Source organism: Magnolia sinica, chromosome 14, assembly GCF_029962835.1.
Source record: "Magnolia sinica isolate HGM2019 chromosome 14, MsV1, whole genome shotgun sequence".
In the NCBI taxonomy this organism is placed as follows: domain Eukaryota; kingdom Viridiplantae; phylum Streptophyta; class Magnoliopsida; order Magnoliales; family Magnoliaceae; genus Magnolia; species Magnolia sinica.
The window spans coordinates 58,346-130,434 of NC_080586.1; the positions used below are offsets into that span (position 1 = coordinate 58,346).

The 72,089-nt window shown below is 41.5% G+C and overlaps 1 protein-coding gene and 1 long non-coding RNA gene across 9 annotated transcripts; both read left to right on the forward strand.

The window, feature by feature from the left end:
* The first annotated feature begins 26,333 nt into the window (after window positions 1–26,333).
* On the forward strand, window positions 26,334–29,051 carry LOC131225346 (uncharacterized). Of its 2 annotated transcripts, none has more exons than XR_009161312.1 (3): window positions 26,334–26,815; window positions 28,386–28,550; window positions 28,856–29,050. It is a non-coding gene; the product is annotated as an uncharacterized LOC131225346 (long non-coding RNA). The 2 variants fall into 2 exon arrangements; XR_009161313.1 differs by lacking the exon at window positions 26,334–26,815 and adding an exon at window positions 27,076–28,224 and having other exon boundaries at window positions 28,856–29,051.
* Window positions 29,052–33,364: 4,313 nt separating this feature from the next.
* On the forward strand, window positions 33,365–60,155 carry LOC131225343 (cyclin-L1-1). Of its 7 annotated transcripts, none has more exons than XM_058220868.1 (9): window positions 33,365–33,467; window positions 35,150–35,337; window positions 35,434–35,515; window positions 46,805–46,945; window positions 47,712–47,881; window positions 55,846–56,116; window positions 57,842–58,217; window positions 59,747–59,782; window positions 59,916–60,155. In XM_058220868.1, exons 2-9 carry the CDS (start codon window positions 35,186–35,188, stop codon window positions 59,987–59,989), a joined length of 1,302 nt encoding a protein of 433 aa, XP_058076851.1. In that variant the 5' UTR covers window positions 33,365–33,467; window positions 35,150–35,185; the 3' UTR covers window positions 59,990–60,155. The 7 variants fall into 7 exon arrangements, with proteins under 7 accessions (XP_058076851.1, XP_058076856.1, XP_058076852.1 ...); XM_058220869.1 differs by having other exon boundaries at window positions 33,403–33,518; window positions 59,897–60,155; XM_058220867.1 differs by having other exon boundaries at window positions 33,409–33,518.
* The last annotated feature ends 11,934 nt before the right edge of the window (window positions 60,156–72,089 follow it).

Sequence of the window (72,089 nt, forward strand, 5' to 3'; positions counted from 1 at the left end):
TGAGTCTTAGCGGATCGAGGTACTAAGGTTTTAAAGGGTTTTCACTGATGAGTTTGGTACCTTAGATTCAAGCAGTAGCGTCCATACATGGTGAACATACATCGAGTCAATCGGGTTACTTGACGAGCTCGACTAACACAAGCGCACATTGAATTGACCGACATGAAGTGCGTGTGCACTCCGTGTGGCCTAACCACTACCGATAACCAAGGTATGACTCGGGTTCATTGAACACGTCCTATGTGGCGAGACAACCTCAGCCACCTATTTAGTGCCTGATACCGATTACCTGGACTATTCCGTAGTCCCAGACACATTCAATTATAACAGATAATCATACAAGCTAATCAAAACAGTAATGGATCAACAATTCCAATCATACAAGCATGTGAGCATTTGATGGATTTCAACTAAAACATGAATTCACACATATGCAGTGTCTAAGTAAAGCAGACAAAGAATACAAATTACATGGAGGAAATCATACACATCGTTAAGGCAGTTGAGAACCTTATCTCAACACCCATGTAAAGTACAAATACTACATGCCTGATCATTCAGACATTTCTACAAACACTTAGACTACATATTCCAACATACATAGATTTATTTACTTAAAACGCATATTATAGCAAATCCCTTCGTATAGGAGTTGCGACGCATACAACAATCATGTATTAATAAACATCTATCATAACAAGTATTAATCAAGGTTCCATGTTCACTCAGACATTTCGACAAACACTTAGTCTACACACTTCAACATACATGACGTATGTTGGCCGTAACACATCCTGGGCCAAATCCTTTCACCGGGGAGTTGTTACACATACAACTAGCATAACCACACGACAATTAATCATGGCAAACACACATTCAAATTTCATACGTATACGATACTTTCTACATATACATGGAATACACTAAACTCAATATAGTTCATATATATCAGAAACGCAATACAAACATTGCATTTGGCATGTGAAATTGCACCCACATCAATAATAAACCATTAACCGACATTGAAAGCCTTGAAAACCATAACCTATACGTTTATAGTCCGCACCTTTCGCCGGTAGACTCGTAACGAACTCAGTTTTAAAGCTAAGTCTTTGTCTATGGCAGATTGGCAACCTATAGCATAAATTAGGTTAGCTATTTCATAACTTACACTATCTGAAACCCTAAAACATATTAGGGTTAGGTTTTCTTACCCAAGTACGTTGTCGAGAACGCCGAATTTGTGATACAGAGGGGGTGGCTAAGTGCGTGGAGTAACGGGATCGAATCCCAGGAAGAACTTCCAACTCACTCTCTCACTTCCTCTCTTTTCCTTTCTCTTTTCTCTTCTCTCTCTCCTAGGGTTTCTCAAATTCGTATGAGGTGAGAGAGAGAGGGTTTAAGGTCCTTATATAGGCCCAAGTTTGATGGAAATGGCCTCAGGGCCAAGGTATACTTAGGTTATATCCAAATATGGACTGTTCTGGTCCAACGGAACACTTTTGGTGGCCCCTTTTCCACGTGCGGTCGGACTTAAGCTCCCTGACCATAGATCTAGGTCAGGCTAAGTTTTTGTTCCGATCGGATTTACAGATCAGCCGTGGCGGACCAGTTTCAGTTCAACGGTCACGGTCACTCGATCAGGGCCACAAGTACATCGACATGTGTGGGACATTTCTCTTGATTCGAGGAAATATTTGGGTCAGATTCTGATGGTCTGAATCCTTATATTTGGCCCGCAAGTGACACGACTCAAATTACTTAAATTCAGATTTTATTTCTAAATATTTCAACATTTCTCACACACTTTGCTCTGTGCTCAAGTTGTGCATTTCTAGACACAATTAGGACTTGATTTCTGAAGAGGTTGTCAAGTCCACTAATGCGGTCATAACTGTATAGTTTTGTGATCATCGGACTTTCGACGTGCGGTCCAGGTCCGATACGGAGTTTCGGTGTGCTCCCGAGAGCAACCGGGTTTAAGGATGGATTCTAGATTTCAGGGTAATGTAGCGTCAATGATTCTACACGTTTTGGGTCTTGCAGATCATATTTAAAGTGATTAGTGCTAATTTCACAAGCACTCTAGTTTAGCACTTGCTAACATTAACCTGATTTTCTAAAGGTTTTGGTCCTGGGTAATTTCTGCCTGAGGTGGTACTCGGGTCCTTGTACGGATTTTTTCGAGACGTTACAATCTACCCCCCTTAAAGAAAAATTTCAACCTTAAAATTTGTACCTTTTCGTACTCCTCGAGAATCTGAGGCTAGTTCTTTCGAACCTCGGCTTCTGTCTCCCAAGTAGCCTCTTCTTCCGTGTGATGCGTCCACAACACTTTCACAAGTGGAATAACTTTGTTACGCAACACCTATTCCTTCCTGTCCAGGATACGCGTCGGCCGCAGTATATATGTCGCATCCTCACTCAACTGCACCTGCTCCCATCTGATAATGTGGGAAGGATTGAGAACGTATTTCTTCAGCATAAATACATGAAATACGTTATGCGTGCCTGCAAGTGGTGTGGGTAAAGCAAGGCGGTACGCTATTGCCCCCACTCGATTAATTATCCGGAATGGGCCAATGAATCGAGGCATAAGCTTCCCCTTCTTGCCAAACCGAAGGACTCCCTTCATAGGGAAAACTCTGAGGAACACATGGTCTCCGACTTCGAACTCTAGCGGTCGCCGCCTCGTATCGGCGTAGCTCTTCTGTCTGCTCTGCGCTGTCAGAAGTCGGCGCCTGATAATGTCGACTTTCTTTGAAGTCGCCTGAACTAACTCCGGGCCAATCAAGCTCTTCTCGCCAACCTCTGCCCAGCAATGCGGTGCCCTACACGGATACCCATATAGTGCCTCGTAAGGAGCCATGCCAATACTCGCCAGGAAGATGTTATTATAAGCGAACTTTGCATAAGGAAGACAATCATCCCAACTGTCCTTGAAATCCAGCACACAGGCTCGTAACATATCTTCCACAATCTGATTCACCCGTTCCGTCTGCCCGTCAGTCTGTGGGTGGAACGCGGTACTGAACTTCAACTTCACACCCATCGCTTCCTGGATACGAGTCCAGAAGATAGATGTCCGACACGATCTCCAAGGGAACTCCATGCAGACATACAATCTCCTTAATATACAACCTAGCCAACTCGTCTGCAGAGTTCGAAACTCTGATAGGGAGGAAATGAGCCGATTTCGTCAACCAGTCCATGATCACCCAAATGGAATCATAACCCTTCCTCATCTTTGGCAATCCAGAGATAAAGTCTATAGAGATGAAATCCCACTTTCATTCTACTATGGGCATGGGCTGAAGTAGTCTAGGAGGTCGGCGATGCTCTGCCTTAACCTGCTGGCACGTGAGATAATGGGACACATAATCTACTATGTGAGCCTTCATATTGTCCCACCAGTACGACCTCTTCATGTCACGGTACATCTTCGTACTGCCAAGATGCATAGCCATCCTAGAATCATGAGCGGCCTCAAGAACTTCCTTCCTCAAGTCAGGGAGGTTCGGGACGCATAGGCGGCCACGGTAATGTAAGCCCCCATCCATACCAACACTCCACTCTGAATCCTCATCTGCACTAACCTGCCCTCTCATCTTCACCAATAGCTCATCGTCTGCCTAAGCCGCGTGATCCTGTCATCAATGAGGGCTGTACTCGAATATGTGTGATGCCCTCATACGGCTCCTCCACCGTGAATTTCTGCTCAAAGTCTCGCACAAACTCTACCATGTCCCACTCTGCTACCATTAATGGAGACACAAATGTTAATGCCTTCTTACAGCTCAGTGCGTCTGCCATAAGGTTCGCCTTACCGGGATGATAAGAAACCTCGAACTTGAAATCCTTCAAGGTCTCCATCCATCGCCGCTGCCTCATATTCAAGTCCCGTTGAGTGAATATATATCTGAGGCTCTTGTGGTCGCAAAAGAGCTCGAACTCCTCTCCGTAGAGGTAATGCCTCCAGATCTTCAAAGCAAAGATAACGGCAGCTAATTCCAAGTCATGCGTATGGTAGTTTTCCTCGTGTTTCCTCAACTGTCGTGACAGGTAGGCAATAACTCTGTCCTTCTGCATCAAAACACCGCCCAAACCGACGCGAGACGCGTCCGTGTATATCGTATACTTGACCCCTTACTCTGGCAATACTAGCACAGGGGCGGACGTCAACTTGTCCTTCAGCTCCTAAAAAGCTGCTTCCGCCTTTTCATTTCAGGCGAACTTCAGATCCTTCCGTGTCAACTGAGACAAAGGTCTAGCTATCTTTGAGAAATCCTGAATGAATCGACGATAGTAACCTGCCAGACCAAGGAAACTTCTCACCTCAGTAACCGAACCGGGCTACTTCCAGTCCTGAACTACGGCTACCTTAGCAAGGTCCATAGCTATCCCTTCTCTAGACACCACATGTCCTAGGAACTTGACTTCTTCTTTGCAAAAGTCGCATTTCTTGTACTGTGCAAACAGCTGGTTCTTTCTTAAAGTATCCAAGACTACTCGCAAGTGTTTCTCATGCTCTTCCCGACTCTTGGAGTATATAAGAATGTCATCAATAAACATGATGATGAATCAGAAAAGGAATGGCCGAAATATCCTGTTTATCAAGTCCATGAACACAGCTGGTGCATTCGTAAGGCCAAATGACATTATGAGAAACTCATAGTGTCCAAAACTGGTCCTGAAGGCCGTCTTCTGCACATCCTCATCCCTGACGGGCAACTGATGATACCCTGACTGTAGATCGATCTTCAAAAAATATTGTGCTCTTTTCAACTGATCGAATAGATCATCTATCATGGGCAAGGGATACTTGTTCTTCACCGTCACTTGGTTCAATCTGTGATAATCAATACATAATCGCAGAATCCATCCTTCTTCTTTACAAACAATACAGGTGCTCCCCATGGAGACACACTTGGTCGTATAAAACCTGCATCCAACAGATCATCGATCTGTTTCCTCAGCTCCTCCATCTCACACGGAGCCATGCGATAGGTCGGAAGAGATACAGGTGTCGTACCAGGCACTAGGTCGATGGTAAAATCAATTTCGCGCTGAGGGGGTAGTCCAGGTATCTTCCTGAATACATCTGAGAACTCTTGGACCGCAGGAGTGTCCTCAAACGCTGGACCATGAGCGTCCTCTAGCATAGAAGCATAACAATCAATGTGATGGGGCCAACTAACCTGCACTGGGAAAGTAAAGGCCGTGCCCTCTAGTCCATAAGCTGTCACCACTCTACAATCATAGTCGATCTCTGCCTTCATCTCTGTGAGTCAATCCATACCGAGAATGACATCATAGTGATGTAATGGAGTGACAATCAGGTCGAGGAGCGTTGTCCCACTCCCTACATCTATCGAACACCCCTTACAGATCTTGGTAGCGTCCGAGAAAGTCCCTGTGGCAGTAAGGATTCTCACCCCAACCATAGGACTAGTTTCCAACCCTAGCCGCTTGACTGCTGCGCACGATATGATAGAGACAGTGGACCCGGTGTTCACTAATAAAAAGACTGGAGTACCTTAGATATGTGTCGTAACATCAAGAGCCATAGGTGGCGTAGGTGTTGCCTCTGATGCTTCAGCTGTAAGCGAGTGCACTCGAGCCTACTGAAAACGGTTGGGCTGAAGTGTCATAGGTCGCTGGGGCGGCCTAGATCGAGGTACGGGTGGCCAGAAGGATGGATGAGCTGGTGTCAAGCGTAGAGGTGGTGGTGATATAGTCTGGGGAAGCTGGCGGTTGATCCTCTGGGGCGGTGAGAAGCCGCTATCCCCCATCCTGGTGAAGCAAGTCACCTCTGTGTGGCCCGACCTCTTGCAGTAGGCACACCACACATCAGGTAGCCTCACAGGGGCAGGTGGAGCTATCAGCCTCGGCGATGAATCTGCCCGTGGCCTCTTCCCGAGGAATGGTCTGCTCTGAATCTCAGGTCGTGGCCTAGGAGCCATCGGTGCTTGTATACGGGACTGCCTGTCTCCGTCCTGCTCGGCCCTCATGGACATGCTCACTAGCTCAGAATAGCTAGGTATGCTAGCGCAGCACATCTTCAATCGAATATCTAGTTGCAAGCCCTCAGAAAAATGCCGCATAAGCATCGGCTCATCTGTCAGAATCAACGGGGCATACCTGCCCAACACTGTGAACCTGTTCTCATACTCAGCCACTGTCATCCCTCCCTGTTAAAGGCGAAGAAACTCACTCTCCTTCTCGTGACGGTAGGTGACGGGATAGTACTTCTCATAGAAGCGTGCCTCAAAATTCACCCACGTCCACATGTGTCCAACCGCAACAGTACGGAGGACACTATCCCACCATAAGCTGGCCTCCTTCTCGAACATGAAGGTGACCAACTCCACCTGCTCAGGCTCTGTGCAGTGCAGCGCAGCGGCTTTAGTATCTTAGAGATGCGGTCAAGCCAATACTTGGCCTCCTCGGGTCTGTGAGTACCCGCAAAGGTAAGGGGCCGTAAGCGCTGAAATCGCTCAAGGTGGCCGCTGACACCTGCATTCCCAGCAGGGGGTGTGAATGGAGCAGGTGAAGCCACACCCATGCTCTAGGCGAAATTCCCTGCCATGGTGGTCAAAAACTGCTGCTGCTGTTGTGCCTGCTGCTGTTGCTGTTGTATCTGTTGTTGTTGCATCAACAACATCATCTGCTCCAACCTATCAGTAGGGGGAGCTGACTGAGATACAGGTGGCGTTGAGGAGGACGCACGGTTCTGCTCTGGAACCGGTGGCACCACATGTGTAGGCCCATTAGTGGGGCCAGTGGCCGGCTGAGAATCCGGCATGGTGTCAGTGGGAGATGGGCCCGAACTGGGGTCCGTATGGCTATCGCTTAGGGGAGGTGCCCCGTCAAACGAATCCCCAAGAGTGAGACGTACCGTACTCCATGTGGTCTTAGGTGGCATTCCCTATATACAACATAGGGTGCAACCCAGGTCAGATTCATCATGCCCACAAACTTAACCACACAACATTTACACACAGCTTAAAGAAATTTCATGCATTTCATTTACCAAAATTGTCACAATACACGAAATATGACATTACATGGATCATGACAGGAAACGCATATGAGATATTGCAAATAAAGCTGTAAACATTAAGAAACTAACAAACACAACCACATTATTTACATATGATACTACTAAGCTCTTAAACATTAAAACACAAATATCCTAAGACAGCAATAAAGTAAACTACTGGGCAACGACATGGATGACTAAACATCTGAGTCTTGCGACAGAAGAGGGGCGCCCTTATCCTGCAAGCAACACAGGATACCTTTCAAGGTGCGGGTCACCTTCTTGAACTTGTACTTCACAAGGGCCCGAGTATCAATGATCTCCTATCGCAAGGCAGCCTGGCCCTCCTCAAGTTGAACTAGACGGGCTTCCCTAGCAGCCTGATCAGGATCATGCTCCGTTGTCGTAGGTGGAGTGAGCAATAACAACTATCTGCCGCAGAACATGCGTAGGCACACACAACTTCTCTTCCTGCCCTACTTGGTACAGGAAATCCACCATCAGACGGGTGCACTCGCTGCGGTTGCTCTACCTAGGGTACACGTTGTATGTGAAGATGTGGTGGAGCAGGCGGAAGTCGTCCGTCATATTGGTCGCTAGGAGACTATTGTTCGGATTCTAGCGAGCCAGTTGTGCACAAAGAAATCGCGTGCGGCAATCCCTTTCACGTACACTCTTCAAATTCTTCTCGCTTGCATGCACTTCACCAAGCGGCACCTTCATAAGCCAAGCTATCAACCCAGCATCAATCGTGGCCTCCCAATCTCTACCAACGAGGATCTTGAACTGTAGGGGCTCCAACGTAGGCTCTTAAATGTCGGCATAGAAGGCTCGGACTGTGCCCGTATTTGCACGGTACTCACCCTTGAACACAGGACCCCACCCGGCTTCGACCAGGCGGTCCATCACCAGATATTGCCCGAAAGCCTCTCATCCACATGAGCTTCAAAGAGGACCCTGCGACCCTGAAATCTCCCATGAGACATATCCGTCAGGAGAATCCTTTCGAGGGGAGCCTGGGGATCAAGCTCCCGCTTGGTCCTTATCTCCCAATCAACATTAGCACCAGTAACGACACCTCTAAGCCTCCTTGAACGAGTAGGGCGACTGGGCCCGGCCTCATCCGTAGGAGTCCTCTTCTTCCCCATGAGAGAAAGAAGCTTGGAAATCGAGAAAATGGTCGTCACAAGCTCGAACAAGGCCATGGAAAAGGGAAGATAGGTAGAAAAAGGAGGGGTTGTTGAACTTAATAGTATATGGGACACAAATGAGGGATTTACGCTCTCAAATCAAAGGAAAAGAGAGAGATAGGAGGGGGTTTTGATGGAAAACAGTGGGAGGGTGTAGGTGTTAAAGAAAGATGATGGAATGGGTGAATGAAGGAGAGATTTGAGAGAGAACCAAAGAGTTTTGAAGAAAAAGGGAACCTTGGAGGGGTAGATTATGAAGGGGAGGCATGTTTGGGGGGTTTTAAATTGACCCAACACACGTCAGTGGGCCATTCAATGCCCTAGGAGCGTCGGCCCGAGCCAGTCAGGCCCGCCAGCCGGCGAGGCCTCGCGGAACCAGTGAGGTCCTCGCGGTCTCTGGACAGTCCAGCGAGGGTTCGCCCTTTAGGCGAGGTCCTCCTGCCCCCTGGACTCCAAAAACATGTGGGTCCCACCCTGGGTCCCCCTGGAATTATTTCATTTGGCCCCCGACTCCATTTTGAGTCGTTTCGGGTTATTTCAAGAAATTTCTTATGTAAGTACGTATTTTCTCGATTGTTGAAGACTGGGATTGGGTAAATTATGGTCGAAACCCGTTGATTGACGGTCTAGAAATGGTTCGAGGTCACCTCAAGCGATCATGGACGTGTACGAACCCGATCTCAGTGATCATTTTCGGTAACTTTCGCCAATTGGTGAAACTGAAAATCCTAAGCTTGTCTCTACATTTTTCTCACACCCACCTAGGTCTAAATGCGTCAGCGTACGTCATGTGACCATAACCCAAGTCCGGTTTAATCCAAATCATACTCTGATACCAACTTGTAACGCCCTGAAAATCGGGGGTCGAGTAAAAGTCCAACTCCCGAGTTCCAACGCATCACTTATGCAACATATTTAATGATGATTAAATGTTGTCTATAATAGTGCATAAAACATGAATAAGATTAAGCCAAATCAGCAAAACATAATCCAGGGACAATTGTAATACGCAAGCGGAAGACTGAAACGAATATGTATCATTATACAATCAGTATATGTCCCCAAAGTATGTGTGCTCTACCAGGTCAATAATTACATGTATTGTTTCAAAATACAAAATGTCAAAAGTGTAATAGTCCACTACAAATATAACCCTGAAGCCCCGCCGATCAGAGCGGTCTATGTAAACCCGCCTGAATAGTGCATATATGAGAATGCCTCCTCATCATCCTCGAAGTCCTGCTCCGCCTCGCAGGCTGCGCCATCGTCTAAACCTACAATAGGGTCTGGTTGGTGTTTAAAACATCATCCCATAACGTAAGAGTGAGTGATCAACTCAGTGGAACAATAAAGCAAAGGTTAACATGTTATCAATTCAGTCAAGCAGCAATGATAAAGCGATACAATCGAACATTCCTAGATACTCTGATTAATGCAGGATGGTATGAATAAATGATGCATGCTCTCGCCTGCACTCCCTCAGCGATCTTCATCTAACGGTCGCGCATGTCAGTCACTTCCTCGTGCTCTCTACACATCACCAAACGGCACATGCAATGTGGTGCATGAGCGTGATTACCAAGTTCTTATTAGTCCTTTTCATACAGCAGGATTGGGAAGCTAAGGTACCTCCCGTATATCAATTCTCAAACAATGATCCATTCTAGGGTCGTTAATCCTAGCAATTCTCATACGATGTTGTGGTTCTAGGTCACTGCAAAGGACTCGTCACCTTATCAGTACAGGCCTAGTGTACTCTTATTGCTACGTAAGGGCTCGTCGCCTCTACGCAGTCTTAACGTACGCTCGAGGTCACTACAAAGGGCTCGTCACCTTATTAGTGTAGGTCGACAGCTTAAATACAGTGTCCTATACCACCGTATTCGGCTCACGAGTCTGGGTTGCTCACTGGTCACTACGGGGAGGCTCGTCACCCTAGCGTAGGCCGACAGCTCGACCACGGTGTCCCATACCACCATGCCCGGCTCATGAGTCTTAGCGGATCGAGGTACCAAGGTTTTAGAGAGTTTTCACTGGTGAGTTTGGTACCTTAGATTCAAGCAGTAGCGTCCATACATGGTGAACATACATCGGGTCAATCGGGTTACTTGACGAGCTCGACTAGTACGAGCGCACATTGAATTGACCGACATGAAGTGCGTAAGCACTCCGTGTGGCCTAACCACTGTCAACAACCAAGGTACGACTCGGGTTCATCGAACACGTCCTATGTGGCGAGACAACCTCAGCCACCTATTCAGTACCTGTTACCGATTGCCTGGACTATTCCGTAGTCCCAGACACATTCAATTATAATAGATAATCATACAAGCTAATCAAAACAGTAATGGATCAACAATTCCAATCATACAAGCATGTGAGCATTTGATGGATTTCAACTAAAACATGAATTCACACATATGCAGTGTCTAAGTAAAGCAGACAAAGAATACAAATTACATGGAGGAAATCATACACATCGTTAAGGCAGTTGAGAATCTTATCTCAACACCCATGTAAAGTACAAATACTACATGCCTGATCATTCAGACATTTCTACAAACACTTAGACTACATATTCCAACATACATAGATTTATTTACTTAAAATGCATATTATAGCAAATCCCTTCGCATAGGAGTTGCAACGCATACAACAATCATGTATTAACAAACATCTATCATAACAAGTATTAATCAAGGTTTCATGTTCACTTAGACATTTCGACAAACACTTAGTCTACACACTTCAACATACATGACGTATGTTGGCCGTAACACATCCTGGGCCAAATCCTTTCGCCGGGGAGTTGTTACACATACAACTAGCATAACCACACGACAATTAATCATGGCAAACACACGTTCAAATTCCATACGTATACGATACTTTCTACATATACATGGAATACACTAAACTCAATATAGTTCATATATATCAGAAACGCGATACAAACATTGCATTTGGCATGTGAAATTGCACCCACATCAATAATAAACCATTAACCGACATTGAAAGCCTTGAAAACCATAACCTATACGTTTATAGTCCGCACCTTTCGCCGGTAGACTCGTAACGAACTCAGTTTTAAAGCTAAGTCTTTGTCTACGACAGATTGGCAACCTATAGCATAAATTAAGTTAGGTATTTCATAACTTACACTATCTGAAACCCCAAAATATATTAGGGTTAGGTTTTCTTACCCAAGTACGTTGTCGAGAATGCCGGATTTGTGATATAGAGGGGGTGGCTAAGTGCATGGAGTAACGGGATCGAATCCCAGGAAGAACTTCCAACTCACTCTCTCACTTCCTCTCTTTTCCTTTCTCTTTTCTCTTCTCTCTCTCCTAGGGTTTCTCAAATTCGTATGGGGTGAGAGAGAGAGGGTTTAAGGTCCTTATATAGGCCCAGGTTTCATGGCAATGGCTCCAAGGCCAAGGTATACTTAGGTTATATCCAAATATGGACTGTTCCGGTCCAACGGAGCACTTCTGGTGGCCCCTTTTCCACATGCGGTTGGACTTAAGCTCCCTGACCATAGATCTAGGTCAGGCTGAGTTTTTGTTCTGATCGGATTTACAGATCAGCCATGGCGGACCAGTTTCAGTTCAATGGTCACGGTCACTCGATCAGGGCCACAAGTACATCGACATGTGTGGGACATTTCTCCTGATATGAGGGTGTATTTGGGTCAGATTCTGATGGTTTGAATCCTTATATTTAGCCCACAAGCGACACGACTCAGATTACTTAAATTCAGATTTTATTTCTAAATATTTTTACGTTTCTCACACACTTTGCTCCGGGCTCAAGTTGTGCATTTCTAGACACAATTAGGACTTGATTTTCGAAGGGGTTGTCAAGTCCAGTAATGCGGTCATAACTGTATAGTTTCGCGGTCATCGGACTTTCGACGTGCGGTCCAGGTCCGATACGGAGTTTCGGTGTGCTCCCGAGAGCAACCGGGTTTAAGGACGGATTCTAGATTTCAGGGTAATGTAGCGTCAATGATTCTACACGTTTTGGGTCTTGCAGATCATATTTAAAGTGATTAGTGCTAATTTCACAAGCACTCTAGTTTAGCACTTGCTAACATTAACCTAATTTTCTAAAGGTTTTGGTCCTGGGTAATTTCTGCCTGAGGTGGTACACGGGTCCTTGTACGGATTTTTCCGAGACGTTACAATCATGTCCTTATCTTTCTCTATATTTTAAGTTCTTCAGTTTGAGGGTGTAACTTCATCGGCCCACTAAGGCCTCGTATCAGCTCATTACGACTGTTATAGACATGTTATGGGCCCTTATATAGGCTCATAACTGATGCTAATGGCCCCAGGGCCATGGTGTACTAGGGTATAGCCAAAGGGTGGCTGTTTTGGGCCAACGGAGCTCATCTGGAGGTCCATTTCCTACATACGGTCTGGTGAAAGTTTCCTGACAATGGATCTATGTCAGGTTAAGTTTTCGGTCTGATCAGGTTTGTAGATCGACCGCGAAGGACCAGTTTCAGTTCAACGGTCATCGTCTTTTGATCAGGGCCACAAGTACACTGACATGTGTTGAAAATTTTCCCTAGTCCAAGGGTGTAGTGGGTCAAAATCTGATGGTCTGAAACCTTAAACTTGGCCTGCAAGCGAAAGGCCCAATTCACTTAAGTTTGAGTCTATTTTCTAAAGATATTCGCATTTCTCACACACTTCGCTCTGGGCTCAAGTTGTGCATTTCTAGATACTATTTGGACTTGATTTCTGAGATGGTTGTCAAGCCCAGTAAGGCGATCATAACCGTATAGTTTCGTGGTAATCAGACTTTCGACCCGCGGTACAAGTCTGATACGGAGTTTCAAGATGCTCCCGAGAGCAATTGGGTTTTGAGATTGATTCTAGATTTTTAGGAAATATTGGGTTAGCGATTCTAATGGTTTTGGGTCTTGCAGTTCGTATAGAGAGTGATTCAAGCTAATTCGCCGATTAATTCAGTTTACTAGTTAATTAATTTTTATCTAATTTCTAAAGAATTCGGTCCTTAGTGATTTCTGCCTAAGGTGGTTCTCGGGTCATTGTACAGATTTTTTCGAGATGTTACATGTTGAGATGTGGAGTCACATCTGGAGGCCGCTCGACCGGTCAAGTGGCCCACTCGACCAGTCGAGGACTAGCTTGACTCAAAGTCAGCGAGCATCAGGTTTTGGGTTCCAAGGTGCTCGACCGGTCCAGGCCCATGCTTGACTAGTTGAGGGTCCGCTCGACTAGTCGAGGTTACGCAGATTCATTTCCGAATTTCATGTAGATTGCAGATTTTTGAGTCAGTTTTCGCAGAGGTGCGAAAGGGGAGTTGCCTAAACTATAAATAGGGGTTTCTATGGCTTTTCTAGGTAGTATAAGAGTTATTCCAAGGTGTGGGCAAAGGGTTTTCTCTGTACTTCCAAGGGAGAGGTTAGTATATTGCCTTGTAATCTTCATTTTTCTTCATAGTGGAAGTTTGCATCCGTGGTTTTTTACCCTTGTTGGGGTTTTTCCACGTATATCTTGTCTTGTGGATTATTTGGAATGCTTTGATTCTTTTTCTAGTTTATATTTCTTCTTGTTTATCATTTGTGGGTGAGACCAGAGATTGGTCTCAGTTCACTGCGTTGTTGGCGTGCTGCGCAACAACTGGTATCAGAGCCAGGTTATTGGTTTAGTTCTATTGGGAGTGATGATGGAAGAAGGGAAGACTAGAATTGAGAAGTTTGATGGTTCAAACTTTACCTTCTGGAAGATGCAGATGGAGGATTATCTGTATCAGAAGGACCTTTATATTCCCCCAGGAGGAAAAGAGAAGAAATCAGAAAAGATGACAGATGATGAATGGTTTTTATTGGATCGGAAGGCTTTAGGAACGATCCGACTCTCTTTGTCTAAGAGTGTCGCCTTCAATATATCCAAGGTGAAAACTACAAAAGAATTAATGGAAGCCCTTGCCACCATGTATGAAAAACCCTCAGCGTCTAACAAGGTTTATTTTATTAAACAGCTATTCAACATGAAGATGTCAGATGGTGGGAGCGTGGCTGAACATCTAAACGAGTTCAATACAGTGACAGGCCAGTTAGAATCTTTTGGCATTGTTTTTGAGGATGAGGTTAGGGTGTTATTGATCTTGTCCAGTTTGTCATACGGTTGGGATGGTTTGGTGATTGCTGTGAGCAATTCTTCAGGGTCGACAAAGATGAAATTTGATGATGTGGCCGGTTTAATTCTCAGCGAAGAATTTAGAAGAAAGGCATCAGGAGTTTCAGAGGATTCAGGGAATGCTCTAAACGTTGAAGGAAGAGGAAGATCACTGAATAAAGGAGGTAATAAACACGGACGTTCTAAGTCGAGGAAGAAGTCCAAAGGACCGAAAGACAAAAATGGGTGTTAGCATTGCGGGAAAAAGGGGCACATGAAATGTGATTGCAGGGCGCTCAAGAAACAAGAAGGAAGCTCTCAAGGTAGGAAAGATTTAGTGAATCTATTTGAGGAGAGTGACACAGAGGCGTTGATCTTGTCTCTTGATGCGAGGAATGAGTCTTGGGTTATAAACTCGGGTGTTTCGTTTCATGCCATTTCATGTAAGGAAATTCTGCATAATTATGTATCAGGTGACTTCGGGAGAGTTTACCTGGGTGATGATGAGCCGTGCAGTATCGTTGGAAAGGGAGACGTTCATATAAATCTGAAAGATGGGGCTTTGAAATTGAAGGATGTCAGACATGTACCAAGTTTGAAACGGAACTTGATCTCAGTGGGGTAGTTGGCCGATACCAGTTATGTGATGACATTCACCAGTGATTCCTGGAAGATCACCAAAGACTAATTAGTGATATCTCCAGGCAAGAAGGAAGGTACTTTGTATGTAACTTTAGGATCGTATAGTTCACTCACAGTCGCATTAACTGGAGTGAATGGGCAGTTATGGCATCAGAGGTTGGGACATATGAGTGAGAAGGGAATGAAAGTGCTATTGTCACAAGGGAAGCTACCAGGGCTGAAGTCTATTGACTTGGAATTCTACGAGGATTACGTGTATGGTAAGCAGAAGAGGATAATTTTCAAGAAGACAGGATACGCTCCAAAGACGCATCTATTGGAGCTTGTACACACTAATGTGTGGGGACCGACACAGGTATCATCTCTTGGTAGCTCACGTTATTTTGTTTCTTTTATTGATGATGCTAGTAGAAAACTGTGGGTTTATTTCTTAAAGCACAAATCTAATGTATTTGATGTATTTAAGAAGTGAAAAGTAATGGTAGAAAACGAGACAGGTAAACAGTAAAATGTCTCAAATCAGATAATGGAGGAGAGTACTGTGATAAGAAATTCAAGGAGTATTGTGCAACAAATGGAATCAAACATCAGAAAACGATTCCAGGGACACCGCAACAGAATGGTTTGGCTAAGCGCATTAACAGGACCGTCCTTGAGCGCGCCAGGAGCATGAGGTTACATGCGGGGTTGCCCAAGACGTTTTGGGCAGATGCTTTGAATACTACCGCATATCTCATCAATAGAAGTCCCTCAGCACCATTGGATGGTGGGCTACTAGAAGAAATGTTGATTAGGAAAGAAGTAAACATTGCATATCTCAGAGTGTTCAGTTGCACTTCATGTGTTCACATTAATACAGAGCACAGAAACAAGATGGATGCGAAGTCCAGGAGGTGCACTTTTATAGGCTACAGGCAGCATGATTTTGGCTACAGATTTTGGGATACAGAAAACAGGAAAATAATCAGAAACAAAGATGTAGTCTTCAATGAAAAAGTGATGCATAAGGACTGTGCAGGAAAATAAGGCCGAGGAAAAAGAATTCGTAGAGTTGGAAGAGTTACCAGACACGGGTGTGACAGCACCACAGGATGATCATGCACAGGAGCATTATGAGGCAGAGCCACAGACATTGGTTGTGAGGAGGTCTACTCGAGAGAGGAGACCCACGGTCCGATACTCACCCTCCTTACATTATCTACTGCTGACAGATAATGGTGAACCAGAATGTTTTAAGAAGGCATTACAGTCAGATACACGGGTTAAGTGGGAGCAGGCCATGGATGACAAGATGGACTCTCTTGAGTCTAATCGTACATGGGAGCTAGTCACTCTACCTAAGGGTAAGAAAGCTCTTCATAACAAGTGGGTTTACAGACTGAAGGAGGAGCACGATGGTTCAAAACGGTACAAGGCTAGATTGGTTGTGAAAGGGTTCCAACAAAAGGCAGGTATCGATTTCACTAAAATATTTTCACCTATGGTGAAAATGTCTACGATTCGCATGGTCTTGAGTATAGTGGCTACAGAGGACTTACATCTAGAGCAGCTAGATGTTAAGACAGTCTTTCTTCATAGGGACCTTAAAGAAGAGGTATATATGCATCAGCCGACAGGATACATGGCACCAAGAAAGGAGAATAAGGTGTGTAAACTGAAGAAGAGTCTATATGGCCTGAAGCAGGCCCCGAGACAGTGGTACAAGAAGTTCGTCAGTTCATGTCGGGAAACGGTTTTAGGAGATGTCATGTAGACCACTGTTGTTATTTGAAGAAGTTTGATACGTTGTACATCATTCTTCTTCTGTACACTGATGATATGCTTGTGGTCAGTTCAAGCATGAAGAATATCTCAGATCTCAAAAGATAACTGTCTAGAGAATTTTTTATGAAGGATTTAGGAGCTGTAAAACAAATCCTATGCATGAGGATAAAGCGTGACAGGAAAAATAAGAAATTAATTTTGTCACAGGCAGAGAACATAGCCAAGGTACTTCATCGATTCAATATGGGAGGTGTTAAGCCGGTTAGCACTCCATTAGACAACCATTTCAAGCTAAGGAGCAAGGTGCAAAGACACAGGAGGAACAAGACTACATGGCTAAAGTTCCATATGCGTCAGCTATTGGGAGTCTCATGTATGTTATGGTGAGCACGAGGCCAGATATTGCTCAAGCAGTAGGAGTTGTTAGCAGGTTCATGAACAACCTCGGGAAGGAACATTGGGAAGCTATGAAGTGGGTCCTCAGATACCTGGTAGGTACTGTGGATATAGGGCTGTGCTATGGTGGATCGAAAATCAAGTTACAAGGCTACGTAGATTCAAATTTGAAAGGAGATATCGACAACAGAAGAAGCACTACTGGTTATGTCTTTACTTTGGGTAGTGCTGCAGTCAGTTGGGTCTCTCAGTTACAGAAGATAGTATCTATCAGTACGATGGAAGTAGAATATGTTGCAGCTACAGAAGTGTGTAAGGAGATGGTGTGGATGCAAGGTTTCATGGAAGAGTTGGGTAAGAAGCATGCAGATTGCAAGTTGTACAGTGACAGTCAAAGTGCAATACACTTGGCTAAGAATTCAGCATTCCATTCAAGAACCAAGCATATTGACATCAGATATGACTTCATAAGTTCGTTTCTGGAAGATGGATCGATTGTTCTGGAGAAGATTCATATAAGTGAGAATCCTGCGGATATGCTGACCAAGGCGGTCACGTGAGAGAAGCTAAAGCTCTGTTCAACTTTGATTATTCTTCAGGCTTGAAGACGGGGAGGTGTTGCACTCCAGATGTAGAAGACGAAGGTTTATGATGATGTGTCTCTGTTAGACAGACTGAAATATACCTTATATAGCTAGCATACCTTGTATAGTTGGTTTCCATAGGTAGAGGATTCTGATTTTATTTCTTTCCTTGTATAGATGCTGTAATCTCTATATATTCAACCCCTTTGGGTTGTCTCATATACACAAAAGCTTTCAGCTCCTCTCGGTTTACATGGTATCAGAGCTTCACTGATCCAAATCCGGCACCACCTGTCAGATCCGACCACCCCTGCGTCGTCCGACCACCTTTGCTCATCCAGCGCCCTCTGTTGCTCATCCCGCGCCCCCTGTTGTAGATCCGATCACCCCCTGCTTGTTCGACCACTCCCTGTTGCAGATCCGACCAACCCTTCTCATTCGACCACCCCTCTGCTCGTCCGACCAGCCCTGATCGTCCGACTAGCGTCGCCCCTCTGCTTGTCCGACCAGCCCTGCTCCCATTCAGATCTGTTGTTGTTGCTGTTGCGTCGCCAGATCTCGATCATCTGGATCCAACACCAGATCTCGCTTATCCAGATCCAGATCCACTATTACTGTTGCGATTCCGTCAGATCCAGATCTACATTTTCCAAAACAAGAGCTCCTGTTGTTGTTCCTATTCCGCCAAATTCAAATACTGCTACCCTTGCTGTACGGTACACCTAAAATATTCTTCTGCTACAACTCTTTGCGTGCTTTACATTAATTCCGATCAATGAACAAGAACTCATCATGTATAGAGGCCCCAAGGTGTAGTTTTGATGGTACCAACTATTCGCTATGGGCCATCCATTTTCAGAATTTCCTCAAAGGTCGTGGTTTGTAGGGACTAATTGATGGATCTGTTACTATTCACACTTCCACAGATGCCGATAAATTAGCTGATTGGGAAATGAACAATGGACGAATTATTACCTAGATTCTCGATTCGGTCGATCGGTCCATTGCTGTTGGCCTCACACCCCATCGCACGACTAAGGCAATGTGGGAGCATCTTCAAACAATTTATCAACAAAGTAATGCGGCTCGATCATATCATCTGGAACAGGATCTCGTTAACCTTACTCAGGGTGACGACAGTATTCAGTCATTTTACTCTAAAATTGTCACAATTTGGACTGAGATGGCCTTAATGGATCCAATATTTCCTAATGACTTTAGGATTTTCCAAACTATGCGCGAGAGTGCGCAAGTTCGTCAATTTCTTATGAAACTGCGTCCGGAATTCGAGCATTGTCGGGCTGCTCTCTTGAACCGTAGCCCTACTCCATTGAATTCGGTTATTAATGATCTACTGTTTGAGGATAATGACTGAAAGTTCTCTCACTTCCTTCCTCGACTCCGGGATCATCTGATATGGTGCTTACTGTGTCAACCACTACACCAACACGTGGCTCCTCTCCTTTAACTTATCGCGACTGCAACAAGGTGGGTCATGTTGTTGCTCAATGTAAAGAATGGTGCGCTTATTGTCGACGAACTGGTCATGGTATTCAAGACTGCCGTACACGTGCATATGCATCTTCTTCCGGCCGTGGACGTTGGGGTCGTGGTCGTGGCCGTGGCCGTGGCTGTGCTCTTTCTGCTACTGCTGCCACTAGTGATTCTACATCTATTGTTTCTGCTGAAGATCTTTCATCTCCGTTGACTCCTGCGATGCTTTAGCAAATCGTTCAGGCCCTTTCTGCGGCCGGTATGTCAGGTATATCCCCATCTTCTACATGGTTCTTCGATTCGGGTGCTTCCAATCATATGACCGGTGCTGTATCCCATCTTCGTGACATTCGTCCCTACACCGGCAATCAGGCTATTTCTACTGCGGATAGCACTAGACTACCTATTCAGTCTGTTGGATCATTGACTTTCTCTCCTTCTGCTCATCACCAGTTCACCCTTCGTGATGTGTTTCATGTCCCTAACCTCTCCTCCAATTTAATTTCAGTTGGTCAACTCACATCCAATAACTGCTTAGTCATATTTCTTCCCAACTGTTATTTTGTGCAGGATCTGGCGACGGGGAAGGTACTTGGGAGGGGTAGGCGGTATGGTCGTCTGTACATGCTGGATTTTGATCTATCTATCACTCCAGCTCGTTGTTTCTTTTCTCCATCTTCATCAGGTATTTCTTCAGCAAATAAATTGTGAAAACTGTGGCACTTTCACCTGGGTTATCCACATTCCGTACTTCAGTTAATTTCGTCTGGCATGTTAGAGAATATTTCTCTTAATAAAATTGATTTGGATTATTCTTGTTCTTCCTGTTGTCTTTCAAAAAGTAAGTGTGTTCCATTTTCCCTAAGTACTACAAAATCATCTTCTATGTTTGAACTTGTGCATACACATGTCTGGGGTCCTTCACTAATTATGTATCTCTCTGGGTTACGATACTATGTTATATTCATTGATGATTTCACACGTTACACTTGGATTTACTTTCTGCAATGGAAGTCACAGGTTTTTGAAAAATTCAAGTTATTTCATTCTATGGTGGAAACTCAATTTCGGGTTCCAATTCAAACTTTCCACTTTGACTCAGGGGGGAAATATCTCTCAACTGATTTTCGTACATTTCTTCAAGGGTATGGGATTGTTCATCAAACCACCTGTTCTGATTCTCCAAAACAGAACGGGGTGGCTGAAAGAAAAAATCGTCATATTGTTGAAACTGCCAACACCCTGATGACAGCTATGAGTGTTCCTCGTTCTTTCTGGGCGGAAGCAATGTTACATTCTGTCTACTTGATTAACCGGATGCCAACCAAAGTTCTGAACAGTAAATCTCCTTACTCTGTTCTCACCGACTTACCTCCTGCCTATTCCACATTTCGTGTTTTTGGTTGTATCTGTTATGTTCACCTGGCTTCACGTGAACATAACAAATTATCTCCAAAATCAGTCAAATGTATGTACTTGGGATTTGGGGAAACTCAGAAGGGTTTTCGATGTTATGATCCGGTTTCTCATCATATTTGGGTTTCACGACATATTGTTTTTCTTGAACACATTGCTTTTCATTCATCTCTTCCTCCTCTGCACACTCCAAACTCTCCTGGTCTAACTGCCTTTCCAGAAATTTCGTTTGCCTCAAGTACTCTCCCTCGTCCATTGCAGGTTTACTCACATTGACCACGTACAGATTCACCACCTATTACTCAACCCGAACCTATTGTACCTATTACAGATCCCGAACTTACCTCGATACATCGTTCCGCTCGTGAACATCGAGCGCCTGATCGGTTGATATGCTCTATGTCTGCCATGAATGCTACTCTGGATACTGTTTCTATTCCTACTTCATACTCTCAGGCAGCCACTCATGATTGTTGGAGGAAGGCTATGGCGGAAGAACTTGCAACATTGGATGATAATCATACGTGGGACATTGTCACTCGACCTGCTGACCAACAGCTAATTGGTAGCAAATGGATTTATTCTGTCAAGCTCAAGTTTGATGGATCATTGGATCGATACAAGGCTCGACTTGTCGCTCAGGGATACAAACAGGAATACGGAATTGATTATGATGAGACTTTCATTCCCGTGGCCAAGATGAAAACTGTTCGTACTCTTCTAGCTATATCTTTTGTTCGCTCATGGCCACTCGCTCAGATGGATGTGAAAAATGCCTTTCTTCATGGAGATCTCCAAGAAACCGTATATTTGAAACCTCCTCCTGGCTCTTTAATCCCTGACAATAAGGTATGTCGCCTAAAGAAAGCCTTGTACGGCCTCAAACAGGCACCTCGGGCATGGTTCCAACGCTTTCACGATGTTGTTACAAGTGCTGGCTTTACTCAAGTGGTCATGACTCATCCTTATTTTTACGCATCACTGCTCACGGAATTGTCATTGTTCTGGTCTATGTTGACGACCTCCTCCTGACTGGTAGCGATGCTACTAGCATCTCGGCTTTAAAGAAAGTTCTGCAATCCTCCTTCAAGATGAAAGACCTCGGCCATCTCACATACTTTCTTAGGCTTGAAATTTCATGTTCTAAACGTGGGATCCTGGTCAGCTAGTGTAAATATGCCAAGGATCTTCTCGCTTTGGCATCATTGACAAATCAGAAAATAGTTCGGACTCCCTTAGAACTTAACATTCATTATGGCCGCGACAATGGTAATCTACTTGCACAGCCCGACTTATACCGCCGTTTGGTTGGGAGTCTGGTTTACTTAACTATGACTCGCCCTGATATTGCCTACGTTGTCCAAGTCGTCAGTCAGTTTGTTTCTGCTCCTCGGACTCTTCATATGACTACGGTGTTACGCATCATACAGTACCTACGTGGAACTCTAGATCGATCACTGTCCTTCTCCTCCACGGTGACTCTGGACCTTCGTGCTTATTCGGATGCTGATTGGGCTGGTTGCGCTCTCACATGAAGATCTACCACTGGCTACTGTGTTTTTCTCGGCACTTCTCTCATCTCTTGGAAGTGTAAGAAGCAGGCCACTATTTCCAAATCAAGCACAGAAGCCGAGTATCGGGCGATGTCTGCTTCGTGTAGTGAGCTTGTTTAGTTACGTGGACTTTTTTCCGACTTGGGCATTCCTATGCAGAATCATACTCCACTTCATGTTGATAATCTCAGTGCCATTCAGATTGCCTCTAACCCAGTTTTTCATGAACGGATGAAGCAGATTGAAGTTGACTGTCACTTTATCCGCGAGAAATTTCAGTCTGGGCTCATTTCTCTACCACATGTTGCAACCTATGATCAGATTGCAGACATTCTCACCAAGTCCCTAACTTCTGCATGTCACTCATTTCTCATTGGCAAACTATTACTTGTCGATAACCCTTATTAGTTTGAGGGGGGATGTTAGACAGACTGAAATATACCTTGTATAGCTAGCATACCTTGTATAGTTGGTTTCCATAGGTAGAGGATTCTGATTTTATTTCTTTCCTTGTATAGATGTTGTAATCTCTATATATTCAACCCCTTTGAGTTGTCTCATATACACAAAAGCTTTCAGCTCCTCTCGGTTTACAGTCTCCAAGTGGGAGATTGTTGAGATGGCCACATCTGGGGGCCGCTCGACTAGCCGAGTGCCCTGCTCGACCGGTCGAGTGGCCCACTCGACCAGTCGAGGACTGGCTCGACTCAAAGTCTAGCGAGCATCAAGTTTTGGGTTCCGAGGTGCTCGACCAGTAGAGGTTACGCAGATTCGTTTCCGAATTTGATGCGGACTGCGAATTTTTGAGTCGGTTTTCGCAGAGGTGTGAAAGGGGAGTTGCCTAAACTATAAATAGGGGTTCCTAGGGCTTTTTTGGGTAGTATGAGAGCTATTCCAAGGTGTGGGCAAAGGGTTTTCTCTGTACTTCTAAGGGAGAGGTTAGTATCTTGCCTTGTAATCTTCGTTTTTCTTTATAGTGGAAATTTGCATCCATGGTTTTTTACCCTTATTGGGGTTTTTCCATGTATATCTTATCTTGTGATTTATTTAGAATGCTTTGATTCTTTTTCTAGTTTATATTTCTTCTTGTTTATCGTTTGTGGGTGAGACCGAAGATTGGATCTCGGTTCACTGCGTTGTTAGCGTGCTGCGCAACACATCCCTGATTGTCTCTAATAATGGATTTCGATACTATCTCTCTATTGTTGATGATTACAGTAAATTCTGCTGGTTTTTTCCCCTACATCTTAAATCCCAGGTATTTGATTCCTTTCTTCATTTCAAACGGCATGTTGAAAATCGTCTCAATGCTACGATTAAAGCCGTTCAGACCGAGGGCGGGGGTGAATTTAGAAGTTCTCAATTTAAGACCTTGCTATCTCTGCATAGCATTTCCCACAGGTTGACGTGTCCTCACACCCCCAAACAAAATGGGGTAGTTGAGCGTAAGCACCGACACATTGTTGAAATGGTCTTTCTCTGCTTGCTCATGCTTATCTACCACATACCTTTTGGGATGAGGTATTTCATACAGCTACGTTTCTAATTAATCGTCTTTCCCTGCGTGTCCTTAATCACATCTCTCCGTGGCAAAAGCTCTTTCATCCAAAGCCTGACTACACCATCCTTCATACTTTTGGTTGTGCCTACTACCCTTACTTGCGACCATACAATAAACACAATTTGGAATTTCTCACATACCAATGCATCTTCATTGGTTATAGTCAGCAACACAAAGGGTATAAATGCCTTCATGTCCCCACTAGTCACACTTATATTTCAAGGCATGTTGTCTTTAATGAATCCCTTTTTCCATACAATTCTTACATCCCGCAACCACCACCACCGAATCTAGTGGTTCTTTCTCCATTAGCACCATCTCCTCCATCATCTAGCACCTTACCTATGCCTACACATGCATCTACCCCTACACACCATCATCTCATCTGTCTCATCCCATGGTTACTCGTCTCAAAGCCGGCACTAGCAAACCCAACCCCAAATATGCCCTCATTACTACCACTCTCCCCACCAAACCTTCATCCTTTACTCATGCTTCAAAGGTAGCAGAATGGCGCAATGCAATGGCTAGAGAGATTGATGCCCTCATAGAAACTGGAACTTGGTCCTTGGTTCCCCCAACAACTGGACAAAATATTGTTGGGTGTACAAAATAAAGCAAAAATCCAATAGTTCTATCGAGCGTTATAAAGCTCGCCTCGTCGCAAAAGGCTATCATCAGCAACCTGGAATTGACTACACAAACACTTTCAGCCCAGTGGTCAAACCAACTACCATTCATCTTGTTCTCTTATTGGCAGTTCAATTCCAATGACACATCCAGCAACTCGATGTCCAAAATGCGTTTCTTCATGGGCACCTGCAGGAGGAGGTTTACATGACTCAGCCTCCCGACTTTGTGGATCCTCAACATCCCCACTACGTTTGCCATTTACATAAAGCCCTCTATGGACTCAAACAAGCGTCACGGGCCTAGTTTCATCACCTGATGCAATTCTTGACAGACACTCACTTTGTGTCCTCGTCCACAAACACCTCTTTATTTATCCGCAAGAGGAATGGTTCCATTACTTTAGTGCTCATTTATGTCGATGACATGATTATCATAGGGAACTACCCAAAGGACATCTCCAGTCTTATCTCCCAAATGAGCACTCATTTCACTATGAAGGATCTCGGACCCTTGTCCTACTTCTTGGGTATTCAAGTCTCCCGCTCACAAAATTCCATGACTCTACGTCAAACTAAGTACATCACCGACCTACTCGTTTGCTCTAACATGCATGAAGCAAAACCAGTGAAAACGCCTATTGCCACTGGTTCCAAACCCTCCAGACATGAGGGCAACCCTTTACCAAACGGCACAGAATTTCAAAGTATTGTTGGTAGCCTACAATATCTCTCCATGACTCGCCCAGATATTGCTTTCTCTGTTAATTAGGTGGCCCAATTTATGCATTCTCCCTCCACTGCTCACTGGATAAGCGTCAAAAGGATCCTCAGATATCTGAAAGTCACTCTTCATCATGGCCTTACATTCACTCGAGCCTCCTCCCAAATTAGCCTCCATGCCTACTATGATGCTGACTGGGCAGGAAATCTCGACAACCGCCGCTCTATGACAGGGTATTGTCTATTTCTGGGTCCTAATGTTATTTCCTGGTCCGCAAAAAAAAACCTACCATTGCACGCTCCTCTACGGAGGCAGAGTATAGAGCCCTTGCTCACACAACTGCAGAAATCCTATGGGTCCAATCGCTTCTTCGGGACATACATGTTTTTTTGGCGACTTCTCCAATTCTGTACTATGACAACCTTGGTGGTGCACTTTCTCTCGCAGCCAACCCGGTCTTTCATGCTCGCACTAAACACATTGAGGTCGACTATCATTTTGTTCAAGAGAACGTCTTGCGGAATCTTCCTCGGGTTCATTATGTCTCCACCGTCGATAACCCCGCAGACCTATTCACCAAGGGGCTATCCTCCGATCGCTTTCATCTTCTTCTTGCCAAGCTCACCTTTTGTCCCCACTCGATCAGCTTGAGGGGGCATAATGGCACATCCACGATCATGATGGATGTTGGTTAGGATTTTGGAAATCTTGCTGATTGTACATACCATAGATAGTCACTGTACTACATTGTACTACGTCGTACTACACTACCAATTATAGGCTAGTGCACATGTATTTAAACTGGACATTTTCAATGGAATAGATATGGGAGTTTGCAATCTATCAGTGTTACCCGGGTGACACATGATCCACTCTCCATTTCTCCTCCCATCTCACACTTAGTCGGAGACGGAGGACGGAGGAGAAGAGCGGCATGGCCTCCTCCTTCGTTTTAGGTAGAGGGCTGTTGTTGCCTCTTTCAGACACCCACCAAACAAGCTTCCAGGCCAAACCATGCTTTGGTCTCTCCAATTTCTCCTCATCGCCTTCCCTTTCTGTTTATAAATCATTGATCCGAATCAGAAATAGGTAACAAGTAAATAGGTTGTGCTAGAATGACCTGACACGCCACACCAAAGACCTTTGTATATATATATTGATCCTTTCACTTTGTAGAGAAGACAAACAAGCCCTCCTTTCTATTTCATTTTATTATATATATGAAATTCAAAAGATTCTTTTAATTGCTTGCTTGATTGATGTGAAGAAAGTACAACCCTACTGAACATTGAATTAAGTCAAGTTTTGAGGTTTGTGAAGTATGCTTTGAATGCAAGAGGATATTAAAACAGACATTACCTGATTTCCGATAAAACTTTCGAATATGTTGAAAGATTAACATGCTGGCTAAAAGAAATATAAGATTATTCTGAAGTCCGATTTTCATGATTGCAATTGTTTGATCTTCCAATGTTTCTCTTCATATTTTCTAGTTGAAGGAATATGCATTTATGGATGAGTATTGTTTCATAAAGATCCTTTCCGTTGACTGAAGAAGAGTATCTACTGAGGCTTGATGATGTTGCAAACACATTAGAATGCTAGGGATCTGTCTCACATATTCAGAATAGGATCTCCAAATTGAAGGAGCGACCTCGGATAGGAAAGGTAGAACTACCAAAAAAAATAAAACAAAACAAAAAACCAAAATAAAAAATAAAAAATTGCTGGATATGTGCTTGCTAAAAAAACTTCATGATGAGACTATAATGGCTCTTTATTTTTACAAGATATTTGTCCATATGGTGAAGAGTCAAATTTATTGATACTTTGGAAGAGGATGGTGAATGATTATCCATACGCACGACATGTGGCATACATGTATTGATCCAAACTCAAATCATGGGGCCATCTTTAGATGGGGCAGGGCCTCAAATTCAGATTGTTTGGGAAGTTGTAAGTTTTAACCTCTGGTTAATGGAATTTTATTCTTTGAATTTGCTTCATTCCTTAATTTTCATTTTAGAGTCCATTTGACAATCACCAATCAGATGGTTTCATTCAGCGTAATATTTGAATCATGCAACATCTAGAACTAGGCCTAGGATTGGAAGCTTTGGATAGAGGTGCATGCAACATCTAGAACTAGGCCTAGGATTAGAAGCTTTGGATAGAGGTGCATGCAACATCTAGAACTAGGCCTAGGATTGGAAGCTTTGGATAGAGGTGCATGTGTTTGCTGCATGTACAGTGGTTGCATGCACAAATGATGGATCATCAGATGTATCGAATATCTCCTCCAATTCAATTATGTGACTAATTTTATCTTCCTTGTTGTAATATCATACGAGTAATCTTCTTCTTCTTCTTCTTCTTCTTTTTTCTTTGGAAAGATAAACTATCTTCTATTAAGAAACTAAAATAGGAGTACAACAAGATATTAGTCCAGCTAGCATCGCCTAAAACTAACTTTTATTAAGGAACTAAAATAAGACTACAACAGGACATTAATCCAGATTCCAGCCATTATCATCTAGGCCAGGCTAACATAAACACCTTACACCCAACAAACATGTATCACCTAGGTATCTATGAGATCAAACACCATAGTGTCTTGATACTTCTTGTTTGGCATATATGTCTGGTATATCATTGTCATCTCTGCCCGCATGGGAAAACACTATTTGATCCATTACATAGATCCCTATAACGTTTTTTTTGTTTGTTTACATATGTTTAATATTGCTTGTCCTAGCATTTTCCTTTCAAATATTTACTGTATTATGCACTGACAAGGTGACCCGAGTACCCCTGTCTGTAATTGTGGGGGATACTTGTCTGAAATCTGGTTACTGTGCATGTTTGATGTTAATATTGGCATCCACTAGATGTGAATATTGTTCTGGTGCCTATGGTACTGGAAGACTTTTTGTAAGCTACAACTATTCTGAAATAGATCACAACTGTTGATGACTGTATTTGCAAAGATTAGCTTCTGATTTTCTTTCTTGCTGTTGGAAGGGTTGGCTCAAGTACTGATTTGAGCATTATCCTTTGCTTATTTCCTTCCAATTCATGTATGATATTTCTGTTGAACCTTTACAGTAGAAGCATAAACAGTCATACCTATTCAACATCTTTTTATTAAGCCATTTTTGTATTGATTTTTATAGAATAATGTTAGGGGGATAGCATTTGATTATAACATTATATTGTTGTTTATATTACTATTCTACAGATAATGAAGCAAAGGGGGTGAACAAGAAAAAGATGAAACTTGTTGGGAAGGAAATTAGGTTTTGGTTTTGTAAATGCTTATTGCACTAAGAAAACTAAAACCGTTGTCAAGAAAGTCACTAGCACATCCCTATCTAATGGCTCAGATATTGATGATGCAAGGGAGGTAACTCTACTTTCGGGTTATCTTTTCTTATTGGTCTCAGTTTGAGTGCTTTAAATCATGCTTGCATCCATTAAATGTCTCTTTTTCCATGCTGAAAAATGACGACCCTGTTAGATCGGGCCAAAAAGTTAGGCCTAGGGGTTCATGAGGTGATTCATCTGGGCCAGTTAAAATATTTTCTTTTATGCAGTGCTTTCTTGAATCTGTAGAAATGTAAAATTTTAAATTAATTCACAGAAAATTTGATCTTTCCATGAATATGAATTTCTGGACTATGGTATTTATAATTTATTATTTTTGTGTAGTTGCTACTCCTGAGAAGATCAGAGAACTGATAAAGGTCGAGGGGCAGACCAACAATGAAGTAGAGAGTCACTTGCATGTGGGTTTTCGATCTCGATCTTGAATTTTTATTTTTTTTCCCTTCTTTGTTTTTGGTTCTTGGGATATTGATGATGGGTGGGTTGTAGCTTGTGGTACCATCTTGGCACTTTTTTCTTTAATAAAATTACAGTTACTTCTCAAAAAAAATTAAATTTTTTTTTTTTTTAAAACACATATTGATGGTGGATGATTTTTTCTGTTGTTTTATAACTACTGATTGCCATTCACATTCCTAGACAAGCACATGCATGAGGTGGCTTGATGAGAGGGCAACTAGTTCTGTTGTATACATTTTTGTTCAGCAATAATACATGGACCGAGTGGACCACATGGAGGATTTTTTAAAATATATTCAAGACCATTTTCAACTTATTATTGTAACTATTATATATTTTTTTTTTATTGTAAACCAATACAAGTTTTGTTTAATATTCCTTTTTAAATGTACTGCATTTTTTAGGTTTTAAATATAAAAAAAAATATAGGTTCCAATTGGAAAAAAAAATTAAAAAAATACTGACCTGTGTCACGGTTTGCACAGTTTTTATGGTGCTTCTCAAACCTTTACTGCGTTTTGGAAGATGTTTACCTGCGCTTGGATATTCTTTTGTTGGCACTTTTTCATCTTTCTCAAACGCTTTTTCCGTGATTAATGGTCACCAGCAACTGCGCTTCAAAAGACTTTCACCGGCGCTTGGACAGACTTTTAACGGTGCCTTTTCAGCTTTCCCGAGTGCTTTTTCAGTGATTACCGGTGGCTAGTAGGAAGAATGGGCACTGGAAAAGTCCACTCAATCAAGGCTACTAGCAAAAGCATTGGTAAAGGATGGTGACCGCTTGTAAAGCCTTTGCCGAAGCGCGAAGCGCCCCTTTTTCGGCGCATGTCCGCTATTTCTACCTTTACCGGCGGTCTCTTGTAGTGAGAGTGGCTGGTTCCGACTCATCTTGCATTACGTGTTTTCAGCAATAACCGCTTCCACTAATCATAATAATGTCCCATATTTACCAACCTCCATTTATAATATTCATACATATGGAAAACTCTAACGTTCACCTGGCACATGTGAATGTGCCACCGTACTCAATCTAAGATATATATCCAGTATTGTGTAGCTACTTTGGCTCACCATTGGAGATTTTTTAACCATCAATTTCTTTGATGTGAGAGAGAGAGAGAGAGAGAGAGAGAGAGAGAGAGAGAGACCCACCTTATTATTAGACTAGCCCCCATCTTATTTCGGCTGTCAGCTGATTCTAATATATGAATTTAGTGACAGTTGCACGCTAGCAGAGTATGATGCTTCATACCCATCCTCTGGAAAATTGTACGTGCCACTCAAATTAAACGGTCCAAATAATTCTCATTACTTTACAAGCTAGATTAAAAAATGAAACATAGTCACCAGATGTGGCATTGCCCCTGATCATGTTGATCGAGTCTTCTCATGGATGTTCGGTAGGGCAGTCACATATATCCCTTAAAAAAATGGACAAAATTCAACAAGCAAATGCCCATTCATCAAAGGTTAGAATATTTTCATCAATCTCAATTTGGGTTTTGGCCTGCTATCACACTCTACCAAAGCTACTTCGCTTACAGGGCTACTCTTTGTATAACCAACCAGTGGGACAAATATTTTGTCAAGATTTTGAAACTCTCCTGATATTATCGTGAGATTTTCAAAATATTGACAAAGTTAATGATATCACAATATTTCCATAATATTATTAAACAGATAGTTAAAAAGATTTTTTAAGATTATTATTTTTTATATAAATTATATTATTTTAAATTTAATTGTAGTTTTATTTTCAGAGAGATTTTACCAATGGTATCCCAAGAAAAGCAAAATCTCTGGAAATTTCTGAGATAAGAAATTGGCAAGGAATTTTTCACTATGTATATGGCTTCCGCTAACCAAGCACCGCATCGGTCTAACTTTCATGAGATCCACCCCATCCATCAAGTAAGCTGGCTCATGTTTACCCAAGAATCCAATAATCATGATATTTTTCTACTATATCTATCCGACTAGACTAACTAGAATTTAAGTGGGTCTATCAATGTGACCCAACACTAACTTGGGTACTTGAACCTGATTTTTTAACAGGTCCAATAAATGGAAATCCACTCCAACCATTAGACGCTTCAGCTCACGTTAGGCCACCAAACCTAAAATTAGCTAGATCTATCATTCAAGTGGACCACACAAGTTAAAAAAAAAAATTTGTGCAGGAGGAGCCCAACCTCCCAAACTATTTCCCTTGGTGGGGCCCACATAAATCATGGATATGCCTAATTTCGGGGCCAGGCTTAAATTTTCATGAGGTAGCTCATGGTTAGAGTGCATTCCAGGTAATCATCATTGCGGGCCCTATTAAAAATCAAGGGTGGACGTCCCTCTCCCAACCTTTGCCTTTGGTGTCACCCACATGAATCACAAATCAGTGAATACCTAATGGATACTAGGCAATTGGGATCTTCGATCAGCTACATTACCTCATCTTAACCATCTCTACAAAATAGAACCTCCATACCATCTTCATGTGCAACAAGTTTAAGTGTAATTCTACATTGTTCCCAGTGGGGTGGGCCATTTTAGTGTTTTTTGGGGTGATCTTTTGAATTTACTACCCAAGGGCCTACTCATAGTGTTTGGTGCTTGCTTAAAGTAAGTAACGGTAACAACAACCTGATTCATCCAAGCAATGTTACTTGCAATCTTTCTTCTAAAGATAACACAATTCAAGGTTTAATGCCCAATTCTAACACATTATCAGAAGTCAGCCGATCGATGTCAGTGCACTAAGTTACAAAATGCTTTAGACTCATGCTTTTCACATAACCATGCAAGTTATATGGTTAAAAAAGAAACAAGCAGGCATTGGAAACAAATTCAAGAGTCCAAAACATATAATAAATCACCAATATACACAATCGTATGGTACTATTGAACTTATATGATTGTACAAATTAACCTTTTCTATCTTATATGGTTTGTGGAAAAATAAAAAATATAATAAAATAGAAATCAATCAGTTGGGCTTGTGGGCCCCACAGTTGAGCTGCTTTGTCGATTAGGGCCATTTGATTGGATTTGTGGGCCCAATTGGATGTCCTACAGCCCAATTGGACCCTTGATATTGTCTAAAACATTTATCAAGAGAGCAAGTGATGTTTTGATCCTCCATTAGCTCAATTTGGGCCAATTTGGAACCTTGGCTGCATAATAAGCTAAAATTGGTCTAAGGCTTTATTTGGGCATTGCATCTTTCTTTATTGATAAATAATGAAATTATAATGCATTGGAAGTACTCTCCTCCATTAGTTGGCTCTATTAAGTGTAGGCAGGAGTATTGTGATCACGGCATTTCATATGTCAAACATTAATTTTGGAAATGTGCCTTAAAATGGGCTGTAAAACCACATGGACGGAGTGGATATAACATATCATCAAGGTGGGCCCTACGGCAAGGGTAACAACCACTGTGCTGTTACCAGACACCCCGCCTGGACAGTAATCCGTCCGAGTAGGTATTTTATCCACGCCAATCATCGTTTTGTCCCATATCATTTTAAGGTATGACACAAAAAAGATGTAGGTACAAGGCTTAAGTGGACCACAAAGTGGGGATTGAACTTCCACCATTAAAAACTTCTTGGAGCTGGAGAAGTTTTCGGATCAAGATTATATTTGTGTTTACACTTCATCCACGTCTACATGACCTTATGAATAGGTTGGATGGTAAAAAATATAACGGCGGCCCTTAAAAAGGTATCAAGGGTGGATGTCATTATCACTGCAGCTTCTTTTGGTGTGGTACATTGGATCTGTGGAACTCCCTCATTATTCAAGCAATACTTAAAAGAGTCCGGATCCTCTGTTACCTGGTCAACAGAGAATTCCTGATACCCTCGTCCTCATTGGTCCACGTCACCACTCACTGAAAAAATAAAAAAAAATAAAAAAAAGCTTCGGACGCCAAACCATTAGGATAACAGGAAATCCCTGTTGACCAATAACAGAGGATCTCGACCCTGAGTCCGGATCCTCTGTTACCTGGTCAACAGAGAATTCCTGATACCCTAGTCCTCATTGGTCCACGTCACCACTCACTGAAAAAATAAAAAAAATAAAAAAAAGGCTTCGGACGCCAAACCATTAGGATAACAGGAAATCCCTGTTGACTAATAATAGAGGATCTCGACTCTACTTAAAATGATCTTATAAAAACGATTAACGGCGTGGATAAAACACTTACATAACGGTGGGCCCCACAGAGCCCTGCCCGGACGGATTACTGTCGGGGCGGGCGCGGGACGCAATCCGCGTCCGCTGTTACCCATTAACACGTAATCCGCGCTCGTGCGGACTAGGGGTTACTACCCAGTCCTCTCCCGCTCCCTCTCCGTCTCCCTCTCCACTCGGTCTCTCTCCCCCTCCCCCTCCCCCTCCCCGCTCTCTATCTCTTTTTAGTTTTTTTATTTTTTCTTTGGTCAAGCACGTCAAGGAGCAGCAGTAGCGACATCATGTATCTCCCACTCTCTCTATCCCCTTATCTGTCCATATCTCATCAATTTGGGTTTTTTTAATCCCCAAGTAGCACTGTGCAATGATTTGGTATTGGGAATTTTTGAATTTCGAATCCCTAATTAGGGATTCGTTGTGTGGATTCCCAAATTTGCAGATTATAGATTCAAAACTGAAAATCCCCAATTAGGGATTCCAAATTAAAAACCCTTAATTAGGTATTTGTATTTCGATGTGGTTTTTGTGTAGTTGAGTGGGTTTTTCTGTAGTCGAGTGGGTTTTTTTTCCATGATATAGATGTATGGGTTTCACAAGGATAGGCCCTTTACAAATGATAATGAGTTGGATGTGCATATAGGTGACTGACATTGCTTGTGAAATCTGGTTCGTTAATTACAATTTCATGGTGCACCAAGCACAGGTTTTGCTTTATACAATGTTTTTTCCAAAGGAAGAATTTTATCCCCAACGTGGAATCTTGCTGGACTGTTGCTTAAGTTGGTAATTCTTCTGTCATCAGCCTAGAACATCACTAGAAAGCACATCCCAAGGTTCAATGGACAGGTTTTGTCTGGTGAAATGGCACATTCCAAGCACTTGTTGACCTCTTGGATGGCCATCTAGTGCAAGCTAAGTACAGCTCAGTAGCTGACATGTTGGCCTAGTTCAGGATCTGAGTAAAACGGCAATGCAAGTTCTGTAATAGACTTCAAGAAAACCATGATCATCTATTCCTAGGCTGGGATTACAGCATATGCCAGATCTATCTGGTTGTCCATACACAATTTATGTTGCCTAGCAACAACTGTTAGCAAGCTAAATCTTGCCTTGGTATCCTAGTAACACTATGCACTTGCTTCCAATTCTTCTATTTGGTTCATCTGGAATGAGCTGAAGGATTTGTTGATCAGTCCAAATCTCATAGTCAAATCCATTATTCCTCTAATCCTTGGATAGTGTGGTTGCCTTGTTGGTGTCTTTGGTCTTGAGTTGTATAGCTGTTTTTTAAGGTTTTTTTTTGCTTTGTTTTGTTTTGGTTTCTTGTTATGTTTTGGAAATTTGCTCCCTTCTCTAATATATTTATTTTCAATCTTTAAAAAAAAAAGTATCATCATTATGATTTTACCACGCCGATCCAAGTATGGGAATTGTCGTAAATTACATGTTTTTCAGGAGACATGTATTGTAATTTGTAATCATTAAACTTTTACAATACATTACCAATCTAATTCGCAATCCAAACAGGCACTTTTACAATACATTACCAATCTAATTTGCAATAAACAGGCTCATAAAATCAAGGGTATTTCCCCTGGAATGTAGTTAAGGGTCTGTTCCAGACTACAGCCCTGAATGTACCAAGAACCCAAGCATGCCTCTGTCAGCATGATTGAAAGAACCTGGGCCAGGATTTTCTAAATGCCTCCCAACCAAGCTAATGGTTCTAAAGACTCAAATTTTATTCACATCCTCCATTTTCAGGTTAAGGGATATAAAATTTGCATTCAAACCTTTATTTAAGATGGGTTGGGATTTTGGAATGGAATGCCAAGAACTAATGGGTCAAAAGTTTTGGTTAATTCCAATATTGGAATTCTAGGTAGGAAATGGATAATGGGTTCGTTGCAAATGCTTGTTCTCAATCGATGTTGATTTCTCATTTTTTTTTTTTTTTTTTTGCAGTTGTATACCTGACTTGACTGAGGTTTCTCTTGAAAGATGATTTACACAGCAATAGATACATTCTACCTGACAGATGAGCAGCTAAGAAACTCACCATCTAGGAAAGATGGCATAGATGAAACGACAGAAATGACACTCCGTATCTATGGCTGTGATCTTATCCAAGAAAGTGGCATCTTACTCAAATTGTATCCTTCAGTCATTCATTTTTTAGCATTGTAGTGAAGGTTTCAGACTTATGTTAATAGTTTTTAGTTGGTTTTTCTTAATATTAACCATGACAGACCTCAAGCAGTAATGGCAACCGGCCAGGTTCTATTCCATCGATTCTACTGCAAGAAGTCTTTCGCCCGCTTCAATGTCAAGGTTGCACTCTCTAGTCTTTATTTATTTATTTTTAAGCTGTCATGGTTGAGGAATATGATTGCGATGCACTTGTTTCATGTAGTCCATGAATTGCCATCCAAATATGCATGCAACAAGTCAAGTGATTGAGACCAATCATTTGGTGGGATGCCACGTGAACATGTCATCGTCATCATCATAACCTTGCCCCAGGTAATTGTGATTGGAAATCATATTGGGAAATAGTAACTCTCTTGATTGCTTGCACAAGTTTTTCAGATTTGCTCACCTAACTTCGACGCTTCTTTTGGGGCTTGGAACTAGTTGGGGTTCCAATTATGTCCTCGGTATTTTAAAAAAAAAAGTCCAGGAAGTTGACTGTTTGTTTCATCCCAAAATGTAGATCGGATTTAGTTGAGATTTGAATACAAGTTCATACTAGTTTGGGCATTAAAGGAATGGCAATAATTTGGGAGCACAAAGAATAGTTTAAAACCTGGTTGGTTGCCTATCCCACCTAGTTAGAGTGGCATAGTTGTTATTGATGCGTGGTGGATCAAGAAAGAATGCAAGAAGATCGCATAAGGGAGCTTACCGAAGGTTTTTCATTGAGGTTCCTGAGCAATCAGTTTACGAGAGTGACTTTGAGAAGTTAACAAAAATTTCAAGGAATGGTGGCGATAGATGTAATTAATTATGAAGTTGGAAACATCTATGGACTAAGGGCTTGTTTGGGTGCCACCTTAAAACGCATCAAACTGGTGTTTGGGGGAAAATTGCCCTTGCATGTGTGAATGTTGCCATGTGTTTGAGATCTAGATTGTCCATAAGACATGCTATGATGAGAGGGGAGAGGGCCATTGGATGAACATGTTGGCTGCAGTCGTAGCCATCGGTACGAGTTCTAAAAGGTGCTAACACCACTTGCTGTACTTTTCGGGAAAAAAACTTGTTAAACTCGAGGTGCCCCTCCTACATGAGTACCCAGCTAATAGTAAAGTTGGACGCATCAATCCGCACCTCAAATTGCTTGGTGTGCTCGGGCATCATCGACGACCAGTTCCTCCATGATTGCCTCCTTGAGATCGTCGAGTTACCATGCATTATCAATGATGCAGGACAATTAACCACTTGATCTAAAAGCTCGAACTAAAAAAAGCTCGAATTGATAGAGCATAGCGAATTAATCCCTTTATCTCATAGCCCAGGCCCCACATCGCATGGGTTAGGACCTCGGCCAAACCCCCCTCGTGGGCCCCAAATCACATGGGTACCGCCTCACACGAGCCACCCGCCTCAAACGGATTGCCCACCCCGAGTGTGTCCCCGCATCCCGCAGGCTACCCCACTCGAGCCCGGTGTGAAAATGCCCTTGCATTAATCAATATCTATCAAAATTGACACAGGAAGAGTTTCTACTGAAGTCAAAAGGTATCCTCCCGAAGATTTCCTATGTTTGGCTATAGAAGTGGCACAATGAGCCACTGTTTCCATAGCGAGCAGCGGTGTTTACGAAGTCAGTTAGGCGGAACATTCCCAAAAGGAAAAAGGCTGCTGTCATTGACGAAACCCATCGACGCATCCAACTCTAATTTGGGCCAGGTTTCATTCAATTTGTTGCGGATTGGATGATGGAAAAACCAAGGACGCAACAAGCAACTGCCCTAAACTCTCGAGGAAGAGAAGCATAGAGTAGCAAGGAACGAGTAGTCTCCATAATATGGCGATGCTTGCGCACAAACATGCCCAAAGTGTTTTACTTGTAATTTCTCATGAATCCTAATCAGAATGGTGGAACAAGATTTATGCAGGCATCCCCACTTAGTTGGGATAAGGCTTTAGATGACGATAATTCCTCATGAAAAATCTAAGGATTGCCTTGATCATCACAAAAATATGATGGTTTAGCCAATGGGAATGTTTGCTAGTAGTAAAGTACTAAGAATGGTTCCTCACACCTTCGCGCTTATATTGTCCTCTCTTACTTGTAATAATTATTTTGTATGAGAGACATAGTTTTGCGAGAGAGGTAGGAGTCGGTTTCAAGAGAAGATATCGAGAAATAGGAACCTGGCTCGTAAGAAGATCTTGGTGAGTGCTTCCCCTGGATGTTCTTGAGGTGAGTATGAAAGAGCTTTGGGAGGAGGTGGCTCTGGAAAGTGTTTGATTCATCAGGAGGGAAACCTATAATCTCCTAGCATATATCTCTTAAAAGGTAAAGGGGTACCTGGAGCATCCCCTAAGGATCATCCGTCATTGATACAGAGGATGATGCTAGTAAAGGGAAGTGGATTGTGGATGGAAAGATGAAGGAAAAAAAGGAAGAAATATGGGGCAAGAATTCCCTACCTTATTTGTTGACAACTTCCCAGGGGAGCGGATTAACTTGAACTTCTTTAGAGTCTTTGGTCACATTGGAAATGTGAAGAGGTAGTCATTCCTAGGGTTCGAGGTTCAACCGCTATTTGGGGATTTGCCTTTGTTCGCTTGAGCTACCCAAAGGAGCTAGTTAAGGTGATAGAGGGGTTAAATGAAAGAAGCTATGGTGGCAAGAAGCTTCAAGTGTAGAAGGTGTACTTCAGTCTGAAAGAGGTTAACCTCAAGGCTAGGACGATAGATGGGAGAAAGATCCAGGGAAGAAAGTTATTAAAAGTAGGTTATTAAAAGCCTCAGGCTTACTGGAAAGTGGAGAAAGGCATATTAATGGAGAAACGAGGTTTTATAGGGGTGTTACAGTGGCAGGTCTTCCTCTTATCTAGCAAACTTAAGCCTCAAGGACACCAAACACCAACTTGGGAGAACAACAAAAATGGGTGCGGAACGATGTGTCGCCGTTCAACCCAGTGGTGAAGGCCCATCCCCAGGTGATCGACGATGCTTGGAAGTCTCTCTTAGTCTCCCCGAAGCAAGGTTCTTCTGAGAAGAACTTTTGACCTGGGAGAAGACGGTAGTATCTTAGGGGGTGTTTGGTGCATATAATTAGATGGTATTAAGTGGGATGGAATTGCTTTTTTGCAATAAATGCACTTGTCTGTGGATTGTCTCTTAATACCATGGGAGCGAGCTATTCACTTTGGTGTTTGGATCATGTAGGATGTAGGGCTTAAATGCATGTTTTGATTCATGTAGTGTTTGGTTGTACATGGAAAACAACTACCAATCTCGAAAATCATGTTTGAAAACTATAGTGAGAAGTAAGGTGGGGGCCCACCTTGATGTTTGTGAGTAATCCACCTGACCATCCATTTTGTGAGATCATTTTAGGACATGCTACCAAAACTAAAGTCAAGCAGATCCAAAACTCGAGTGGGCCATACGAGAGAAAAGAGTGGGGAAAGAATTTCATATCGTTGAAACTTTCCCGAGCTCCACCTTGATGTTTATATGTCATCCCAACTGTTTATAAGTTCATTCCTGCCGGGATGAACTGACAACATAGAAAACTTTATCGTGATCAAAACTTGTGTGTATGTGAATGTTTCAATGGTGGTTACCCAATCCCCATTGTTTTCTCTTATGTGGCCTACTTGAGTTTTAAATCTACCTCATTCTTGGTCACTTACCTTAAAATGATCTTGTAAAATAGATGGATGGGGTGGATTCCTCACAAATATCAAGGTGGGCCCCACCTCCCCTCCCGGCGTAAGAACTTCCTATCTTATGCTTTTAGGTGGAAATCCCATGGATTTTGCAAATCCTAGTTGAATTGGGAAAAGCCCTTCATAGCCCTCTCTACTCCATGCACATGATTCAATGTTGGAAACCTATGGTGAACCAAACAGGGATGATCTTTCAAACCAAGGGATTTAAAGTTCCATCCCAAACAATTTGCTCTCAGCGTGGCAAGGTATTGATTTAGGAAACCAAAGAAAGGAGATTTGGAGAATGACCCTTCTCGCTATTTGGTGGACAGTTTGGGAAGAAAGAAATGGTGATGTTTCAGGGATATTTCAAACTTGGTAGATTCTCTAGTTAATAGGGTGAAATGGGCCTCTAATGTTGCTTCTCTAAAGGGTTGTAATTTGTCTTTTTTAGGTGGGTAACCTGCTCGCCATCTCAGCGGGCCGAGTTCTCCCTTCTTTTGTAATCCGTTCCTCTTATCAATATAGAATAGTTACCTTTCAAAAAAAAAAAAAAAGTTCCATCCCACTTAATACCATCTAATTCCATGCACCAAACACCCCCTTAAGCCTCTCAACGATTCCGAGAAATGGATTTCCTTGTGAAAGACCAAGAATGCAGACAGGATTATCTTCAGCAACCATGTCTTTAAGAATGGGCCAATGGCCTCCATTTCCAAGTGGGCTAATAGATCTATCTTCGGGAAATCTGATGTTTGGATCCTGTTGTGGAATTTTCATTGGAGTTGTAATTTGAGGAGGCGATGGTGTTGATCGACTTTTGTCTTGAAGAAATGGTGGTCATTGATTGGGCTACCACTCGATGGGAGGACCTCAGGGTTGCTAGACATTGTTAGGTTGAAATATTTGGAACTGCTGTTGGATTGGATTCTGATGGAGGTCGCTGACATTGAGTCTTTATTTGCGTCAGTTGGGAATGGGAGAAGCTCAATTAGGCAGCGGAGACGGGAGTTTCAGAACCAGGTGTGGTGCATGCATCGTTTGCGAGTGGAGGAGCACTTGAGGGGAGTGAAGGTACACCTTTTCAGTGTTTGCGCGGTGCACCGGTTGCGGGAGTGTCTACGTATGCAGTGGAGATTTTGCAATAGGTGCTCAGTGGTGGCAAGACCTCGATTTTGACAAGATGTGGTCTGGTCCCTATCACTCATGAGTTGTTGGAGGGATAATTGGGCGAAAGTCAGGCCACCTCTCACCCCAAGGCATTGATGGCATTGCGCCAACTTACTTTTTTTGTAGCTTCGGTTGGAGGGAGAAACATGTGATCGAAGGATACGGTCCTGCAAGCTAATCGTGTTGGAGCAAGAGGCATTGGCGACGAGTGTCCTTAATGACGTTAGGGACAACTGTAGGGCAGTGATGGGATTGTTGTCTTGAGGTGAGGAGATCAAACATTTTGGTGGAGGCGTAAAACGTCCCCTTAGCCCCCGAGACGACATTTGGTAAGAGTGGGGCTAGTGTAAGGCTGATAACAGGGGTTTGATGCATGGTGGGGCTCAATGGGAGGGTGATGTGATGTTGGTGTCAGTCACAACCTGCTTTGAAGCTACTCTTGATGATGCATGGTTGCCTTTGGTCTTAGTGGAGCTAGGTGGGATTGCAATGACAGATGCTTCGACACGTGGTCTCTGTTTAGGCCCCAATCAAGCGGTACCTCTGTGTCCACATGCTCTTGTGCGAGGGAGGTTGCTAGGTCTAATCATGTGGTAGAGTAGGATACTCTTAACACATGTACTTCACCTCTTATTTCCCTCGGGTCCTCTAAAGGATTTCAAATACCTTCTAGCTCCTCATTTCCTCTTCTTATCTCGGGTGTTCTTTTTCTAGAAGTTGGGCACATGGATAGTGGTTTGGTGAGCCCTCCTGACCCTGACTCCCTGGCCTCGATTGCGATTCCCCCTTTTGTTGCCTTTATCGAGTTTAGTTGCCATAGAGTTGCCCCTTCAAATGTTCCTAAGTTTGAGTCTGAAGTTCTTTTGGATGCTTTGGATGTTTCCCCTCTACAAGCGGATGCCTATGACGTCTTGGTTGTAGGCTCCCCTAATAAAACTTCGTCTTTGCGCGTCCTTGGCCAGATGTGAGGGAGACCCAATCATGATGGCTAGGGGGAAGAGGTGGATTAGGGAGGCCATCAGCCATGTGGGGAGGATGCCAGGAGTAGTCTTTGGAGATTGTCGCATGGACTGCATGGCTCTCTTCCAGCTCGTTGAAGAGAGGGGCCTCCTGAAAAGAAACAAGGACCTTTGGAGGAAATCCCCTAGATATGTTAAGGGATGCAGAGAACTGGCTAACGTTGGGGTCTGCTCTAGAAGTGTAGTAGAAGACTTTCCAAGGAATAAAAAGAAAGAGCAAAGGGGATAGGTTGGTTCCCTAATAAAGATTGTCGGTTGGAATGTGAGGGATCTCGGCTATAAGTAGAAAAAAAAGTTTAGGTGATGGAAATGTGTAAGAGATCCTAGGTCCAACAGCTCATGCTTCAGGAGATCAGGCTCCAATCAGTGGATCTGGCAGTGGTAGATTCTGTGTGGGGCCATAAGAATGTGAATTTGGGGCGCTGGATGCCTAGGGCTTGTTTGGAGGTGTGCTACTCCTGTGGGATCTATGCGTCTAGGTGGAGGAGGATAACTGGTGTGGTCGTTTTTCCATCTTGGTGGTTTTGAGGGAAGTGGATATGGTTTTAGGTGGATCTTTTCTGGGGTGTATGGCTCGAATCAACCCTCCCTTTGGCGGACTCTGTGGGAGTTGTCTTCTACTTTCGAAAGATGGAAGCTCCCGTGGTGTGTGGGAGGTGACTTCAATGTGGTTAGATTCTCCATGAGAAGCTTAATAGTGTTCAGGTTTCTAGTAGCATGCGTAGGTTCTTTGAGTAGGCCCACAGGCATGAACTAATGGATTTACCTTTGAGTGGGGTTAAATTCACATGGTCTAATGGCCAAGAAAGGCCCGCCATGTCTAGGTAGGATTGGTTTCTGGTGTCACCCTAGTGGTCGGAGAAGTTTCCTAAGTTGTTGCAGAGGGGTCTCCCTTGTCCCGTCTCTGATTGTTGTCCACTGATCCTATAAATAAATGAAGACACCTAGGCAATGTTGTCGAATTGCATATGTGATCATGTGTGATCGCATATGCCTATGGGCATATGCGATCACACAATTGCATATGCGACCACATTTTTTTTTAAAATTTTTTTTTTTGAAAATTTATATATATATAATAGGGAAATTTCAAAAAAAAATCTTAAAAAAAAAAAAGAAACTAAGGGGAAATTTTCTAAGTTAATAGATAACTAATTTTACATATTTAAAATACATTTGTGAGAGAAAAAAATCAATTAAACATCAAATCATCGACATTCAACAATATAGTTAACAAGAAGTAACAACAAAATCAACAAGCTATTTATTTATTATTGTAGAAAATCAACAAGCTATCTTCCTTGAAACTTAAAAGTGATTGAATCTTGATCTTCCAACTTCCAAGAGAGAGGCAATGTAGAAGAGAGAGAGATTAATGTCACTTGGAACTAGGAAATATGAGAGAGAGAGAGAGAGAGAGAGAGAGAGAGAGAGAGAGAGAGAGAGCACTTGTAATTAAGAAATGTAAGCGAAGAAGAGAGTTTTGGAGTGAGAATATTGCAAATGGAGGAGATTTGGAAGCCTTTTTACAGGCAAAATGTTGTTGTTTTTGTTGTTTTTTTTTTTGCAAAAAAAATAAAAATAAAATTTTAATGTGCCATGGCCAATATGCGATTGCATACATTGCATATGCCACATATGTGATTGCATATGCAATTTGCATTTGGATATGTGCATATGTGGTCGCACATGACAACACTGCACCTAGGATCCCAACCCGTTCTCTTCAAGCTTGCCTGGCTTGAGGTGGAGGGCTTCCACGATCTCATTACGTGAAGCTCAAAGTTAAGGTTTGGTTTTGTCCTCCCGAACCCCCCAAGCCATCTCCTTATCCGGTCTTTGATCATTGTCCATTGATCCTGTAAATAGATTAAGACGCGGAGGATCTGAACCCTTTCTATTCGAGCTTGCCTGGCTTGGGGCAGAGGGCTTCCACGACCTCATTACATGATCTTAGCTCAAAGGTAAGGTTTTGTTTTTGTCCTCCCAAACATTATCCCCCTCCCCTCAAGTGCTTTCTTATTAGGTAGGCAAACCCTGGATGGCGTATTCGTGGCTCACAAGTGCATCAATTCCTGCCACCATGTCGATAGTAATGGTAGTAGATGCAAGCTTGACTTGGAAAAAGCCTACAATCATGTTAACTAGAAGTTCTTCGATTATATGCAATTTAGGATGAGTTGTGGGGCTCAAAGGAGGAAGTGGATCTAAGCATGCATTTGATTGGTATAATTTTTCAATTTGATAAATGGTTCCCCATTTGGCTTTTTCCAAGCCTAAAGGGGTCTCCGGCTAGGGGACCCCCTTTTTCTCCTTTTGTGGTCGTCTCCGAGGTGTTGGGCAAAATGTTGAATAGGGGCCAGGTTGTGGGTCTTTTCAAAGGCTTCAAGTTGGAGAATGTCATTTCTAGGATTTCACATCTCCAATTCGCAGATGACACGATTATTTTCTGTGGAGCTGGCAAGTCCATGGTGGACAACTTGCTCAAAATCGTGAGTTGCTTTGAGGTTATCTCGTGGTTGAAAGTCAACATCTATAAGAGCGAGATTCTTGGGATCCACCTGTCTGATGCAGAAGTTTCGAGGATGGTTGAAGTCTTTGATTGTAGAACTGGTTCCTTTTCCTCCCTGTATCTTGGCCTTCCTCTCTATGTTGGCGAGCTGCTGAAGCACCTATGAGATAAGGTCGTTGAGAGAATGGAGAGGAAGCTCTTGTCTTGGAAAAGGAGGCATTTGTCCTTAGGAGGCAAAATTATGCTCATCAAAGCCATGCTCTCACATATCCCTTGTATTTCATGTCCTTGTTCAAGTGTTTGTCATCAATCCTGCAAGAATTGAAAGGCTGAGAAGGGACTACCTCTTACAAGGCGTTGTGGCCAAGGGCAAGTTCCATTTGTTGGAATGGAAGAAAGTATGCAAGCCATACGAGGAAGTTGGTGTTGGCATTAGACGGCATAAGTAAATTCAACCTTATTGGGCAAGTGGGATTGGAGACTTGGAGGACAACCTTTAGAGATCCATCATCACACGACGCATGTAAATATGGTGTTTCTGCCATGGGTTGGTGGACTAAAGCCTCCTCCCTCTATAGAGCATCTCACATCTAGAAGGTGATTGCCTGGCTGGCGAGCAAAGTTTTCGAGGGGATTGGCATTTCGGTTGGTAATAGTGTGCAGGTTCGGTTCTGGGATGACATCTAGAGTGGGGAGTCCTTGCTTAGAAAGGATTTCTCTAACCTCGCTACCCTCTCAGTCCCTTCAAATTTATCGGTCGCCGAGTGCTTCTTCGAGACAGGTGATGGTGGAGTGCGGGTGCCCCGTGTAGGCGTAACCCCAATGACGTTGAGGCGCTGAGCTTCTTATCTGGTCTCCAAGGGGTACTTAACCGTCCCCGGCTGCAAAGGACTCATTGGCTTGGCCGAGAGACGAGTCTATCTTTCTTCGGTATGATCTCGCAGGTGTTGTCTGGTGCGAGTTGCACCCATACGGGACTAATTTGGTCCTCTGGAGCCCTGCCCAAGATAATGGCCTTTGGATTTGTTAGTAGGAAAAGGGTGCTGACCGTTGACAACATGTGCAAGAGGGGTATGGTGCTCCCTAATGGGCCGCCTTTTGTGCATGCATGACGTTGAATTGGTGGATCATATTTTCATCCACTATTCCTTTGCTTAGGGTGTTTGGATAGGCATTCTGGAGGTCTTCAAAATTCTGTGGATGATGTTGGGGCCTGTGGAAGGGCTGTCCCTTGCTTGGCATGAAGGCAGACCTGGAAAAAAAAAAAAGGCAAGTTGAAATGGTAGTTGGCTTTGCTTGCAGTTCTGTGGTCCATTTGGGGAAAGAGGAACAATCCCTGTTTTAGGAATTGTTGTAGCCCTTTCCTGGCTGTTAGTGGTAGGGCCTTGATGTATCTTAGGGAGTGGGCTCCTTGATTCTGGCAGTTTCTGTGTGTTGGGGCTTGCTTCTTGTATTTTTTTCTGCCTTTTGGCTCTTTTTTAATTTTTTATAAATTAAAAATAAAATCCCATTACTTCTCACAAAAAAAAAAAAGAAAAGAAAAAGAAAAGAAAAAAGAAAAAAAGAACTATTATGTTTTTTCATGTTTATGCAAAGCTCCAATTGTCCATGAACAAGTGAAGACAAACTGACATTTATTTTGACTCCACTGTTATCAACAATAACTGATTCATCTTCATTTCAATGTCATTACTTCCGGAGTAAATGAGATTTTAGATCTCATATGAGGGCTTTCGATGTTGGGTTTTGTTAACCTTCACTGCATTGGTGAAGAGTGATAACCTTCGCCGATCCTTATCAGTGAAAGTGCTCATTGATCTGGGTTGTTCATTAAAATTGCCACCTCTTGGACAGGACACTGCCCCAGATGTAGATTGATCGGATGGTCTAAATCATGCAGAAGGTAGCCTTTAGTGTTCATTAAATGGAAGGGGATTCTGTTAGCTGATTTTGAAGCACTTCCAGTTGCAGGAAGTCAGCATGGGAGGGTCTCAGTCAAGCTGCCGTTGGCTGAGCGAAAGAGGAGTCTGCTATTCCTTGATCCTTATTCTCTGTATTTAGGGAAATTAGTGCTCTGTCAGCTGGTTGAACATTTCATTTGACATTGCTGCCACGGCGACCAATCCCATTGTGTTCAATTTGGCCCTTCCTGTGTATTGGAAACTTTGTTCCCTTATCTTTTCTAAGTTATAAAATTTTTAGCTGAAAAAAAAGAGAGGCTAGAATCATATTAAATGCTAACTTGATGCACCTGGTTGGCTATGTTTTTCATTGTTCGAAAATTGGGTTTTGTGCAGCAGGCCATCCAAGAGGTGGCCATTCTAATGGAAAGCCTGTATCAATGAGCAACATTCACCAATGAGGATTGGTGTAAGTATGGTGGAGATTAATGCTCTTCACCAACACATTAAAGGTTGACAAAACCCCTTTGATATTTATTGTGATAAGTTGCAACAACTAAAATTAAACACTGAATGTAGCAGCCATCCTCCCTGCTGAAGACTGTATGTAGTTTAATCAAATCACTTCTCCCTTATTCATGATTCTATGTCATCAAACTATCACATGGATGGGCCATAAGCCCAAAAATCATAGTGTAAGGATTCCATACAATTGAGTTGCAATTGGATGATTAAGGGAAGTTGAGAGTTGCACATTCAACACGCAAGACTTATGAGGATTAATTACATAGAAACATCCAATGACTGCGCCTTTTGGCTACATCCATATGCCTGATGCGCTACCAGATCAACAATCTTGATCAGTGTACGCATGATAAAACACTTCATGGAACTTACATGGAGCTCCCATCATAGTAGCATTGCTCTTTGGTTGTTGTACTATCAGTGAGAAGAGAGCAGCTTTGAAAGGTTTATTTATACTTCTTTATCTAGGGCAAGAGCCAAGAGCAGCAAACTACAGACATTGATATTGTATATCAGTGCAATTTTATCTGTTTCCCTCTCTCGTTGGTACTCTGTGGATTTTTATATATATTTACATATGATGTTTTGTTGCCATGTTGTAGAGGGTTGCTGCGAGTTGTGTTTGGCTGGCTTCAAAACTGGAGGAGAGCCCAAGAAAAGCAAAGCATGTCCTCATTGTCTTCCACAGAATGGAATGTAGGAGGGAGAATTTACCCATAGAGCACTTGGATCCCTTTTCTAAGGTTAGAGTGTGTACTTCAAATGTTTTCTAGTTTCTTTGCTGAGGGATTTTAATATTTCATCTTGTATCTTCTTTTTCATGGTTTTCCCAGTGGAAAATATTTTGTCTTGATTTCTTAAATTGCGAACGCCTTTCTGGGTATTTCTTTGAATGTTTCTGGTTGCTTTGCTGAGGGATTTGTATATTGCATTTTGTTATCTTTTTCTTTACGTGGTTTTCTTAACATCTGTCATTGGATTATCATTATTCATGTCTGTGCTTCTTAATCTGTGAGAGATTATCGGGGTTTTTCTTTCGTTTTCTGGTTGCATTTTATCTCCCTTCTCCATTTTTTATTCAATATGACATGTTTTTTATGTGCAGGATTTGGCTGGATAGTATTGACATGAGGTTTGCTGAGCCCAGAAGTGTTCATTCCCTGCCTGTCTACACTCAAGCATACGTGCCTATGGAACATGTGTGCGAGATCCAAGCTTTTCATCAGGTGTATCACATTGTTTGTTGTGTATAATGCGACCCACCAGAGGAACAGCCTAATTTTTTAGGCCAGAAGATCTTAAACAGTGTGGCCCACCTGCTGGAAAGCTCTCAAATCTCACACACATTTAATAATGACATGTATATTTGTGGATGGGGGGCAGGGTTTTGCACATGTATAGGCTTAGCAGACTTCATTTTAATACTGCCAGTGGAATTCAAAATTTTGAATTCTTTTTAATGTGGTTCTGTGATATACTGTTCTTATATTTGCATTGCTTTTGTCACAGAAATATAGTGAACTGAAGATGGATTTGAATAGAACAGAGCGCCATTTACTGAAAGAAATGGGTTTCATATGTCATGTGGAACATCCTCATAAATTCATCTCCAATTACCTTGCCACCCTTGAAACCCCTCTGGAATTGAGACAAGAGGCGTGGAATCTTGCCAATGATAGGTACATTGCACAACTTCCTATGTCATTAGCATTCTGTAGTGTATAATTTTATTATAAGGTTTATGTGGGATTGCAAGGGGTGGATTTCTGTTTTGGGGCTGAGATCTGGGACCTATTTGTTGAATTGCTAAGGTTTGAGATGGGTAAAGGGGCTGTCTAGGGCTTTAGATCTAAGATTTGGAATGTGGATGGCCAAGATCAATTAGGGTTGATGGGCTGAATGTCTATGTGGTAGTGGATGTGAAGATGTCTGGTTTTTTATGGCCCAGATTTGGCTATCGAAGGGTTGAGATATGGAGGGTGAAGATCTAGGCTTCTAGATGACCTTGGTAGGGATCGTAAAGAGGCTGTTTTGGATCAAGGAGACAGATTTAGGGATGGGTGGTTACGAATGGATGAGATCTGGAATGATGTAGGTTTTTAAGGTGAGGCTATTAGGATTTTGCAAGGTGGTGGCTACTGTTTGGGGGTAAATAGGGGGTGGTGGCTGAGTTTTTATGGGGTGAGGAATAGGGGATGGCAAGGGTTTGGTATCATAATGAAAAAAAAGTAATGACGAAAAAAAGGACCTTTCAAAAAAAAAAAAAGGAGAACAGGAAAAATAGAGATTTATGCAGATAATGTAATATTACATGCTGAATCTATAATAATAACACTTATCATTTCATCCTCAATCTACACTTAATGTATGTGTTAAAATGACCCACATGATCCTAACCAGCGTAGCAACATACTGTGTACCCGTTACCATACCACGTACCAAAGTGACCCATGATTCAGGTAACCTTGGGAGAACCCTACCACCTTACACAAGACTAGTGATATAGATTTCCCTTTTCCGGTTTCTTCTACCAAGAACCCATGAATGCAAGAGCTGCAAAAAAATTTCCCAAGCACGGTAAGTTACACATTCGAGGTGCCTTATTTAGGCTTACTAACATGACCTAAAAGCCTGATGACACGTGACATGTCCCAAACACCCTTAACCCACCCTTAACCTGTAAGTGAGGGCATGCTGCTCATTTTACATTACAAACACAACAACAAATGAACTAAAAGTAAAATGAAATCCTTTCTTCAAATGATCAAGTGTGGTGCCAATCTAGATCTCTTTTTATTAAAATGTGAGGGCCTGATTGCATTCTTGCTTTCCTTTGCTGTGTTATATAGTATTTGGAGAGAACACGACAGACCTAGATGTCTAATATTAGTCCTATTGCGGTATTCATGAAAAAACTTTGCGTGAAATGTTGATGCAGGACGGATGGCCTAACCTAGAATGATGCAATGATATCATAAATGGATTAACTAGAACAATTTAAAGAACAAAATAATGCTAATCTATCACAAGTTTTTTTTTTTTATATAAAAAAATCAGCAATGTAACACGCTTGAATTCAAGCCATATGATAGTCCAGCAATGTAGATCCAATACAATACCAAATAATCAGGATCTATGGAAGGTAGAACTTCCATCTAGCATAGGGATTGATCTAATTCGAAAGGGAATATCTTGGTTTTGTTAAAAGGGTTTAGGATTTGGGGATTTGCGAATTAGGTTTGTGGAAAATAGGGTTTTGAGAACTAGGGTTTGAGACTTGGGGTTTTGGGAAATTATGGTTGGGATGTGGGTTTTTTTAGGGATTAGGGTTTTGGGAAATCTAGGTTCTAGGATTGGAATTGAGGGTTTTAAGCTTGTTGAAAAGAGAGAAAACCATAAAAGATAATTAGGGAATCGCTCCCTGTGGCTTCGCACCACCAATCCAATCACATGATGAAATTTTGCTCAATCTCAAAGCAAAAGGAGACTCTTTCATTTATCATGCATTATAGCTAGGTTGGAGACGTCCAACCTTTTATAGTCTCAGAAAAGACCTTTTACAAAAAGGCACTGTCAGATAAGAATCTCAACATAAAAAACGCTAATGAAGTAAAAGTTGTTCCTAACTCCCAAATCTTAACACAAATATGAGTTATACCAAAAATAACGAAACATATAAACAACTAAACTATTTCGTGGCCTATGGGGTCCACAATCAAGATGTACAATGATGAAGATCCATCGGTCTGATCATCATGTCTACTTGATCCAACGGTTCGATGGGTCTATCAAGCTCCTATATGTAACCCACGTGTGTCTTCCCAATGTGGGGTCCTCAAAGATGCACGAACATGCACATGGGCCTTCAACATGGCTAGGAATGTGATTTGGGCAAAGTGGGCCCCATGTTATGGTTGTTTAGTAATAAGGAGACTGGCTCAACTCTCGTCTTTTGGTGTGTTGCTCGGATGTCATGGTGGACACTTAAATTAAAAGACTTTGTGATATAACACTAGTGGATTTGAAAAGGGATTGGATAGTGACTGTCAATGATTGTGGGAGCAACTCTCGCCCATTATTCGGGAGTGTGGAAGTTAAATATCATTGGTACTTCTGGAGAAAATCTAGTTGGTGGTGGTCTTGCAGGAGTTACTAAGGACCATTGTCATCACCATTGTGGCCTTCTCTTTACAATTTGGGGTTGGCTTTTAAATGTTAGATTGGTAAAAGTTTAATTATTGGCTGCCCGCTAGACACCAATCTCTCTTTTACCAAGGCTCTTGGAGAAGTTACCATTAAGATAAAATAAGATTGTTTTCCTCTTCTTTTTTTTTGCTTTTTTTTTTTTCCTTTTACCTAAGGCCAATAAGAGTGGTTCACTCTAATGAAGCGGAAACTAGGTCCATTTTGGTTGATTGAGGCTCTTCAAGGAATCGTTCTCATCCCTCGTTATAGTGGTAGATTTATTTATTTATTTATTATTATTTTTTTGAAGACATAGGGTGTCCCCACCTCTTTTTTGAAGTGAGACTAATCCCTGCGGATACACGCAATTACCCACAACCACATGTATCGGGTAAAGCTAAGGAGGGGAATCCAACCCTCACCTATAGGGAGCAAACCTACAGTGAAGACATTCGTCCAAACCTCGTTGGGTAAATGACTCTTATAATGTTGTATCTTCGGATCTAGAAGCAACAAAGAACCTTGGAGATTCACATTTTCTTAATGAAATTAAAGAGCTGCTCCCGTACCCGTAATGCCATGTCTTAGGATCAGGTAGGAGCATGGAGCCTTGGATATTCATGTTATTTATTAACGAAATTAAGTTGTCCTTGTTAGAGGTCTCCTTTTTGTGCATTTTGAGAAAGGAAATGAATTAGCAGATTCTTTTTGGAGGGCTCGATGGGGATCGTCTTTTTATTATTTTATCTTATACACTATCTTGATGGATATAATACTTTGGTTTTGAACAAAGCTTGTTATTGATAAAAAGAGCAACAAAAGAATTTTCAAAGATGATGCAAAAATGCCTACTGATGTTTGAGATCGAGTTAGCTACTATCAATTGGAATGCAATCTCAACTCTCAAGAAGTGAAAGTCATTTCCCGGATATGACTAAGCAGTGTTTTTGGTGCCACTGATATTATCAATAATATCAGCGATATTATCGGTATCGTTGGGTCAATGATACAGATATAACATTTGCAAGATATCATTGATAATATCAGCGATATTATCGCATGTATCGAAGATCTCACGAGATATCAGCGGCATCCCTTTAAAGAAGATATACTTCGTCGATATCATGCAATATTATCATTATCATATCATTAATACTTGCAAATTTTCATAAAATAAAAAGAAAATTAAACAAAAATAAATAAATAAATAAAAAATGAACTAATTTCTTCGAAATATTTTTTGGGGGATCTTTCCTAGGGATGTTTTAAATTAGTGCATTATATGTGCTGAATTATTGCATTATTTCTTAAAATTAATGTTTTAAAATGATACATGTTTTGTTTTGTTTAGTCTGTCTTTTTAAAGTTTCTTCTTCTCTTTTTGTTTGTTTTTTGATTGGGTCTGTTTTGTTTCCTTTCTCTTTAATAAATTCTCATCTTTTAGAAAAAGGAAAAAATAAATTCATATTTATCAATTAAATTTTTTTCTTTGGAAACTCATAATATGAGCCCTCATACAAAAGGAGCCTATTATGTATGGTTGTTTTTTTGTAGTATTTTAAGTCCCAAGTGTGTGAACATGTGTCTTTTACTGTGTCTAAAGTTTCACTAAAGAATTCCACCTTTTTGCCAATGCTTCCCTCGTGCAATAATATTTTACCTGGTATTCTTTTGATATTATTGACGATATCGATACGTGTTTCCATATCCAAAGTCATAGATACGTGTAACAATACTGATACTTTGAACACTGTGACTAAGGAGTCACTCTTGCCAAGGCAAGTCTTTCAATCCTGTTCATCTATTTTTTGTCTCCAAAATGTGGACTTAATGACGGATTGAATTGAAAAACTTCGCAGAGATTTCCTTTTGAAAGGGAAGGGATGAGGTAAATTTTACCTCATGAATTTTGATTGATATATGGTGATGAAAGATGGTAGTCTTGACATGGATATCACAAAAAGCAACAACTTTTTTGGGGAAGTGGCTTTGGATATTTGATGTGGTGGAGGTGTTTATGGTGTAAGGTAATTTTGGAAAAATATGAGGGAATAGAGGGGCTGTGAGTGTGCTTTGGTGGGTAGGAGATAAGGGTCCTAGGCATTAAGAGACATGCTTAATGTGGAGGATTTCTATAAATTTAGATCAGCTAAAGTGTGTGTTATGGGGATTGGATATGCTTTTGCAAGGATACTTTGTTAGGTGATGGATACATGTGTAGATTTCATCAAGTTGGCAATGAAAGGAATCCTTGTTAAGGATTGTTATGAGAGGGATCTATCTTAAAACACAGAAAAAAGAAAAAAGATGAGAGAAAAAGAAAGCTGCAAGAAGAAGCTTGGGTTTTTCTCATGAGATTACAATAGTTCTACGAGTTTGCACTGTTTCATGATACATGTGACTTTGGTCAACTAAAGCTTAATCTAATAAATGACTTGGAAAGGATATAATAAAACACTGACTTTGGTCAACTAAAGCTTAATCTGATAAATGACTTGTCTTAGAACATGCAAAGAAACTAAGGACAACATCCAACTCAAACACTGATTTATTTTAGACATTAGGGAGGCAGGACAACTGACCTATCTGAACTATTAAGTACATGCTGTGTTTAGTGTTACCCCCAGTGACAGGAAGTTGGCATTATCCTCTGCTTGCAGTTTGACCATCACGGAGTAAAGGATTTCTTCGGTGCGCTGGCAACAGATGAGTCTCTACTGACGCAGCAGAGTTTCCTGATTTGAGACCAACACTGTAGAAAGGGCAATGCACTATCCCGTTCTTACATTGTACATGTCTCAGTGATCACATCTCATCAAATCGTGCACTAGCTTACTTCACGGCTTTCGCATTTGGGAGTCTAACATGCACCGAGACAATTATTTTCACATTGCATTGCTTAGTTTGGGAGAAAAAATCTATTTTAACAGACATCTATATGCTAAGATCGAAAAATAAAAATGTTGGTATCTGAATTACCTCATATCTGATTATGCTATATGGCTTGGTGATCCACAGTTCCTAGCAAGGTTGCCTGGATGGTGGGTTACATTGTACATGGTATGGGAATGGGTACCCATGATGCTACTTCCTCCATTATGTGGTACGATAGAGGTAGGATCATCTGTGTCACTCTAATGTGTACGTTGGGTATGCTATGTAGTTTTACAGATGAACTCATAATGCATTTATATATGAAATGATGAATGTTATTGGTAATTTAGGGCCTTGCATGCCCAATTTTATGTTATAAGTAAATAAATTGAAGTATAAATCTCTACATTGTAAATATAATTTTCCATTGACTTCATCAATAGTAAGAGTATAGAGCCAAAAATAGAGATCCGGATTAATTATGAATAATTAATTACTTAATCACAGCTCATCTAATTATTAATAGCCAAAAATAGGCTACTAATAATAACAAAGCATCGTGTGATTAATTAATGAATAAAGCCAAAATGAATACTTAGAAAAAATGAATAAAGGATAGAAATAAACATTTGAGTAGACAAAGTTACATCGTGGTTTTGAGGTTGTCAGTATTTGGCCAACAATGCTTAGTTGTAGCACTTGTTTGTTTATGTCTGAACTGAGCCTTGTTTGATTTGGCAGTGACCTTATCTATTTTTTTGGGAGTTGGGTTTCTGACCCTACTCTCACGATCTCACTTGGATAAACCAGTGGTAAAATCAAGATATTTTGGATTTTGAATTTCATATAAAGAGGTTTAATTTGAGTAAATACTTAACACCATAAGGGCTAAATCTTTTGTATAGGAGAATAAGACCAGCACTTAATCATGACATGGGTGTGTTAGTGCACCGATTTGTGCACCTTGTTTGTCAATCACGTGAGTCCATGTGTCAGGGAGTAGTTGAGCCCTCGGAAGCTAAAGAGCGAAGACACAAGGGGACAAGAAGCATCAAGGAGCGAAGAATAAGTAAATGAGGTGCCTTGGTGACCCGTAGATCCCAAAAAATTCTAACCTTTAGATGATCCTAACCTTTATAGGTAAACCTTATTTGATCATCACATAGTCTTAGGAGCCCAATTGGAACATGCTTAGATAGGCTATAGAAGTCCCGAGCTGCTGAAAACCAAACTGCCCAAACTAACGGACTCATAGGTGTTGTCAATTGACAGATCGATCGATCGGTAGTCTTGATCAATCGATCAATCAATGGATGTGGCCAATCGATTGATGGCAGCCCAAATTGTCCAGTAAGCCTTTGGAAAAATATTGGACTTGATTGATCAATCAATAATCGTGGCCGATCGATTGAAGGTGGCCAAAAACGTCCAGCGAGTTATTTAGTTAAATATGTGGATGTTCGATTGATCGAGGAATCCGATCAATTGATCGCAGGCTTGTGTCAATCAATCGAAGGCGCTGTTTTCTGCCCGTTTTTTACATCATTGGAACTTGGTTCCTTTGTAAAAGGCATACGGACCTTGGGCATTTTGATGTGTTTTTGGTGCAATAGAAGCATAGATGATTCCCCACTCTTATCCCTCATCCTAAGCCTTTAAACCAAAGAGATCTAATTCATCTTCCTTGTGATTCATCACTTGAATGAGCATTCCAAGCTCCTTTTGAAGATGAACTTGATCTCCTCTATGTTCTAGAGATTAGAAACTAACCTCTAATAAAATCTTTGTCTAAATCCTCTAGAACACCCATATAGGTGAATCTCCTAAGATTTCAAGTATCCCATTAGTTGTAAGAAATTTCATCATCATCGGAGCATCACATGCAAGACGAACGATCGTAGGAGTTGAAGAATCGACATCAATGATCGGGGGAGCACAAGGAGAGCTGATTGAAGTATGGGAAAGCATCGATCATGTAACCCAACCAAGGCACTACAAAAGAGGCTTAATCTGACAAGTAAGTTGGCAAGTATGAGTCCATACACTCTTTCCTTATGTAGGATTGAGTGTAAGAGTTGGTGACTCAAACTCGATAGGTTCTTACGTAGGGCCGAATTCACCGGACAGGGGTGCGTGTTATAATTCTATAGCTCCGCCAAGCTTCCACACATGTCGTGGTAGACTCTCTTGTAATCCCACCACGCATTTTGAGGGCCCAATCTCTCAAATCGGAGAATGGGCTTTGGTTCCCTTGTATTGTGTTGGTTTACTTATGTTCCCTCCTATATGGTATGTGTATAATGTTAGAAGGGGTTGGGGGACTAATTCCCACTGTTTGGCATATAACATTACACAAAACAACATCTTTAATCATCAACATACTTTTGTTTTGGCAAGGATAATAATTTTTAATTCTCAAGGTGGAAATGCTTTTAAATGATTTTTCTTAGATTTTGTTGTGGTTGTTTATCTCACCTGCAGTAGTGTTGTTGTGATGGGTAGGTATTTGTAACTCATCCTTAAATATCACTTTGTTTTAGGCGCTGTTTTTAGATGTTTGATTTTGTCTGTCCTTTTTCAACAGTTTGAGAACAACCTTATGTGTTCGATTCAAAAGCGAAGTGGTGGCTTGTGGGGTTGTATATGCAGCAGCTCGTAGGTTCCAAATCCCCCTACCTGAAAACCCACCTTGGTGGAAAGCTTTTGATGCGGAAAAGTCGGGGATCGATGAAGTTTGTAGAGTCCTAGCACACCTGTACAGTCTTCCCAAGGCAAAATACGTTAATGTATGTAAAGATACAGATTCATCCCGTTCGACAAATAAAGCATGGGACTCACAAAGTCAAGCTCCAAAGGTAAGCTCCCTATTTCCAAACATCTAATGCAGAGGAGTTAACAGGTCAGGATGCCTCACCATGTGAATAGTGTTGATGCACTCATTCGATACAAGTGGGATGGTGATACAGACAGTTGATGTGATGGATTCCACTGTGGATGGAGGCTGCTTCAAAATATCACAATTTGAAAATCTTAACCCTTTGGTCATAAATTGATGGTTAAAGAAAAATATCCAACAACATACTTCTCAAGAAAAAAAAAAAAAACAACAGTTACGAGAAAATGCTAAAAGATTTGAAGGTCGGATCTTCCATCTCCGAAGATTTGTGGGGCATACTCCATCTTTGGTAGGGCTTATGAGAGATAATTGCAAAAGCAGTTTTTAAATTTTAGTAATAAAAGACTCCCACTGAGGGAAAGTTAATGCTTAATATGCCCATTCAGCTAACAACCAAGTACTCAATGCCAAGTATGTAAAATAAAAAAAGAAAAGAAAAATACAAAAAAGCGGATGTCAGGGGGACACCACTGAGGAGAGAGAACTTTTTGATATTCCGGCATTGCTTTTACAGCTTTGTTAAGCCCATATGGTGTGCATGACAGCCTGTCTGCACGTCAATCATGTGGTGAACTGGCATGCATGTGTGATCCAAAACCAATGTGATGGCTAAATAAACTTAGGTTCTTCTAGGCCAATCCTTTATTTCCCTGTTACATGAGTGGAATTGCCTGATTTTTGGTCAGATGAATCTAATGGTGGGAGCTACAAGATGAACCGCTTGGATGTAACACATCTATGCGACGTCAGCATATTGTGCAGATGCATCTATGATACACATGTGGGTGCAGTGACCTTTTTGCCCTTGAAAGCCAAGTGGAGTTATATGATACTTTGGCGGGGTTGTGACAGATGATATATGGGCACTCGCATTTGTACACATGGCACATAGTAACTGAAATTAAACTGCCCAAATATTGGAACTCAATGTCGATATGTTATAAACCTATAATAAAATTAGTTGGATGATTGTAGTCTCTGATATATGAAAATTGTGGTTGTTGATTTTGAATGGTTGATTGTTTTTTATGCTGACTGTCCAATTGATACTCTGTCGAAGATTTAAGTGATTATTTCAATATAGTTGTTATTTTACAAACCATCAAGAGTGGGCCCACTATCTAGACGGTTTAAGTTGAGTTACACGTTCGCCACATGTATGAGTTTTAAGTGCCTGTGCATCATCCATCACACTACACTGGAGTGTCAAAGGTTTTCTCTAAAATGTCACAGCATGAATAGTATAGTCCTTGTTAGTCACCAAAAAAGTTTGCTGACGCATGGAATTTTGTACTCATGGAGCTCTATTTTGATGATCCAAACCATTGGTCCAATGGGATATGTGGCTGAGGGGGGTGCCTTTCAAGAATGACAGATTTTAACCTCTGGATTAGTGGCACAAAGGGAAAGTGAATATATAAATATAAAGCAATGGTTCTTGTCTCTCCACCATATCATCTTCCTTTATTGTAGGGTATACGAGCAATAAGTGATGGTCAATAGCCTTTTTGGCTGTCAACCAAAATTATAGGGTTAAGAACGTGGTTTCCTCTACTTACAATATCAGGTTTCCTCTACTTGCAATATCAATGATCTGTAGCATCCAATAATTCCTCTTTAATGCATTAAATACCTCTCTTGTGAAATTACCTGTGGTCAATATCGTCTATGCGGTTTTACTTAGGAAAGCTCAGTGAATGATGCGGCTAATGATACCAGTACCCCCAAGGCGGCAGTCAATGATGCTGGTGGGTGTAAAGATTCACTGATAAAAGCAGCACTAGACAAACTGAAAGTATCAAAGAAGACTGAAGACGATATGAAAATCGTTCCTGTTGAAGGAGAAGCAAAAGAGGAAACTGCTGCCAAGCCCAAGTTGGATCATAGAACTGATGCAAGTGGAGAAAGGAATAGGGAGAGAGAGAGGGAGAGAATGAAGGTTCGAGACCGTGACAAGGGTGGCAGGGACTCCGACCGGGAGCGGGAGAAGGAGCAAGATCGTGACAGAGAAAAGCTCAAGGAGAGAAGTCACCGTGTCAAGGATAAGGGGAAAGATTCAGGTAATGGTTGAATCAATCTGCAGCTATATACTTCACAGAATGGAGGGGATTTGCATTTTTATTTTTTTTTTATTTTGTTGGGGGGTGAGGTTCTTTTGGTAGCAAGGAATGAGAGGGATTTGGATATCAAAGGAACCAAAATCCCCCAAACGAGCATTTTTGAAATCCCACCCATTGTTGTCAAATACGATCGCATTTGCACATACCATGGATCAGATCACATATGCGATCCTGGCAAGTATGCCGTGACATGCGTTAATATGTGACCAATATGCGATCGCATATGCGAGTATGCAATCATGTACTGCATATGCAATCACATTTCCCAATGGTTAATTTTATTTATTTTTTCAATTTGGGGCACTTTTGTTTATAAATAGGCACGTGTATCCCCTCCATTTTCACTATTCTTTACTCCAAAGCTCTCTAAATCTCTCTCTCTCTCTCTCTCTCTCTCTCTCTCTCTCTCACACACACACACACACACACACACACACACACACCCCTTTGTCTTACTCTAATCTCTCTACAACTATTTCAAGTATGTTTATTTTTATATTCTATAAGTTGTGCTTGTTTTTTGTAAATTATATTTATAAATTAAGTTGTAAGTTGTAACTCGTGAGTAGTTTTAAGTTATCCATTTATCAATAAAATTTCTATGTTCGAAGTTTTTAATAATTAATTCTCTCTTAGTGTAGCTTGTTGATTGTTTTTTTAAAATTTATGTAAATATAATTTAAGTAATTAAAAATATAACTTGATGAATTACTCAAATTACAATAAAATAAGTAAAATAACCCAATCCAATCATGTGTACTAATTAGGCAAGTTTTTTCCTCTTCTTTTCTTTTTTCTTTTTTTAAGATTTTTTTTTCAAAATTTCCTTCTTTTTTTTTTCAAAATTTTTATTTTTGAAATAAAAAATACAAAATATGCGATGCCACATCAAAGCTTATTTTCAAAATCCACTCAGATTCCACATGATTTCAAATCCATGTAGTCAAATGAAGCCTAAAGCAAATGATCCTATATATGAAGAATATAGTTCAAAGTCCTTTGCACTGGAAAGTGAGGCCAAGCTTTTGAATGTTGCCGTTGAATGAGATTGAGGGCCACCCACTGTGGATTGCTGTAGGAGACATGACTAATATTGGATGATCATAGCCATCAAATCAAGTGTTTGCAAAGGGGGATGGTTAGACTGGATTCCCGGTGACTGTTCATTTTGGCTTTGATGGGATGGTGAGGATCATTAGATGTTGGCAATATCAGGGCCCTAGTGCAAATATAATTTCAGCCTCCAATCCAATGGCTTGGCAACTTGGAGCAACTCGTCTATTCCTAAGTTGAGTCAGGAGCAACACTTGAGTCCGGCCATAGTCTTCATGGCATCAATGTCCGATGCAAAGCACTCAAGCATATAGTTCAGTGCAAACTCTTTGAACTCTTTTCATTCTGTTAAATCCAAAAAATTACTGATAGTACTTCCTCTAATTGTTTGGTATAACCTGTTCGTCTTGTTGCAGGACATTCCGAGAAATCAAGACGTCATTCATCTCGAGGTACATTTATTATTAGTTCAATTATTCCACTGCTCGTTTTTCTCTTTTCTCTGAGAGGCAGTATTTGTTTCTTTACTTTCTTATCCATGTGAAATCATTCTTCTGAGACTGCAGAGTATGCCTTTTGTTACAGACCGTGGCGAATACCACAGCAGCTCATATTCATCACGGGATAAGGAGCGGCACAGACACCACCCTTATGCATGAGGGAAGAACATGCGTGCCTGTTGTTTGTGCAACATTGGGAAGCTTTATACCATAAAAAACACTGCAACTTGTAACAGTAAAAGTCTTTGGTTGATTGAAACTCTTTTAGAGGGTTTATTGGCTCATTATCAGATTTCATCTAATTAATCACAATTCTAATTGGCCATGTTGATTTACTGAAAGGTTTTGTATCATGTGACCCATTTTATTTTGTGGGAAAAACCACCTTTAGTTTTTGATTGATGTGAGGTGCATTCATACGGGATGGAGAGGGCTTTGTTCCACACTTACCACCGACTGACGAAGTGCATGTGTGCGCAATGCCTGGGCCATTCATTTGGTGGGGCCACCATGAAGGTGTACCAAAGATCGGGAAGTTTAGGCAGGATAAACTTGCATGCTGGATGTGGACATTTATTTTTATTTATTTATTTTTGACAATCTATTCTGGTACACGTGTTGCCCACCTTAGGAGTGGAACGTCCTTACCTCGCACATGTGCTTGCAAAGCTAGTCCTCGGATTATGTGATCTTGGACTGGGGCTGCATTTATTCGTATAGAGACGTACAGAAATCCTAGGGTGGAACTTTTTTGGTAAAGCATTGTTTTTAGATTCAGCGAACGGATCGGGTCTCACCGTCTCAGTCTGGTCGTGACTCCCCTCAGTAGCTGCTGGTGAATTGAGGATGAAACGTGATGTCAAACTGAATCAGTTCCAAGTCTACCAGGAAAATTATGATTTTCACAAAAAAATAAAAAGACTTTTCTAAAGCCTTGGAACAATTCTTTTTATGATAAAATGACTAAAATGACCTTTTCACATTATGGAACTGGTTTGTTGTGCCCCACCATGATGATCAAACGGTCTAAAACTTTAACTTGATCCAAACATGAGGCTGGTTACAGAGATGAGGTTGAGAAGATTCCTAGAATCTTTCTAGATAAGATTTGTCACGGTTGAGTTTCAAAAGTTGAAATCCACCTCAAGTGCCTTCTTCAATCATCACTGGCAAATAGTTGGACCGAATGCTTATATAAAACTGGCGAGTTCATTCTTTGGAGATCACCACTAATCATAAAATGGGAAGCATTCCTCTGAAATAGAAGCATCAACTCGACATCTTCCAAGACTTGGTTATCTTTGGAGAGCAAATTGCAACTGGGGCATTAAGATATAAACCACGTGTTCCAAGACATGGTTATCTTCGGAGAGCAAATTGCAACTGGGGCATTAAGATATAAACTCCCGCCAAAGATAATAAGTGCTCATATGGATGTCGGAATCTCCTTCACAACTGATGTAGAGTGGGTCGCGGACAGTTTCATGGCCAAGATGGATCAGAAAAGGCCCGGTCGTCGACGACAGAAGTGATCCGGACCATCAGACCTTAAATCGGGCGTATCTCCCAGTCCGAAATGAGTTATCCGATGTACTATATATGATTTTGGGTTAGGACAAGCTACTTTAGCCACCCAACCCTACTATGCCAGGTTGCCCACTCCGAATTTGCGAAATACCACCAGATCGATGGTCGAATTCCCATTTTATTTTTGTCTTTACTATTTATAGTAAGTTTTAGTTTGAGTATAACTCTTCATCCGTTGGGCTTTAGGAGTTGCGCCCAACATGAAAAGTGCTTAGAATAATTAGGAGAACATCATGGTTCGGCCAATTAGGACACTTAGTATCCCTATTTAAAGGGTTGTGAACTCGTTTATTTCATTCATCAATTAAATTACCAATTTTATAGAATTTATTTTCTATTTTCCTTGCTTTTTCCTCGTGGATTCGAGAAGTCGCTGTGACGAGTCCAGAGAAGCTCCGTGGATTCGGAGTAGTTATCTTTGAGGAAGACGGTGATTGACCTCATTGCGTTCATTCTTGCGTCAACAATTCTCAATGAGGCTGAAATGAGAAATTACCAGATGTGCTTTCTTCTCTCATATAGTTTTGTCCCTTGGCTTTATGATTTCTCTTATTGTTTTTTTTTTAGTCTAATACATTCTAATTTCGGTTTCTTGTAATCTTTGGGCTCTTTGATTGGCATCAATGAATCCCCAATGCAGTCTATTTCTGTTCGCTCGATCCAGCAGTTGCTAGATGTGTGCTGTTCCTGCCTGCATTTTAGGCAGCAGCTGCTGTTATTTTGAGGTTCATGTCTGTCCCAGCTGTGGTGATGCATTTGCGGCAGTGGTGTTCTCTAGCTGCTGCTATTTTATTCTCATGCAGAGCTGTGAATTGATGTAGCATTTGGAGTCATGCATCTGGATGCTGCTGGTCGTCTTCTTCCTCTGCACAACTGGCCAGTTGCATCTCTGTAGTTGCTGCTATTGCTGAGTTTGAATCCTGCTGATGATTCATGCACCCTGCTTTTATTGGTGCTGGTTGCTCTGTTTCAATGTAGCTGATGGCTATAGAAGGTTTTTTTTTTCTTTTCATTCTCTTCACTCTTTCTTTGCTTTTTTCTTTTTAACATTCTGTTGTTGTTCTCTCTCTAATTTTCACGATGGATCCTAAAAATCAAGGTCACGCCATAAGGAATAGTGTCAAATCATGCTAAATTTACTATATATGGCCAAGATGAGTCTTGGAATATCCTGATTTTCAGGGAATCCATTCATCCTAGTGTGGGAAAACATATAAGTAAATTGGATGGCATATAAATAGCAGGGTAGACCCTTCATGCCCTAGACTAGCTACAGTTAGGGGTGAAACTCGGACAAGTGGAGTTGGGTTGAAGATCAACCTAAGCTCAAGTAGACTCTCAATCCAACCCAAGCTCAAGAGGACCCAGTTGGCAACCCAACCTGAGTTCCAAACCTGGAGTCCTCGAGACCCAACTCAACCTGACCAAATATATGAGTATTCCTAGTCCAACCTAACTCGATGGGATTTTCTCAACCTGAACCCCACCCACATTCAAATCAAGTTGGTGTTTCTCAACCTAAACCCAACCTGAGGACCTTGATGTTGGGATTTGATCTGCGGAATCACACAGATTTAGATCTAGGATAGCAATCCAAGAGCACCAAGCAATCACAAGAGAACACAGATTTAATGCGGAAAACCCTTGCGGGAAAAAACCATGGCACAAAGCAACAAAATTTCACTATGAAAGCATAAATCACAAAGAGAAAGGACTTACCCGATTTGAGCAACCTCGAATCTCACCGTTGTTACACATTTTAGAAACATTAAAACCCTTTAAAGAACCCTTAGAATACCTTTAGAAAGCCTTAACATTGCTTAGAAAAGCCCTAAAGACCCCTATTTATAGTTTAAGAAACTCTACTTACGTACCTCTCTAAAACAGCCTCAAATTTACATAGTCCGCGCAAAATGTACACATCGTTTGCATAACCCTCGACTAATCGAGTTAGGGCTTCGACTGGTCAAAGGGCACCTTCGACTGGTTGAGCCTGTCCCTCGACTGGTCGAAGGATCCGAAAATCTCAAATACATCATCACTAAACTTTGAGTCAAGCGGGTTCGACTGGTCGAGCCTGTCCCTCGACTGGTCGAAGGATCCAGAAATCTCAAATACATCATCACTGGACTTCGAGTCGAGCGGGTTCGACTGGTCAAAGAGCATTTCAACTGGTCGAGCCAGCCCTTCGACTGGTCAAGCAGCGCGGTGAAACAAGATTTAAAACATCTTTTTGTAATAATCTCCACCATGTCTTCAATCTTTAATCGTGGAGCTTCTTGACTTTTTCTCTTATCTCTACATCAAATCATAGCTTCTCGTGCATACTCCGTCCTCCTTTTATGCCATCGTCAAGCCCAGAGAAGTTGCACAGAATTTGAAATTTTCTGCAGGAATGACCTTGGTGATCATGTCTTCCGGATTCACGCTGGTGTGAATCTTCTCCAGTTTTACGCCTCTTTCCTTAAGTATCTATCGGATAACATGGACATCCAACCAATTTCTCCACCCGCTAGTACAAATGGATAACCTGAAGTCGATTTTCTGAAATCCACACCGCCTATGTAATCTGAATCCACATACCCAACCAACTTTGTCCCTGTCTTCCCAAAAGTAAAGACGTAGTCTTCTTACCATCTCACTGCTACTCAATATTGCTTGTTGGGGTATTTGCTCACAACACCAATAGCCTGTGAAATAATCGATCTAATACAGACCATGGCATGCATTGTCAACCGCATTTGAATAAGGCTCATGAGACAAATCCTGTTTTTCCTCATCTCTTTTGGGACATGTCCTGAGAAAAACTTGAGGAGAGACGTGTAGAGAACGCTCTCCTGCTTTGCCTGGTCCATCACATACTTGATCAATACCTACACAAGGTATTCTACATGTGATTATCAAAACTGGCTTCTCTTCCAATCTCAATGCTGAGAATCATCTTTGTAGCCCCCCCGATCCTTCATCCTGAATGTCCCACTTAACTGAGTTTTCAGTACATTGATTTCAGACGTGTCATAATTGGTGATTTACATGTATCAACATACAATTCTTGACTCACCATGAATGAATCAAATTTTATATCATGCCTATGCGACAGGTCGTTCCACGACCTCTTGCATACTCTTTTTCTCAACCCCTTTAACTTCGAACCGCTCTGGTTGCTTCATATAGATCTGCTCTTCCAATTTCTCTTGCAAAAGTGCAGACTCCACATTCATGCTTCCAGCTTAAGATCGCATTGATCAACCAGTGCCAATTACGAATCTAATAGACACATGTTATACCGGCAACACGAATATCTCTGAGAATCCGATCCCTTCTCTCTAAGCATAACCTTTCACTACTAACTTGGCTCTGTATCTATGTTGTATCCTCCTGGAGATCTACCTGCATCCAACTGCTTCCCGGCCCACTGAAAGCTCCACCAGCTCTCATGTGTCAATCTGGTACAATGAGTCCATCACATCGCCCATAGTCACCTTCCACTTCTTAGCATCAGGCTCACCTAGATCCATCTGATTAGAAGATGGATCCCCTGCGATATTGGAATCGTTCATATACCTCGTCGATATCCTGCGATTATGCTGTGTGATTCTTCTCACAGGTGGCTGCTCCACCTGCTCTGTTCTATGTCCGTGTGTCTTAGCCTTCATGCCCTGCTTGCTCATGTGGTCATGCCCAGCATGCCACACACATGTAGAGGTGGAATCCGCTACAGCCATTGCAGCTCCACCTTTTGAACTGCTCCTGATCAACTTGTAAACATTATCAAGTTGTAGCAGTTTCATGATCACTCGTGCCCCCTTTGATACTTTAAGGACACCATCAATACTTGTGAACTCGCACCATATAGCCTCGAGTGCACCTAGAGAAATCAAGCTCTTTTTCATGTCGGGAACGTGCCTCACCCCAGTCAGGGTACGCTCTGTCCCATCAAACATTTTGATACGCACCGTACCAACAACCACAATATCACAAGCACTGCCATTACCCATAAATACCTGTCCACTATCGCACTCCCTATAGCTGGTGAACTAACTCCGATGAAGAGTTATGTGAAAAGATGTCCCTGTGTCTAGAATCCATTCGCCCTTACGATTATCGTATGGTCATCTAATCGTAGACACAAACAAAACATCACCATCACATTCACTCTATCCATCTGACGTGGTAGCATTGGCCTCCCTGTATGAAGCCTCAGATTCTTTTCTCTTCGATTTAGGATTTTTACAATCCTTCTTCACATGTCCTTCCATCCCACAATTTAGCACTTTACCTTTCATTTGCCCTTGCCCTTGGATTTGGATCTAGAACCTGAAGAACCTGTACCTTGTTCAGAATTCCTACCCCTTGTAAACAGTGCATCAAAAGATATCTCTATGTTGACGTTAAGATTTCTCGTAGCTAGGGGTGTACACGAACCGAACTAGCTCAGTTAGCTCGCTCGACTCGACTCGAAAAAGCTCGATTCGACTCGGTTCGAAGCCGAGTTCTAGCTGATTTTTTAAGCTTGAAAATGAGTTCGAGCCGAGTTCGAGCAGAGCTCAAGCAGGCACCAGCTCAACTCAACTTAGATCGAATCCAGCTCGAATCGAACTCATATCAAACCAGTTTAGTGACTCAATTACTTTGCCATTGATGTTGCTCACCAGCTGTTTGATAAAATGACTCAACGAAATGTAGCTGGTGGCAAGGAAGGTTTGGCTAGTGGCAAGCAAGGTATGTACATTAAACAAATACATTTCTCTTTTTCTTTTTTTTCTTTTTTTTTTTTGGTTTTTATGTTACTTAGAAGCTGTTTGATAAAACACCTGTAAAACCATTGCCTTTGTTTGTAAAACAGTGGGTTTTTGAAGTTGCAGTTTAGGTATTTGTGGAAATGCCTCAATGGCGAACTCGGCTCGATCTTGGCTCGAACTCGGCCCGAGCTGGCCTGAGTTGCTGACCGAACCGAGCCGAGCTGGCCAGTTAGGCTCGAGGACCGAGCCGAGCCGAGTTTGAGCTGAGGTCAGCCAGTGTTCGAGCCGAGTTGAGTTGAGGCCAACTCGACTTGGTTCGACTCGATGTACACCCCTACTCATAGCCTTCCCTTGAAGGGGTGAGATAACGGTGTCAACACTCAGGGTTTTATTTGTGGTACATATTGTGTCCTTGAATGACTCATACCATGCCAAAAGAGAATTCAACAACATATATGCTTGTTCCTCATCTTTCATTACTTCCTCCATATACAGCAATTTGCAAACTAATTTATTAAAGTTGATGTGAGCCTCCAGATCTCCACCCTCTGTCATCTTGAAGTTATACCACTGCCGCTTCAAGTGTAGGCAATTTTCAGAGAATTTTTTCGCATAGACATCTTCTAACTTTGCCCATAACTTAGCCGTAGTTTTCTCTGTCATAACATTGTAGAGAACCTCATCCATGAGACATAAACGGATCGATGATAAGGCTTTCTTATCAAGAGTATTCCAATCATCATCAGTTATAGTAGACTTTCGCTCCGAGTACCATCTTCGCCTTACTTGATTAAGGAACTGATCATCTTGATCTTCCATAACTCAAAATTATTTTTCCCTGAGTACTTCTCAATATCATACCTAGTGCTTACGATTATTACTTATCCCTCAGATTCAGATCTGTGCCCCAACGATTACTCTGATACCACTTGTTGGGATTTGGATCTAAGATAGTAATCCAAGAGCACCAAGCAATCACAAGAGAATACAAAGATTTAACGTGAAAAAGCCTTGCGGGAAAAAACCACGGCACAAAGCAACAGAATTCCACTATGAAAGCATAAATTACAAAGAAAAATGAATTACCCGATTCGAACAACATCGAATCTCACCCTTTAGAAACCCTAAAACCCTTTTAGGAACCCTTAGAATACCTTTAGAAAGTCTTAGCATTGTTTAGAAAGGCCATAGGGATCCCCTATTTATAGTTTAGGAAACTTTACTTACGCACTTCTCTAAAACCGCTTCCAATTTACGTAGTGCGCACAAAATCCGCACACCGTTTGCGTAACCCTTGACTGGTCGAGCCAGGGTTTCGACTGGTCGAATGACACCTTCGACTAGTCAATCCTGTCCCTCGACTGGTCGAAGGACCCAGAAATCTCAAATACATCATCGCTGGACTTCGAGTCGAGCAGGCTTCGACTGGTCAAAGGGCACCTTCGACTGGTCCAGCCAACTCCTCGACTGGTCGAGCAGCGCAGTAAAACAAGATTTAAAACATCTTTCTGCAACCCATGACACCCAAGTCAGGTTTGGTTTAACCCAAATCCAAGTTACAGCTCTATCCATAATCCCAGCACAAACTAGCTAGCATACAGAAAGGAGTGTATCGTGGTGTGAACCTCACCATTCTAAACCCCTCCAACACAAATTTCCTATAACATTAGTCCCATGCAACAAAAATTGTGAGGCCGCCACTTTATCTATGCAACATCTATGCCACCTGTCACTTTTTCCAGCTTATTAAGACCTAAACCCAAAAATAAAACAAATCCAAAACTCAAGTAAACCACACCATTGGAAAGAGTGGGAATGGAAATCACCACCATTGAAACCTTTTTGGTGGCCATCATGATGTTGACATGGGGATCTTAAACAGTTTATAAGGTGATACCCATCAAGATTAAAGGGAAAACAAAAATATCATCTAAAAACTTGTGTGGAACCATGAGAATGTTTCAATGGTTTACATCCCAGTCCCAGGATTCCTATGGTGTGAATCTGTCTAGTTTTTAAGATTTATGCCCGTCTACTCATTTTCTAAGTGGCACAAATATAATAATATGGTTTGATCATCAATTTTTAACTGTTCATTTCTTTTACACATGCACTGCCTATTAGGGAGATAATCAGCCCAATTTTTTACCTCTCAAAACTGATATAGCGTACATGATGGAGCGATTTGGACCCCGCATGTTGGTACATGCACCTGTTAGTAGCAGGTCCACTCACACCACCAAGTGCATGACGGTGAGGAAGGGATAGAAAGAGGGAGGGTAAATTTAGAAAATTAAAAATAAAAATAAAAAATACAAGTTAACGAGTCTAACACGTTATCTTTGATGGGAAGTAGTTGTAAGGATAGTTTTCATAAACTGGGTTGTTTCCGGGGAATCAAAACACGTGATTAGGCTGTGGTTGGAGCCTGGAGGGGTAGGTGATTGAGTATTGGTTTTTTCTCTAAATTTCATACTCTAAAGTGTATTTAATTTGGTCATTTTAGACACGGTGGTTTTCTGATAAATTTTCAAACTGGGGATGTAATTAACAACTGTTGGCAAATGAAACATACAGAAAAAACAAAACAAGACTCCAAAAACAAGGATATATCATATATCCCAGACAAGAAAAAGGATTATGAAATACATGAGCACAACTTGGCTGCTACCCCAAACCAGACTCTGACCGTAGGGTCCCACCTCGATGCATGAATTGTATATCCACGCCGTTGAACTGTTTTCCCAGATTATTTTTGGCCACATTCCCAAAACTGAAGCAGATGCAAACCACAGGAAATAGTGGTTATTGACCACTAGAAATATTTTATGGCCACAAAAGTTTTGGATCAAGCTGATATTTGCTTCTTTTTTTTCCTTTCATCTAGGTCTATCTAACCTAGTCAACAGGTTGGATGGCCAATAAGAATTACGGCAGACTTTAGGAAGTTTTTGATGGTGTACGTTCAATGACCAATGTTTCATGTACGTGGTGTTTATTTTTTAGAATAAATTTTAAAATAATTTTTAAAAACAGATGAACAGTGGATATACAAGGAATGCACTGAGGTGGGCCTATGGTCAAGGTTTCACCCGCATGGCAGGTTCCAAGGTCGCGATAAAGTCACCCTCCACGCTCAGTTACTAGCAGGGGAACGGCTCAGTGGGTGTACATCCACACTGTCCATCCGTTTCTCCAGCCCATTTTAGGATGGGGTTCTAAAAATTATGCAGATCCAAATATCAGGTGGACCATAACACTGGAAACGGTGGTGATTTAGTGCCTCACCATTAAAATTCGAAAGAGACCATTGTAAGGTAAGGATTTAGTAATGTTTATTTCCAATCCAACCTGTTGAAAATGTCAATAATAATATCTTGATGAAGGAAAAATATAACACTCAATTTCATCCAAAACTTTTGTGGCCCACAAAAAGTTTTTAATAGTCATTCATCACTGTTTTTAATGGTATAGTCCACCTGAGATTTGGATCTTCTTAACGTATAGATAGGATCTCGTCGTAAAATGAGATGGAAAAAAAAGAAAAGATGAACGGATTGGATATAAAAACAAAAACATACATAAAGATGGGCCCACATAGTTTGGGTAACACCCACTAAAACAGCTAATCCGCTCTAACCTACCTCATAGAGAGAGACATCCCAATGGGAGCTCAATTGGACGGTTATGATCTAAGCTATATCAGTTTACACACCCACCTAAACGCTGAGGTCATATATATACCATATTTAAATCCGGAGTTGCATGATATTTGGGCGTCGTCCAACGATGCTTGATGGCAGAAAAGAACCAATTAGATTTTTTTCTTTTAAATAATCCTATCTTCTGATTCACGGAGACTTGTTTTTAGAAATGGGATGGTTGAATTTTTCTTCAATTTTAACCGTCCAATAAATATCTGCCAATCCATTATTTAGATGATGAAATAAGCTTAAATTTTTTTTTTTGTTAATGATACATCTACACTTGTGTGATAATCTGAATGGCTTAATCTGATTACTTGTATGTCATGTATGACATTTCTAGATAATGTTCAAGTGCATACATATTATCCATCACATTTTGCTAGAGTATGAATGTTTTTCTCTTAAATCGAAACTTACACGAAAAGAAAGCAGAACAATGTTTATCTATTTATAATAAAGATATTATACGTGGGCTTCTTGTTCGCCATGGGCTATAAGGTAGCTGTCGTTGTCCTAACTTATCAGGCTTTCTTCCATTCAGTTCAAGCCAAGGGTTTTGTTTTTTATTTATCTATTCTATATGGTTACTCTAGGTAAGCATCAGGGGGTTTGCATTTACCAGCCAACTTAAAGAAAAAGAAGGTAATAAAGACAATTGAATTTAATAATATAAGCGTGGAGTGAGTGTTGTGTGGAGAAATAGGTAATCAATACACACACTATGAGGTTGACCTCATGAGAAGCTTTCCATTAAGTTGAACTATATGAACCCCATCGTGATGTGTGTTAGAAATCCATGCCGTGTGTTTGGTGGGTCCTTTCTAAGTGATGGGATATCCCAAAAATCAGTCTTATTCAGAACTCAGGTAGGCCACACCATCTAAAACCATGAAAAATCATACTAAAACATTTATGTAGTGGGCTTACCTGAGTTTTGAAATGATCTAAAATTTGGTGTGACCCCTCATCCAAGTGAGATACACATAATGGATGGATTGAATGTCTAAACCACATCTCACTCAAACCTATATCAGGAAGATTTCAAAAGGGTGGGCATCTGCTCTAAATCGGGGTCAATAGACCGATTAAATTAGTCTAAGACGTCCGTTTCTTGAGAAAACACGTCCTCCATGTCAAAAACAAGATTTTAGGATTTGTTTTTTCTTTTAAAAAAAGTTACTTATAATAAGACCGGGAATGCTCCATTAAGGTCCAATTGTCGTTTTTATTTTTTAATGTAGCCTTTCGAAGAGATTTGGTTAATTTCAAGGGTTTTTTTTTATTAAAAAAATAAAAAAATTAAGGTTTGATATACTCAAACAATCTTAAATTATTATTTAATAAAATATCAAAATTTTCTCTCCTACTTTTTTGTAGATTCAAGAACTAAGCCTTTAGATTTTGGCGTACCCTATTTGTTCCCATTCGGGAAAATGTCAATAGGAGAGTGACATGTAGCATTGTATGAGAAATAAAAGAATGATGAAAGGATCTTTAAGATACTTATAGCGTTTTTTTGTGGAATCATAGCTGGCGTAAGTTAAATTTTACATGTCAATGGATCGTCGGCAAAGTGATATGGTCGAGTTACTCAAAAGTCTAACGAGCGAATAGAAAAACGCGCTCGAGTAGTTCAGATGTGAAAAAATAAGTTGCATAAAAAAACTTTATAAATAGCAAAGGGATTCAACATAGGAAAGGCCAATCCTAAAAAAAATTAATCTCAACAATTAAATCAAACTAATCAAGTCTATCAATTTTCTTTTATTCCAGCTTATCACAGGAGTAGCAATAATTCTTAGCTATAATCTTTAATTATAATCCAAGTTTATGCTCATACAATGGATTAGTTCTCTATATATTCAATATCACGCGGTTTTTTCAAGAGACGTACCTCAAGGCAACGCGACGTGGGGGGTAATATTGTATCATATTTTGTGGCCATTGTAGAAAAAATTAATAAGAAAGCGACATATGGCATTGTATGAGAAATAAGAGATGGATGAAAAGATTTTTCATTTTCAAGATTTTTGAAGAGTTTTTGGTGGAATAATAGCTAACGTAAGTTCAATTTAACGTGTAAGTGGATGGTCAATGAAATGATATGGTCAAGTTATTCAAAAGTCTAACGAGTAAAATGAGAAGCACGGCCGAGCAGTCCAATACAAAAGGCAACTGAGAGGAGTAAAGCTTAGGCAATGAAAGATGGACAATTACTAAAGA

What these genes read in the sequence shown, in the direction of transcription:
- LOC131225343 (XM_058220868.1), top strand. Translation starts at nt 35,186, where the DNA reads ATGATTTACACAGCAATAGATACATTCTACCTGACAGATGAGCAGCTA. An exon ending in CACAAAGTCAAGCTCCAAAG is followed by an intron (nt 56,117 to 57,841) that starts GTAAGCTCCCTA and finishes GGTTTTACTTAG; the next exon opens with GAAAGCTCAGTGAATGATGC. An exon ending in AAGACGTCATTCATCTCGAG is followed by an intron (nt 59,783 to 59,915) that starts GTACATTTATTA and finishes CTTTTGTTACAG; the next exon opens with ACCGTGGCGAATACCACAGC.